Source organism: Leopardus geoffroyi, chromosome X, assembly GCF_018350155.1.
Source record: "Leopardus geoffroyi isolate Oge1 chromosome X, O.geoffroyi_Oge1_pat1.0, whole genome shotgun sequence".
Lineage (NCBI taxonomy): Eukaryota > Metazoa > Chordata > Mammalia > Carnivora > Felidae > Leopardus > Leopardus geoffroyi.
Window position 1 is genome coordinate 112,374,156 of NC_059343.1, and position 60,948 is coordinate 112,435,103.

Genomic DNA, 60,948 nt, shown 5'->3' on the forward strand with positions numbered 1-60,948 from the left:
ATAGTATTTGGAGTTGGGCTTGTTTTACTCGAAACTCTGTAGGATTGGACCATATATTTGTGTGTGATTATAGTTTGCTTATTGCATTGTATGAATATATTACAATAAACTTGACCATTCTGAAAAGAATGTATTATTCAGGAAACCAGCAGAATGACAGTGCTAGTTCAAAGAATCATTTAAACGGTGTGGAGAAAGGAATGCAGTACTAGAGTTTGTGAATTTAGGCACAAGCCTGGTTGATGTCCAGAAAGAAAAAAAAAATACCACTTCTTACTATGTTTCTACAAATTAACCTCTTAAATCTATAGTATTTTGTTTTCAGTTTTCACAAGGCCAACTTTCTTTCACTTAAAGGATGTTCTTGATTTAGAGAGAAAGGCCTATCCAATAACAAAATGGCTGGAGATTTTTGAGCATTTCCTATGTCCCAGGATGTTTACACAGATGTTCTTTCTTAATCCTCGACATCTCCCACAAGGTAAGCACAGTTTATATTTGACAAAACTGAGGCTTAGCAAGGGAAATTAATTTGCCAGAGGCCCAATAGCTGAAAAGTGTCCGGTGTCAGGTGCTCTATGTTTAGCCATCCCCATAACCCTAGGGCAGAAATCCCTCCCTAACCAACGTGGTGAATGGGAGGCAATGAAAAGACACTCATACACCCAAACACACGTATCGTATGTATTTCAAAATGCAGTGAAACCTATACTTTCAATGGGTGATTTTATCGCATGTAAATTATAGCTCGATCTAAAGTTGATTTTTAATTTTTTTTAATGTTTATTTTTGAGAGAGAGAGAGAGAGAGAGAGCACAAGCGAGGGAGGAGCAAAGACGGAGGGAGACACCGAGTCCGAAGCAGGCTCCAGGCTCTGAGCTGTCAGTCAGCACAGAGCCCGATTAAGGGCTCGAATTCACGAACTGTGAGATCATGACCTGAGCTGAAGTCGGATGCTTAACCAACTGAGCCACCCAGGCGCCCTTAAAGTTGATTTTTAGATCTGTCACAAAAATTGATTGAATATCCACAATTAAATGAGATTCATCCTATTTCAATATGGTGCCATATGAAAGTTTGAGGACATATGGGATGCCTATTAGGGGAGCTACTAAGGTAGACGTGGTCGTTGAGGGAGAACTTCTAACTGAAGTGAAGAGGTCCAGTGGGTAAGAAATAGTCTTATTCATCTGGTGAAAATTATGGGAAAGCAAAGAAGAATCACGAAATATCCCAGACAAAGGAATAAAGCAGCTAGAGAGAGCCTGGTCCATGTCAGATCCAAGAATGGCCCAATCCCTAAGCCAGAAACTTGGGCCCATCCCAGATTCCTCCTCTCCCCAACCTCCACTTCCCAAATAATTACCAATAGTTCTAATAAATCTAAATGTCATGTTTATCTTCCCATCTGCTTTTGAGGCTCTTGAAGCCCTCAATAGTTTTCACCTGCAAAATGCTCATTACTGGACTTGACCCACAGCCCATCCTCCCCCAACTCTACTCAACATCAGCCCCAGAGTGAACATTAAAATGTGAATCTAATCATATCAGTGCTCCAGTCAATTTCTTTCCATTGTTCCCTGGTGACTGCAGGATAATTGATATATGACTTTGCATGGCGTACAAGAGTTATCAGGATGTAGCGTTCTTTCTGTCCCACCATGTCTTGTCCCTGACTTTTATATACTAATCACACTGTCTCATTCTTCTGAACCTCAGACAGAGGTGGCCCTCTTAAGTTGGAATCAAGTCTCCTCTACTTCCTCTATTGAGATGGTCCCTGTCTTAACGAGGGCAGATTTAAATGTTCTTTATTCTATAGTCCCACTGTGCCATATACAAGCACCAAACCATTATCATACCCTAAAAAATAATACAAATGATTATTGTTATTAGAGTTATGGCAAGTCCCATTTATTGAGTACTCAGACCTTACATTTGTTATCTCATCGAATTCCCATAAGGAACCCAATATATATGTATCATTTCACCCACTTTTTAAATGAGAAAATAATGGATTAGGAAGGTTACGAAATTTGCATAACATCATACAACTGGTGTGACCAAGAATGGACTCAAGCCCTTCTTTTTTTTTTTTTTTTTTCAACGTTTATTTATTTTTGGGACAGAGAGAGACAGAACATGAACGGGGGAGGGGCAGAGAGAGAGGGAGACACAGAATCGGAAACAGGCTCCAGGCTCTGAGCCATCAGCCCAGAGCCTGACGCGGGGCTCGAACTCACAGACGGTGAGATCGTGACCTGAGCTGGAGTCGGACGCTTAACCGACTGAGCCACCCAGGTGCCCCAAGCCCTTCTTAATCAAATCCAAAACTGAGATTCCAGAAACATGTTATTTTCCCAGTACAGCCAAATGGACTCTAAATTCCTGGAAGACTTGGACATACTTTTGCACTGATGTATCCATAGCTCATAGTAAGGTGCCTAGGACCCAGGAATTACTTAATAAATGATAAGTGACTGACTTACAAATGAGTGAACAAGTCAATTAATCAAGGTCTTGCAGAGAAGATTAAAAGGGATGGCAAATGCATTGTGAAAGCATTATACTAATATCAGGCATGATAAGCACATCATATGTTAACCAACTAACACACACAATCTGATAAAGACTGGAGGGCTGAATGAACCAACGTAATTCACCAGCAATACAATAATTTTTCAAATTTCAAATATGTTGCTGTAAAAACACATATCTGTGTTGCCAGCACTCTCTCGTGTCTGTACATTATAATGTCATGTAGAGATTTCAGAATGTATACGAAATTATTAGGACAATTCATAACTCCAAAAACTATATACGTCCCCAGGCCAATATACAGACCTACTAACCAGTGAACAAATCTTTTTTTAAATTGAAGGATAACTGACATACAATATTGTATTCGTTTCAAGTGTACAACATAGTGATTTCATATTTATATATATTATGTAATGGTCGCCCCAATAAATCCAGTCACTATCTGTCACATACCAAGTTGTTACAATATTACTGACCATATCCCTTATGTTGTAGGTTACATCTCTGAGTTATTTACTTTATAACTCAACAACTGTACCTCTTTTTTTAACATTTATTCATTTTTGAGAGAGAGAGAGAGAGACAGAGCATGAGTGGGGGAGGGGCAGAGAAAGAAAGAGACACAGAACCCGAAGCAGGCTCCAGGCTCTGAGATGTCAGCACAGAGCCAGACGCAGGGCTCGAACTCACAGACTGCAAGATCATGACCTGAGCTGAAGTCAGACGCTTAATGGACTGAGCCACCCAGGCGTACCCTGTACTTCTTTTTTTAATGTTTATTTTTGAGAGAGAGAGAGAGAGAGAGAGAGAATGAGTAGGGGAGGGGCAGAGAGAGAGAATCCCAAGAAGGCTCTGAGCTGAGCTCAGAGCCTGACATGGGGCTAGATCTCAGTGAGATCATGACCTGAGGTGAAATTAAGAGTGCTTAACCGACTGAACCACTCAGGTACCCTGAAAAAATGTACCTCTTAATCCCCTTCACCTATGTCACCCCCCCCCCCACTTTGGCAAAGAAATCAGTTTGTTCTCTGTATTTATAAGTCCGTTTCTATTTTGTTTTGTTTGCTCATTTATTTTAGTTTTGAGTTTCCACATATAAGCGAAATCATAAGTCAATCTTTCTCTGACTTATTTCACCAGGGGACACTTCTGATTGGGGAGGAGAGGACAGCAGAGTATGCCGACTGATCTAAAATGTTTTCTGAAAAGCTGTGCTAGACCAGCCAGAAAAAAAAAAGGGGTACATGCTCTTGAGGCCCATACAGAGGTTAAAGGTCTGAACTGCACGGAGATGAATTTTCGTTCTTCCTCTCCCTCCCTGTCACTACTTTGCTCTCTTCAGACCTGCAGCAGTGAAAGGAGCCAAGGGCCTCTTCCCCTTTAAAGGGTGGTGAATTACCTCGCACCTTCTACTCATTTCAGAGTGAAATGACATACATGATCTAGAATAAAAGAAGCCATGTGGACAGAACAGGGCAGGGATTTTTTTTCTCTTGAAAACTCTGATATGAACATGGAATCAGTTATCGGTTGAATTGTCTCCCCACAAATGCTGTGTAGTAATTCTCACCCCCAGTACCTTGGAACACGGCCTTATGTACAGATAGAGTCTTTGCAGAGGTAACCAAGTTACATCGGGTCCTTAGGGCAGGCACTAATCTATCATGATTGGTTTCTTTATAAAAAGGGGAAATTTAAAGAGACAGATGCACACAGAGGGAGGATAATACGAAGAGGCTTAGGGAGAGGGCAGCCATCTATCATGCAAGGAGAGAAGCCTGGAACAGAGCCTTCCCTCACAGGCCTCAGAAGGAACCGACTTCTCGGCACCTAGGTGGCTCAGTAGGTTAAGAGTCTGACTCTTGATTTCAGTTCAGGTCATGATCTCACGGGTTTGTAAGTTCAGGCCTTGCCTCTGGCTCAGCACTGACAACATGGAACCTGATTGGGACCCTCTCTCTCTCTCTCTCTGTCTCTCTCTCTGCCCCTCCCCTTTAAATTTATTTCAAGTTTAAATAAAGTTTAAAAAAAGGAACCGACTTTGTTCACAACATGATTTTCAACTTCTAGCCTTCAGAACTGTCAGACAAGCAATTACTGGTCTTTAAGACTCCCAGGTTGTGGTGCTTTGCTATGGCCACATAGGCAAAAATAATACACAACCATATATGTAATTTTTCTTGCTGGAATGCAACTTCTTTGGGTTGAAAATCTATTGGAATTTTACAGATTCCCGAATCAGAAATGAGGCAGAGCTGACTGAGTGCTCCTCTATAAGCCCACCTTTTATCTGACTCTATCAGGATATTTAACCTTCCCAGCCATAGACGACGTAGCAGAGGCTATTGTCCGCACAGACTTCAGAGGTTAGCATACAGAGAAACAGTAAGAAGTCACGTCTTTGTTCCTATTCTGCCCTTCAGAGAAACTTAGAATTTTATTGTCCTGAGGCTCCTCAACCAGGTTTGTATTCAACGAACGATGCCACTTGTGCGTTCCCTTCTCTACCACTCACCCAGTCAAGGCTTCGTAAATGTAAGTGCTTTTTCTAAAGAACCTGTCATTCTGCTGATTCCCTGAATCATGAATTAAATACAGTTTGACAGGTGTTCGGCAACAAATGTGTGGGATTCATGATTTGCCACAAAAAGGTGTTGTGCTTTCAAGCAGCATTCTGGAAATGAGGAATTATTTTCCAGAAGCCTCCTAGTCGACTTTTCCTGCTATCGCCTTGGCCAAACTCAGATCGAGGTCCATTTCCTAAGGGGCCCGCAGCCGACTGGATTGGACGAGGCAGCCTCTGGGCCCCAACGGCCACCAGTGGGGTGCCCATCCCCGGGACCAGCACGGGACCGTCGGCTCGCTTGCATCATGCAGGATTCGACGTCGGCCACAGAATGACAGGGGACACACATGCCTGCTCGACGGGCCACGGACCCCACGCACTGGACCAGGGAGGGAGAGGTGCCACACTCACGGAGACTCAATTTCTTTTGCACAGCGTGTGACATTTATTGAAAAGAAGGAAAAGACGTTTGTCCAGGTAGTGTAGAAGAGCTGGGCAGAGTGCAGGGCTTAATTACTGTGTTGAACAAAAGGCACACGTCAGAGAGACAGCTGCGAATTGAGAAGAGAACTGGATTGTGGGCAAAACTAACAGGTCCGCGGGAGGAAACGAGTGACCGGATTTGGCTGCCAGGCACCCCTGGGACCCGGCGGCCACCTGGCAGGAGCAGAAGAGGTCTCCGGGAGGTGGGAGGGAGTGGGTCCCGCTGCAGGTGAGAGGCTGGCCCGGCCCTCCAGCCGGGGCGCGGTGGGTGGCGAGCTGCTGGAATCGCTGGCCGGGGGCCAGGGGCCAGGAGCCAGGGGCCAGGGGCCAGGGGCCAGGGGCCAGGGGCCGTGGCCAGCTCAGACGCTTGTCGGCTGAGTCCAGATGGCTGCGGGCCGCAGTGTGTCGGCGGTGTGCGCTGGGTGGCGACGGCGGCCCGGCCTCAGCGCGGGTCTCCGCGCGCGGCGCCGCAGGCCTGGCGGTCAGTCTGGCGGAGGCGGCCCGCAGCGGCCGGGCTGTGGGTAGTCTGTCCGGCGTGTAACGGGAGCCCAGCCCGCAGCTGGAGCGCGGGCCCGAGGCCAAGTGTGCTGCGCGGGAGGGGCCCGGCTGGCCGCAGGGGGCGGCGGCGGCGCGCTCCCGAGCGGGGCCCGGCGGCGGCAGCGGGGACCTGGAGCGCTATTCCTGGAACAAAGGCAAGCACTACGCGGGAGGGGACAGCAGCGCGGGGGAGAGCGCGGCCGCGCGATCGCGGCGAGGGGGAGGGAGGGCGAGGCGCGGCGGCGACGGGCGCAGCGCACCCTCCCCCGAGCACCCGCCCCCAGGCCCGAGGGGCTCCCGGCCTAGAAGTCCTCGTCCTCCACCCAGCCAAACACCCGCTTCATCTCGGCCAGGAAGCCCCGGTAATCATTGAGGAGGGGGCTCTCCTTCCTGATGTAGGGGATCACCCACTGCAGGGCCGGCCCCGTGAGGCGGGTGATGAGGAACGTCACCTTCAGGGCATCGCTGGAGAACAGGGTCTCGTCCACTAACATGTAGGCGCCCGTCTGCACGATGAACTCCGGGAGGCGGTCGGTGTCGCCGTCAAAGGTCTCGGGGAAGGGAATCGGGTTCCTCCACCGCCGCGTCTGGGGCCGCAGGGGCAGGGCCAGGAGGGCCTTGATCAGCTGCACTCGGCCGTCCATCGCGCCGCGCTCGCGCTCGCGCTCGCGCTGGCTGGGCTGGGCTGTGCGGGACGGGGCGGGGCTGTGCTGGGCGGGGAGGCGTGGCGGGAAGTGCGTGTGCGCGGAGGCGGGCCCGGGCCCGGGGGCGGGGCCAGGGCGGGACTGGAGCCGGCTCTGCCCACGAGGCCGGGAGGTCGCCAGGGCGCAGGCGTGACGGAGTGGTGGGTGCCCTAGGGCGCGAGCTCACCGGGTGGGTCGGGCCTAAAGGCCGCTCGGGGAGGCGGGGTCAGAATGAAGGGGCGGGGCCTAGGTTATCCTCGCGGGCGGTGGGCGGTAAGAGAGGGGCGGGGCCAGGGGAGGAGCCCAAATCACCAGGTCTTAGGTGAGGGCGGAGTTAGCTGCACGTGGAGAAGGGCGGGCCAAGTGCTCCCTAGTTGAGGAGTGCTTCTGGTGCACACCGTGCCTGCAGGCCACCCGCCCTTTTGAGTTCCTTTGCTGAACCATTGCCTCTGGATGCCCCTGGCATGAGCTGCTGCGGCCACTTTTTGCTGCTTATACATCTTGTCGGCCAGAGTTGACTGGCACCCAGGCTGCAGATGTTGATTTAACTATCATAATCCAGAGAGCATATTTAAGAATGATGCACCAGGACTGGGGCATGTAAGAAAAGTTGGAAGTTAAGAAATCTCTTAATATGCTATATTAAGAGGCAGAAAGAGAATAATCAGTATGGAAACTGAAAGACAAAAATAAAAGAGTGGTTGGATGCTTTCCAACCATGACTTTATACATGTTCGTACATCAAGAAAAAGGGAAAAGAGTAAGATCTCAACATATTGGAAAGGAGGGGCACCTGGCTGGCTCAGGCAGTATAGTGTGCAACTCTTTTTTTTTTTTTTTAAGTTTATTCATTGTGTGTGAGAGAGAGAGAGCTAGCAGGGGAGGGGCAGAGGGAGAGAGAGAGAGAGAGAGAGAGAGAGAGAGAGAATCCCAATCAGGAACCACGCTGTCAGCACTGAGTCCAGGGGGCTCCATCTCATGAACTGGAAGATCATGACCTGAGCTGACTGAAATCAAGAGTCTGATGCTTAACTGACTGAACCACCCAGGCAGCCCAGAGTATGCAACTCTTGATCTCGGGGTTGTGACTTCAAGCCTCACGTTAGGTTTAGTGCTTACTTTTAAAAAATTGGAAAGGGGGGCGCCTGGGTGGCTCAGTCAGTTGAGCGTCCGGCTTTGGCTCAGGTCATGGTCTCACGGTTTGTGAGTTCGAGCCCCGCGTTGCGCTCCGTGCTGACAGCTTAGAGCCTGGAGCCTGTTTCAGATTTTGTGTCTCCCTCTCTCTCTGCTCCTCCCCTGCTCATGCTCTGTCTCTCTCTCTCAAAAATAAATAAACATTAAAAAAAAAATTAAAATAAATAAATAAAAAATAAAAAACTGGAAAGGATACGGGGAAGTTTGCCATTCGAGATTAATATAAATGTATCACCAGCTTTCATATATACAGGAAACAATCGGATAAAATGTACAATGCTGTTAAACACCCTATTCTGGGCTCATGGGTGACGGAGGGGTGGGTGCCCTAGGGCACTAACCGAGGGGAGCAGAGAGCTGGGGGAGGGTCAGGCCTAATGGCTTTGCATGGAGGCAGGGTCAGAATGAAGGGGCGGGGCCCAAGGTTCTCAAGGCGGCAGCTGGTGAGGGGCGAGGCCGGGGGAGGAGCCCAGAATCTGTGGCTCTATCTGGTGCAGGCAGGGCTTGTTACAGGTGAACTTGGGTGGGTCCTTTTCTGGGGGTTGAGGAGTCCTTCCTTCTCACCTTTTCAGCCCCTCAAGCCTAGCGTATCTAGGCGTATCTAGTCCGTATTTGCGCACTCTCGTATCTGGACATCACTTGAGGGAGGATTTTCGAACACTGTTTCCTGCTTAATCATGCATTTCTCAGCTAGAGAAGCGTTGTACAGCAGGTTGTAAATATGGCTGCTTTGCAGCATAATGGGAAAGCCCCAAATATTTGCAAATGTTATCTAGAACCCCGTATTCAAAGAATGATGTTCCATGACCAGTTAATGTCAAGAGGTTTAAATGATAAGAAATCTCTTAATTTGATATATAGGAGACCAAAAGAGGATTATCGGTATAGAAACAAAGAGACAAAAGTGAGCGGTGTTGAATGCTTTCCAAAAATGACGTTGCACACTTCCGTGCGGAAGAGTAAGGAAAGGAATAACTGAGAGATTAACCGATTGAAGGAAGGGAAACCATTACAGGTTATATCTGATTTCATTTGTATTGTTGAGTACAAAATTAATATAAATTCGTCACAAGCTTTCATATGTGGAGAAAGTAACCAGTTAAAGTAGATAGTGGTGTTAATGACTCAATTCTAAGAAAGCAATCAAAAAGAAACAGTGCCTTGTACTATACTCGAATAATTGTAAAAGCCACTTAAAAACATTGTTAAATGCTAAAGAAGGATACAAAAAAAAAAAAAAAAAGCAGAAATGCATGGCCAGGTCTGATACAGAATGGTACAACCCTTTACGGATGTTAGTTTTCCCTGTGTGAGGAAACGTGGACTGCGGTGGTACCCGGAGAGGTGCCCATGCGGCCTCAGTGAGAAGGTCAAAGACTTGACCCAGCTGGAACTGCATGAGCTACAGAGCCAGCCGCTCCCGCATACCAATAAGGTGACAACAAATCTGCCTCCACCTGCTTGAGTTGCACCAGCGCCTGGGTCCCCATGACCTTTCACGGGCAACATATCCATTGTGGACCTAGCTAACCCAAAATTACTCACAAGTAAAAAAGAAAAGAAAACATTTAAAAATCAGAAAATGATAGTTTTCTGACCCTGGACCTTAAGCAGCTGGGGTAGTGTTCCCTAAGGGTGAAACAGCCCCTCAGGTGAACCCTGGGGGTTGCCTCAGCTTGCTGTCAGGAGCAAACACCCCAGCCTGCCTGTTTTATTTGTTGGTTTGTGTGCTTATGTGTGTGTTGCGGGAGGGGGGGGGGCTTCTGTTTGTTTATACCTGCTGATCTCAAATGGAAAGCAGATGTGAGAAATCTCCACGTCTCTCATAGTTTTCTTGAGCTTCTTGCCCTGGAGAGCCTATCTTCCTATTGAGGGTGTTTGATACACTCACCCCCCACCCCCGGAATGTCTGTTTCCCGGGTCCAGACCCCCTCCATCCAGGCTGGGGCCTCTCATTGCCACTGAAAACCTCTCTGGGGAGTTAGAGCAGGGGGAACCAACCTTAAGTATTCCCTGCTATGTGGATGGTGACAGCTCAGAGAATCTCTGACAGCTGAAGGAAGCTACCGTACACTTGGCTGGTATCAATGCAAAATAAACACACCCTTTTCGAAATTTTCAAAGAGAAAGGAAAAGAGTTATTCCAGCCCACGTTAGGACAGCTGCCCAAGCTACACAATCTTCACGAAGAAGAGAGTGTTCTGGGGAAAGAACATTTGGTGCAGGGTTATACATGTTTTTTATATAAAGTCACAAGTCATCATGAGGAAGAACATTCCAGAAACTTACAGACTTCAATGTTTTTCATATATGCAAGGCTGTATGATTATAATCTTACTGGAACCAGGGAGGGATTTTGTTGTTGTTGTTGCTTTTCTTTTTTTTTTTTTTTCTTTTTTTTTTTTTGTTTGCTTTTCTTATTTTTGTGTTTGGAATGTGCTTTTTTCTTTTTTTAAGAATGAATCAGACATATAATGTGTGTTCAGGGCAGAGACAAAGCCCATGCTTTGAGGTTTTGCCAGGTCATTTTGACCTGGTATAGCTTCCCGGGGAGCCCAGGAGCAGGGCCCACAAACATTAAAAGTTGACAATTTCCTTTATCACTGAGCAGCCAACGGAGCCAGGCACCCATGCCACATCTGAATTTTGACAAAGATTCATTCCTGGATCCTCATCACAAGCTTGGAAAGGCCATCTGTTGCCACCTGTGGCTGTGCCAGTGCTAATATAGAGTCTCGTTAGTAATAATACCCACATGTCACTGGCCATCTGCTCACCTAACCCCTCAGTCCCTTGCAAACTGCTCGCCACCCAGAAAGGCATTTCTGAGACTCCCTGGGGAGAGGGACACACACGATGGGGACCAGTGTACTGTTTGAGGTGAGGGTGAGCGTAGCTGGGTAAGGGTGGCTTGCAGCCCAGTGGACAACCCATTCCTTAAGACAGAGAGGGTAATGATGGGGATTGTTTATAAATACAGTTCCAGCTGCCACGGGAGACCCGGAGCACTCTGCATGCTAAGGAGCTCTGCGGGCAGGACAGGAGACGTTACAGCTTGGGCCCCTCTCGCCTGGATGGCAAGAACAGAGCTGTCACCTGAAGTCCAAGATCCTTATGAGATCCCAGGGAGAGGCCTGTGCCCCCCTGCCCAGAGGGACACATCTTTCATCAGAACAAACTGCCACAGGGGCGCCGGGGTGGCTCAGTGGGTTAAGCGTCCGACTTCGGCTCAAGTCATGATCTCGCGGTCTGTGAGTTTGAGCCCCGTGTTGGGCTGTGTACTGCCAGCCCAGATCTTGGAGCCTGTTTCAGATTCTGTGTCTCCCTCTCTCTCTGACCCTTCCCCCATTCATGCTCTGTCTCTCTTTGTCCCCAAAATAAACAAACGTTAAAAAAAATCGAAAAAAAAAAAAAAAAAAAAAAAGAGAACAGACTGCCACAATCTTACTCTCCCTTCCCATCAGCGGAGATTTTAATGACGACAATGATAAGGCTATTTGATGAATGTTTAAATCCTACAGAGGACATGCAGTTTTAGTTCTTTGGAACTTTTACACAAGTAGTGGGAAATGTATTGGCATTTTTTTTTTTTTTCAACGTTTTACTTATTTTTGAGACAGAGAGAGAGCATGAACGGGGGAGGGGCAGAGAGAGAGGGAGACACAGAATCGGAAACAGGCTCCAGGCTCTGAGCCATCAGCCCAGAGCCCGACGCGGGGCCCGAACTCACGGACCGCGAGATCGTGACCTGGCTGAAGTCGGACGCTTAACCGACTGCGCCACCCAGGCGCCCCTGTATTGGCATTTTTAAGGGACAGTGTACAAATAATCGTCACTGGCCTGCCTCTCTGGACTCTGCCCTTACTAAGACTTTATAAGACCAGGTAGTGTGGTGCAATGAGAAATATTTCAGACTTAGTGGACCAAGATTCTATTACAGGCTTGACCAGGAATTAACCGCATGCTTGCTGTTTCTACTTTTGATTCTCGTGACTTCAGAATTGATCTTGGGCAGACCCAGGCTGGTCATCCCACCCCTGCCTTATTCTAGCAGGAACAGAAGATGCCCCATCACCCCCACAATATCTGAACCTGTATTTGTAATCATTATGAAGTGGCCGCTTTTCATAGGAAGGTGTCAGATTATCTACTACTTTTCTTACCTTACCAAGGTTTGCTCCTTGTTTGCTCCTGACAGCAAGGGGAGAACTTCAGTTCTGGCTTGGAGACCCCTTACACCTGCTACCAACCCCCTGACCTCAGTGCCTCCAATTACAGAGCTCAGAGCTCTGCCCTGGTATACACCCTTGATGTATACCACATACTTCCTTGATCACATTTGTATACATTGCAAATGATAACAATCTACAAGTGGGAGCTTCTCCAACAGCAACACAAAATGTCACTGGAGGAGCACAAGTATTTTTACAAAATCCAAGAAAGCAAACCAACGAGCAAGTGTCACAAGAACAGGAGCAAAGGTAGCTCGGGAGAAATCACCAGTTGGTCACCTAAGTAACACTCTCAAAAGAAATGGCATTAATGAGACTTAGCAGGAGATCACTCAGTCTTGGGGGTCTAGTTCAGTACTCTAAAGTTAGTAGGACGAAGACTGTGATTGGCTCAACTAGGGTCAGGCAACCAGTATCAAACCAAATAGCTATGGCCAGGGGACTGTCACACAAGGGTGTGTGTGGAGTGGGCAGTTCTCAGAGAAGAGGTGCCTGCTGGAGAGAGAATCTCAAGCAGGCTCCATGCCCAGCATGGAGGCTGACGGGGGGGCTCCACCCCATGACCCTGGGGTCATGACCTGAGCCACAATCAAGAGTCGGATGCTCAACCAACTGAGCCACCCAGGTGCCCCTCCGTGTTAGTTTATTAACATAAAAAAAAGTTCTTTCATGGAGGGAAGAAATTGGAGGGTTTTTTAAAAGTGTAATTAATATACAATGTTATATTAGTTTCAGGTGTTTCCTTTTTTAAAAAAATTTAAATGTTTATTTTATTTTTTTAATAAAAAAAATTTTTTTTTCAACGTTTATTTATTTTTGGGACAGAAAGAGACAGAGCATGAACGGGGGAGGGGCAGAGAGAGAGGGAGACACAGAATCGGAAACAGGCTCCAGGCTCCGAGCCATCAGCCCAGAGCCCGACGCGGGGCTCGAACTCACGGACCGCGAGATCGTGACCTGGCTGAAGTCGGACGCTTAACCGACTGCACCACCCAGGTGCTCCAAGGAGCAGTTTTTAAATTTTCAGGAAAGCCTGAAAAACAAACTCCACGACTGCCAAATTCAAGTGAAAATCACAGCTGTGTCGACATGACAAGTTAGAGTTCGAAAAATATCACTTGATGCACTTTTCCAAGGCTTGTCTGTGTTAGGAGAAGCAGGAGTCTAAAAGGCTGGCCTCGCTATTCCTAGAACTCTCCGAACAAACCACTGAACCACGCTGCACCAGATCAGTAGATGTCATCTGAAGAGAGACCAAGAAAAAGGCTGATTTGCATGAATTCAAACCGGACAAAAAAAGTCACACCCTGCAATCCAGTGCAGTTATCTGTCACAAATGTAATAATAACAATAACCATATACATTTTCGCTATTCCAATATATACTGCTAATGATAATATGAATTCAAATTTAATTTCATTAAGAAAGTAAATCTCAGGGGCGCCTGGGCGGCTGGCTCAGTCCATTGAGTAGCTGACTCTCTGAGCTGATAACGTGGAGCCTGCTTGGGATTCTCTCTCCCTGTATCTCTGCCCCTCCGCTGCTCACTCTCTCTGTCTCTCTCAGAATAAATAAATACACTTTAAAAAAAAAAAGAAAAGAAATCTCAGTCGTGTCATTTCTAAGATTTTTTTCTTTCTAATGAGAACTATTGAAACTAATACTTTCATGTTCATCAGTGCAGTCCTGTGTTTAATATTGTGCCCCTGGTTCATTGGGCTGTGTTTTTTTTTTTTTTTAATTTTTTTTTTCAACGTTTATTTATTTTTGGGACAGAGAGAGACAGAGCATGAACGGGGGAGGGGCAGAGAGAGAGGGAGACACAGAATCGGAAACAGGCTCCAGGCTCTGAGCCATCAGCCCAGAGCCCGACGCAGGGCTCGAACTCACGGACCGCGAGATCGTGACCTGGCTGAAGTCGGACGCTTAACCGACTGCGCCACCCAGGCGCCCCATTGGGCTGTGTTTTTTAAAGATTTTATTTTTAAGCAATCTTGACACCCAACGTGGGGCTCGAGCTTAAAGCCACAAGAGTCACATACTCCACTGATGAAGCCAGTCAGGTGCCCCAATTGTGCTTATCTTTTAACTTTTTTTTTAACGTTTATTTATTATTAAGAGACAGAGAGAGACAGAGCATGAGCATGGGAGGGACAGAGACGGGGGAGACACAGAATCTGAAGCAGGCTCGAGTCTCTGAGCTGTCAGCACAGAGCCTGATGAGGGCTCGAACCCACAAACCGCGAGATCATGACCTGAGCTGAAGTCAGATGCTTAGCTGACGGAGCCACCCAGGCGCCCCATTGTGCTTATCTTTTAATTGAAATATAATCGACATACCATGTAATGTTAGTTTCAAGTGTACAACATCTTGATTCGGCAATTCTATGTGTTACTCAAGGCTCATCACAAATGTCACCGTATAACGTTATTAAAATATTATTGACTGTATTCCCTATGCTGTACTTTTCACCTCTGTGACCTATTTCTTCGATAAGTGGAAGTTTGTGCCCCTTAATCCCCGTCACCTCATTTGCCCATCACCAGTTTGTTCTCTGTAGACTCTGTGAGTCTGTTTGTGTCGTGCTTGTTTTTTATGATTACTTCTCATCTTCATAGTAGTTAGTGCTGAACAACAGCTGTGCTCATCTACACTGGAGAATGCATCAACCAACAATTCAAATTACTCCTTCAACTCTATTTGAGCTTGAGAATTACGACTTCCATACTTCAAGAAGTTCCCCTGGTAATATAGCTGCTTTATCAAGAAACACAACGGGTTAAGAGGAAAAAAACAGACAGAGAGATCCCCTTTGGAAACTACTGGAATTCAAATGGTGCCCTCCTCACCCCTGACTCACTACATATGAGAGTAAAGAAAAGTCTATATGCTTAGGGCTTTAAAAAAAAAAAAAAAGGTCTCATTCTCGTCTGTTTTTTCCCCTTTCTTTCATTAACACAATGTTCATTTTGCACATAAGACCTTAGATTGATTTACAAAAACACCCTGTGTAATGAATTCTCACCTACTAGGGATCTTAGATACCCATCTGGAAGAAAGAGTGCATAAGTCAGTAGGCCCCAATGGCTGGCACTCATGTGCAATCATCTGCAACTTGCCTTAAAGTGTTCACTACCAAATTCTTGTACTTTAAAATACATATTCCTTCTTTTTTTTCCAATTAATGTAAACTAAAAAAGACCCCCAAACAATTCACTCATTTCTCCCACCCCAAATCTGCTTCTGGCATCCACAAATCTGTCCTCTGTATCTATGAGCTAAGTTTTTCTTTTTAAATGTTTGTTTATTTTGAGAGAGACAGCGAGTGAGCAAGGAAGGGGCAGAGAGAGAGGGAGAGAGAGAGAGAGAGAGAGAGAGAATCCCAAACAGGTTCCACACTGATAGCACAGAGACAGATGCAGGGCTCAAACCCACGAACAATGAGATCATGACCTGAGCCGAAACCAAGAGTCAGATGCTTAACTGACTGAGCCACACAAATATATATATATATATATATATATATATATATATATATATATATACATATATATGTATATATATTACTAAATATATATTTTACTATATATGTGTATTACTATGTGCATGTATATTTCAATTCCACATATAAGAGAAATCATACGGTATTTGTCTTCTGCTCTTTGATTTATTTCAGTTAGCACAGTGGAGGTCTATGCATGTTGCAAATGGCAAGATTTCCTTCTTTTTCAATGGTTGAATAATATTCCATTGTGTGTATGTGTATATACACACATACATGTATATATACATGTATGTATATACACGTGTATACATGTATGCATGTATGTACAAGTGTATACATATATGTACATATGTGTGTATATACATGTGTATATATGTGTATCTATTCCATTGAATATATATCACAATTTCTTCATCCATTCATCCAGCAGTGAACACTTAGGTTGTTTCCGTATCTTGTCTATTTTAAATAATGCTGCAATGAACGTGGGGGTGCATATATTTTTTCAAATTAGTGTTTTTGTTTTCCCAGAAGTGGAATTACTAGATCATATGGTCATTCTATCTTTAATTTTTTTGAGGAACCTCTATACTGTTTTCCATAGTGGCTGCAATTTACATTCTTTTTTTTTTTTTTAATGTTTACTCACCTTTGAGAGAGAGACAGAATGCGAGTGGGTCAGGGGCAGAGAGAGAGGGAGACACAGAATCCAAAGTAGGCTCCAGGCTCTGAGCTGTCAGCAAAGAGCCCAACGCGGGGCTCGAACTCACAAACCGTGAGATCATGACCTGAGCCGAAGTTGGTCGCTCAACTGACTGAGCCACCCAGGCGCCCCTGCAATTTACATTCTGACTCACAGTGCACAAAGGTGCCCTTTGCTCCACATCCTGGCCAACACTTGTTATTTCTAGGCTTTTTGATAATAGCCATTCTCACAGGTATGAAGCGATATCTAATTGTGGTTTTGATTTCCATTGATGTATGGTATCTTTTCATGTACCGGTTGGCCATCTGTATGCTTTCTTTGGAAAAACATCGATTCAGATCTGCCATTTTTTAAAACAGATTATGTGCTTTTGCTGTTGAGTCGTATGAATTCTTTTTATATATTTGGATATTAATCCCTCATCAGATACGTGGTTTGCAAATATTTTCTCCCATTCAGTAGGTTGCCTTTTCATTTTGTTGATGGTTTCCTTTGCTGTGCAGAGGCTTTTTTTTTTTTTTTTAATTTTTTTTCAATGTTTATTTATTTTTGGGACAGAGAGAGACAGAGCATGAACGGGGGAGGGGCAGAGAGAGAGAGAGACACAGAATCGGAAACAGGCTCCAGGCTCTGAGCCATCAGCCCAGAGCCTGACGCGGGGCTCGAACTCCCGGACCGCGAGATCGTGACCTGGCTGAAGTCGGACGCTTAACCGACTGCGCCACCCAGGCGCCCCCAGAGGCTTTTGAGTTTAATGTCATCACACTTGTTTATTTTTGCTCTTCCTGCTTTTCCTTTTGGTGTCATATCCTCCTGTCTTCTTATGTGATCTTCTCTAGGACCATAGGTGACTATAGTCACCCTACCTCTGCCTTACCCTTAACAGGATCAGGAGATTTCCCTCAACACCCCTACAACCCCCAAATATGTATCTGTGGCCTTCACATAGTGGCCCAGAGGATCACTTCTCAGAGACAGGTATTAATTTACCTACCTTCTTTCTTTTCTTAATAAACTGTTAGGCCTCAGGTCTCACCAGTTGGGAAGGGTAGCTTAGGGCACCTGGTATCTCATGGTAGGGCATTCAGTCTCCTAGTAGCAGACTCTAGTATGGATCCAAGGGAGGTAACGAAAAGGTGAAGAGAGCACAGGCTTCCCCTAGAAGAATGCGGCAGGAACAATCCCATCTTGTGGCTTGCCACAGGCTTCGTAGAGCAACCCAATATGCACTGTATCATACCACCTGCTACAGCTGCTTGCATCACAGCCAGACTCACATGTGGTGCCTTCTTCTCCTATGGGGCTGGATAGTTTTCCCATGCCTGGAAACTCAAAAAATGATCCCTGCATCAGCCGCCCCACCAGCCCCATCCCGGCTTTGGGAATGTCTGAAGTATTTCGTAAGCCGATACAATCTGGATGAATACAACAGATCCGAAAATTGCATGCTTGGAGTTATTCATAAGGCTTTCTGGTCCTCTTTTTGAAAACGATTTCCTCCGGGCGCCTGGGTGGCGCGGTCGGTTAAGCGTCCGACTTCAGCCAGGTCATGATCTCGCGGTCCGTGAGTTCGAGCCCCGCGTCGGGCTCTGGGCTGATGGCTCAGAGCCTGGAGCCTGTTTCCGATTCTGTGTCTCCCTCTCTCTGCCCCTCCCCCGTTCATGCTCTGTCTCTCTCTGTCCCAAAAATAAATAAACGTTGAAAAAAAAAAAAAAAAGAAAGAAAACTATTTCCTATACATACTCATCTATAATGTATGAGATTCATTTAAAAATAATCCCGTGGTAGTAGGAAAGGGAAGGGGCAGAGATCGAGCCTGATTGACTATCAGTTGATACTTATTCTTTTTTTTTTTTTTTAATTTTTTTTTTCAACGTTTATTTATTTTGGGGACAGAGAGAGACAGAGCATGAACGGGGGAGGGGCAGAGAGAGAGGGAGACACAGAATCGGAAACAGGCTCCAGGCCCTGAGCCGTCAGCACAGAGCCCGACGCGGGGCTCGAACTCACGGACCGCAAGATCGTGACCTGGCTGAAGTCGGATGCTTAACCGACTGCGCCACCCAGGCGCCCCTGGTTGATACTTATTCTACATAGATCATGGGAACATGCAGTTTCTCTGTGTTATTTTTCAACTCCCCCATGCTTGACATTTCCATGACGTTTGTGAAATGTGATCAGCCTTGGAGAGAAACCGCAAATCCAGGTCCTTTGAGATTTGTCGAAAGATGTTTGAGCAGAGAGGGGCATGGCCATACTTATGTTTTCCACGAATCACCTTATCAGGGATGAAGATGAATTTGGCATTGGCAGGGGGTGGGGCTGAAAACCTGGGAAAAGGTAGAAAAATGATGGGACATTTGTAGAGAATCAATGGGGAAATAATTTGTATGGAAACCAAGACAAGGCTGATGGGGATTGGAAACTGGGGGTGGATTCCTGAAGCCATAGGAAGTGGAGTCTTATGAACTGGATACATTAGAGAGAAGGATGCAGTCTACTCAGATGACTTCTGATTTCTGGGTGGGTATTTGGTGACACCATCCAATATAGGAAGCCAAGGAAGAAAAGAAGGGTATTTTTGGTTTGTAGGAAAGACAGGTTCAACTTGGAACACTTTGAGTTTGAACCTTTGAGCGTACCATAGGCAGTTAGATCTGTGATCACAACCTGCTTGGTTACCGTGTCTAAGGGCTGGTCCTCACCATCACAGGGTCATGATCTCATTTTTACAAGACTCAAGAGTTGAGGTAAACTCACCAGAGACTGATTTACAAACAAGCATGCCAATCACCTTTCATGATTGAGAACTATAAATTGTCAGGATAAACCACCAACATGAATTTAGAAAGCAGAAGGTGTTCTTATGGGATGGGGATCCCAGGACAGGTATATTTTCACTGGGTAGTGGGGACATAAAGACCTCAGGAGCCCCAGGTCAGGCATAGTAGTATAACGTTATGTGAGGGTTCCAGAGAAAGAAATGTGGCTGACTTTGCAATTTTAAGCCTTCTGTAGCCTAGAGGCTGGGGATGTCCCTATGCTCCTTGGAAGACACAGATGACAGAAAACCATACAGAGGGATGAGTTGAGGTTGAAGGCAGAACAGAGCAAAGGCAGGGATGTGGCCAGGCTCTCGCCCTTCAGTTCTCCCAGAGGCACTGGCGAGAGAGATGAGAAATGGCCCCAAGAGTGTTGCTGCTGTGGCTGCTAGGACTCAGGACGTTTCCAGCAAAGCTGGGAGCCAGCAGAGGAAAGCTGGGAGCCAGCAGAGGAAAGCTGGGAGCCAGCAGAGGAAAGCTGGGAGCTTCGGGGATCTCACTGCAGACTGAAGCTGCAATACAGCCATCAAAGGCACGGATGGCTGTCTTTTCCAAAGCTGGAAACATGTGGATGGATGGAATCCCCTCTGTTTTATGTTTTCGTGTCTCTCCTTGCCCATGTCTGCTCCCCGCCCCCACGCGTCTGAGTGCTGGCGGAGGAGACGTAATGCACAAGGTGTAGACAAGGCAGAAGGAAGGAGTTGTTTCCCTGGGCCGGTGCGCTGTGGGTGGTGCTCCTGGCGTGCAGGATGCCACAACAGCAGCCGTGACCCGTGGGGCCCTCCCTATGTGCCAGGCACCTGCCAGCGCCGCGGCATCTGGTCCCCATGACAACCTGTGAGGAGGATGTTGCACATGCGAATTTTATCAGTCAGGACGCCAGGGCTGGTGGGGGGGGGAGGGAGCGAGTGCTGTTCTCACGGCCCCTGCGAAGGGGCACGGCAGCTTTATCTAACGACGAAGTTTGTGGCCTTGACACAATGCTGCCTTTTGGCGTCCCTGAGACTGAACAGCTTGGATGACTAGCTACGGAATAAGGCTAATCTGATAAAGACTAGTCCTCATTCACTGACCCCTTCCACGAGGCAGGCACCGGGGCTCAGTGTTTAGTCGTTGATGTGTATTATTTCACGGATTCCGCACTGAACCTCTGAATTACGAATCCTTGTGTAGATGAAGGAAGTGAAAGTCAGAGAGTGAGGGGCCGGGCCATACTCATACCCAGAAGATGTTACCTCTTCCAAACCTGCTCACAACCTGAAGAGCCAGGGTTCAGGGTTCAGACCCAGCTGGCTGCCCCCTCCCAACCCTGCTGGAGCCGCACTGCGCCTGGTGTCCACATGGGACTGACCATCTCCCAATGTCAATGACGTTCTGAAAAGACCCTGAAGACGTGGGAGTGCCCTGCTCCCCACACCGTGTTTGAGAATCACGGTTGTAGCGTGCATGCAGTCGGAAGCACATAATCCGTTCGTGGATTCTTATTTGCTCAAGATCATGCACCTCGTGTAACTCGAATACCTATGTATCTCGTCCATATGGTGTATTCATCTACAGGAAGCTAATTCTGTCGAGGCTGCACGAAATGCTCTTGGCCGCAGCCCTATTCTGGCTTGTGCTAACAGAGCAGCGCCATCTAGTGGTGACTGCCTTGAACTACATCAGAAAGCCCTTGGGGTGTTGCTATGGCCTTCCGCCAGAGGGACAGTCAGGGTGCATGGCAGATTTTGGTCAGGGGAAGGGAAGAGAGGTCTCGGGACACAGGAAGGGCGTGGGGTACGTGGGTGCCAGTGTGAGGCTGCAGAGCGTCTGCCTTAGCCATCGCACTGGGATTCCCAGGGTGATGCGGTCTGACTTTTCATTGAATTTGACCTGGGGGAAAGCACCCCCAGCAGTGCAGCTGAGAACGGAAGTACCCCGCAGGTGGCATGTATTACGGTTTGGTCTCTTACATGTATGTCCTGACTTTGAGCTAATTTTTGTATATGATGTGAGGTAAGGGTCAAGTTTCGTTTTTACAGATGAGCTCTTCCAGTACTATTTGTGAAAAATATCTTTTCTCTATAGGATTGCCTTGACACCCCGTCAAAACTCACTTGTCCATAGAGTTATGAGTATATTGTGAATCCGGTGTTCTGTTCATTGAGCTCTATCTTTCTGGATGATTGCTGTTCTACACTAAGCCTTGAAACTAGGTAGTGAGGGGGTGCCTGGGTGGCTCAGTCAGTTAAGCGACTGACTCTTGATTTCGGCTCAGGTCATGATCTCACGGCTCATGAATTCAAGCCCCCGCATCGGGCTCTGCAGTGACAGTGTAAAGCCTGCTTGGGATTCTCTCTCTCCCTCTCTTTCTGTTCCTCCCTGCTTGTGCTCTCTCCCTCTCTCTCTCAAGAGAAATGAACTTAAAAAGAAATTTTTTTAAAGAAACTAGGCGGTGAAAGTCCTGCAACTCTGCTCTTTTTCAAGATCATTTGGCTGTCCTGAGTCTTCTGCATTTCTGCATAAGTGTTGGAAGCACCTTAGTAATTTCTTTAAAAAGTCCTGCTATGCCAGGTCAGGTCGTCTGGGCGGCTCAGTCGGTTGGGCATCTGCTCTGGGTTTCAGCTCAGGTCATGATCTCACGGTTCGTGAGTTTGAGTCCTGAGTGGGGCTCTGTGCTGACAGTGCTCGGAATTCTCTCTCTCTCCCCCTCTCTCTCTGCCCCTCCCCTGATCTCTCTCAAAATAAACACACTTAAAAAAAAGTTCTGCTATGACTTTAGTGGAAATTCGCGAATCTATACATCACTTACATTGTGTGGACAGCAATACGCAGTCCTCGAATCTGTGGGTATGGTATAGTTCTGCGTTTATGTGTGTTCTTTAATTTCTTCTGCAGTTTTCAGGGTACAGGCCTCGCATAGCTTTTGTCAAATTCCTCCCTAAGTACTAATCTTTCTACAAAGATACACAAATGGCCAAAAGCACATGAAAAGATGCTCAACAGCCTTAGTCATTAGGGAATTGCAACTTAAAATGACTACTTCACACCCACCAGGAGGACCATAATTTAAAAAAAGAAAATAATAAGTATCGGAGAGGATGTGGAAAAATTAGAACCATCCTATGTGACTAGCGAGAATACACAACGGTGCAGCCTCCATGTGAACCCATCTGGTGGTTCCTCAATAAGTCAAACATAGAATGACCGTGTGATCCAGGAATTTCACTCCTAGATATGCACCCTCCAATTCAGAATCAGGTGTTCAAACAGCACTTGTACCTGAACGTTCATAGCAGCACTTTTCATAAGAGCCAAAAGGTAGAAACAACACAAATGTCCATCAACACGTGAACGGATAAACAAAGCGGTGTAGCCACATGATGGAATATTATTCACCCCTGAAAAGGAACAGAGGACTGACACGTGTAACAATGTGGAGGAACCTCCAGAACATTATGCTACGTTAAGAAACCAGACATAAAAGGTCACCACTTGTATGATTCCATTTTTATAAAATATCCAGAAGAGGCATATACACAGAGACATACAGCATATTTTTGGTTGTCAAGGGCTGGGGTAGGGAGGGAACGGGGAGTGATTGCTTAACGCGTATGGTGTTTCCATTTTGGGGTGATGAAAATGTTCTGGAACTTGATACTGGTGACAGTTGCACAACATTGTGAATGTACTTCATGCCACTGAATTGTATATTTTAAAATGGTTACGATGGGGGGCGCCTGGGTGGCGCAGTCGGTTAAGCGTCCGGCTTCAGCCAGGTCACGATCTCGCGGTCCGTGAGTTCGAGCCCCGCGTCGGGCTCTGGGCTGATGGCTCGGAGCCTGGAGCCTGTTTCTGATTCTGTGTCTCCCTCTCTCTCTGCCCCTCCCCCGTTCATGCTCTGTCTCTCTCTGTCCCAAAAATAAATAAGCGTTGAAAATAAATAAATAAATAAATAAAATGGTTACAATGGTAAATGAGACATGCACTGTTGATATTATATGTATTTTGTCCACATGTATTTGTAATTTTTTACATATTATTTGTATTTTGCCAGAATAAACTAATCAATGGATCGTAAATGTAGGGATTTGTTTACAGTCTCTCAATCTGTTCTGCTTATTTATGGACTTATTGTTTCATCAATACCACACTGTCTTTATTACCGTGGTTTAAAATAAGTTTTGAGGGGGGCGCCTGGATGGCTCGGTCCGTTAAGCGTCCGACTTCAGCTCAGGTCATGATCTCACAGTTCCTGGGTTCGAGCCCCATGCTGGGTTCTGTGCTGACTAGTCAGAGCCTGGAGCCTGCTTTGAGTTCTGTGTCTGCCTCGCTCCCTGCCTGCTCACGCTCTGTTGCTCTCTCTCTCCCTCAAAAATGAATTAACATTAAAAAATAAAATAAAATAAAATCAGTTCTGAAGAGTGATCATGATCAGAGCCAAAATCAAGAGTTGGCCACTTAACCGACTGAGTCACCCAGGCGCCCCAGGTTCTTTTCTTAATTTCATGTTTTGAGTTTTTGTTGCTAGTATATAGAAATACAATTGCTCTCTTAATATTGATCTTGTGTCCTGTGGCCTTGCCAAATGTTTATGGATCTGGTAGCTTTTTTCTCTGCATGCATTTCTTGGGATTTTCTCCATATGGGATCATCCGTGAATAAAGATGGCTTTATTTTGTCCTTTCCAATCAGAATGGTTTTATTCTGGTGGGATGGGGAGAGTATTCCACTGGCCAGAACCTCCAGTTTTATGTGGAGTTGAGATGGCAAAAGTGGACATCCTGCACTTTCCCACAGGAGGGAAAACCTTCATTGCTTTTTTTTTTTTTTTTTTTTAAATTTTTTTTTTCAACGTTTATTTATTTTTGGGACAGAGAGAGACAGAGCATGAACGGGGGAGGGGCAGAGAGAGAGGGAGACACAGAAGCGGAAACAGGCTCCAGGCTCTGAGCCATCAGCCCAGAGCCTGACGCGGGGCTCGAACTCACGGACCGCGAGATCGTGACCTGGCTGAAGTCGGACGCTTAACCAACTGCGCCACCCAGGCGCCCCACCTTCATTGCTTTTTAAGTTTATTTATTTATTTTGAGAGAGAGAGAGAGAGAGACCAGGGGAGGGGCACAGAGAGAGATTGGGAGAGAGAGAATCCCATGCAGTCCCCATGCTGTCAGCGCGGAGCCTGACTTGGGGCTTGATCTCACCGACCTGGAGTGAGACCCTGATTCTAAACCAAGAGTTGGATGTTTAACTGACCGAGCCACGCAGGCACCCCAAAACCTTCATTCACAGATACCATCCAGAGAGGCCCGGCAACACCTCAGTCTCGGAAGGCTGCGAGCCGGGAACAGCTCCCAGGAGGGGACGGTGGGTACAACGTGCACTCCAAGGACAGGGAAGGAGGTGAGGAGCTTCTGATTGCCCGGCTCAAGCTCGCGGGTCAACCAGGGACCACATCCTCACCATGACCTCCTCCAAAGACGGCCACGGGGATGATGGGGAGCTTAGGGGGACAAAGCACCCAGCATGGCACCTGTTGCCCGGCAGACTCTCACCACCTGTCACCGGCCAGTTGCCTTCACTTGGTTTCCTCTCCTCATAGTGACAAGGCTGCTACAGTTGAGACCTGAGGACAAATGTTGAATAGCCAAGAACCCGCTGAATGCTCAGAGCCACCTTGAAGGCTCCCTACTGATGACCCATGAGTACATGTGGCCGGACTGGGGCCAGGCAGTGGTCGTCAGAAGAGCTGGACTCGGGGCGCCACCCTTAACCAGAGAGGAAGCCGCCTGCCTTGCTAGGTGGCAGGGAAGGGTGGTCCTCCCCCACCAGTGTGCCTGGGCCCCTGAGCCCTGGTCTGACCCTCCCATCTTGGTTGTGACAGGCTCCCTGATCCCTCGTCTGAGTTCAGGACCAGCAGGCACTGAACAGGACCATCCGGACAAAGCAGAGGGAAGCTCAGGGTGCTGGCAGGGACTGGGGTCCATCCCTCCTGTGGTGGCAGGTGTCGGAAGGGTCGCTCTTGTCACGGTGCTCCGGCGGGTGGAGCGCACCCAGGCTGTGCTCCTCAGCGTGACCGTGACTTTGCATCCTCAGGACACCTCCGCCCTGGGGACGGTGGGCGGCCACCGCGGTCCTCCCCGGGCCCCCTTCACCAGCCCTCTCTCTGCCTGACTGCCCATCCTTAGCCCTGCAGCCTCGGACCCCGTGACAGGCTTCCCTGGGGAAGCACTGAAGGGACAGCTCGGGTCTAAGATGGGGAGAAGGGGTGCCGGCTTTCAGTCCCCGTGATTCATCATTTCCAAAGCTGGGAGGCCACCTGGACGGCAGGGAGCCAAGGGGGACTTCGCTCTGCTGCTGCAGAGGGGCCTCCGGGTGACCCAAATTCGGTGCAGAGAACCCATTTCCCCCCTCCTCCCCCATCTCCCCATCAAGACTGACCGCAGGAAGTGCTTTCTGACACCAGGCTGTAAAATGAGGAAAAGACTTGGGTACTGGGTACTCGGTTATGCAAACAAAGGCTGTGAATGGGACAAACTGCCCCCAGTCAGGCCTGCGCTCCTGCCTTCTCCTCCAGGCAAGTCGGGCCTCTGAGCATCTTCTGAGCAGGCCTGCATCCCTGCCACGGCCCCACCCCCCTTGCAGCCCTCCCAAGTGGGTCCCCCTCCCCCTGCTCCGGGCCCTCCAAGGGGGGGCCTCTGGGCTATTGCCCCACACCACGAGAGGAGGCCTCTGGTCTTATTTTATTTTATTGAACTCAAGGAGTCTTGTTTGGTTTGGTTTTGCACTTAGAGTGACAAGATTTGACAATACCAGAAGCAAGAACATTTCTCAGCAGACGGTGCTGACCAGTACAGTCAATCACACGCAGGAAAGTGACGCTCGTCTTATTCAGCTCGTGTCTCTGATTTTGTAGAAGCTTCGCTGCCTGGAAAACAGACTGCAAATAAATAAAGTGCACTGAGAGCCCATCAGGCAGCCAGGGCCGACTGGGGGGAGAGGGGAGAGGTGGGGGAGGAAGCACGCTAACTACTCAAGGCCAAAATGGTCAGAAAAGCAGAGGCAGGAACACATGCTGAAGATGTGCGGACCCTCCCCAGTCCCCGGGCCTCGCGCTGAGACTTCCTGCGCCCTCGCCCTCGGGACCGGGACCGGGACCCGGGACCCACGGGGCGGGGCGGGGCGTCCCTGCAGAGGAGGGGTCTCAGGCCAGGGGCCCTGAGGCTCCCCCCACACTTCTCCCTGTTGGGAAGAGGTGTCATAGGCCCCGGGCAGCTCCAGCTGAGCCACAAGGCTGCAGCTGGGGAGCAGGTCACCCCGAGGGTGAGACCTGGCCTTGAACGGGGCACATCTGTGGATCAGCCCCGAGGAGGTCCCTCGTCCTCTCCTCTCAGGCAGCCCGTGTGGCTCTCGCAGGCTGTCCCCACAGATCTGTGGATGGAGTCAGCAGGCTGGCAGGCTCCCACAAGTGGTTCCGGGTGGAAGGGGATTGGGTGCAGGAGGGGCCACAGGACCGGGGATCCCAGGACGCTCGGTACAGGGAAGGAAGCCAGTACACCCTGTCTGCGGGGAAACTGCAGGGGATACATGGTGGCCTCGTCTGGCCTCAGTCCCCAGGGCCAGGCAGGCAGAGCCCTTCACCCAGGACCGGGCTTCCAGCTGGACGGCAGAGGAGGGCAGGTGGCGTGACCCTGGGCCACTCTGTCCCTGGGGCTGACCGGACCACTTCGGTTTTCAGTCCCAGGAACTCGGAGCACTGGGGGCCGAGAGCAGCCAGCGGCGGAGCGGCTGTGGGACTGGGGTCTTTCCTGGCTCCCCCGGGGCCGAGCCTGGCCATCCTGGTACAGGGGGAGCAGCACACCCGGGGCCTCCAGGACCATCCAAGCCCATCTAGAGGAGGTTCTCTCGCGTGATCCTGGGCTCGGGGGGCCAAGCCTGGGGACAGAGAGATGGGGTTATGCGTGGGTCCCGGCCCCGTCCCCCACACCAGCTTTATCCCTTCACCCTCCTGGTTCCATCACGTTCCCAGGAGCCACGCTACCCCCCACCCCCACTCTGCCACCCAGACTGAGAGGCTTCTGCCACTCGACTGCTGAGGAGTCCTTGGTCACGCCTGGGGTGGGGCGGCAGGGGAGGCCAGGCTGTGTAGATGAAGGCCTCGGCTCCACAAGGGGTTCTGGGACTGTCTCCCGCGTCCATCTCAGCCCCGACTGTCTTCCCTGTGACCTGCCACCCCCCCCCCCCCCTCCAAGGAAAGCCAGTTCCCCACACTCCCTACCCTGGGCCTCTCTCTCCCCCTAGGTGCCCAAGGGCCTTGAGGTCCCCTCCCCCACCCCAACCTGTCCTGCCAGGTTTTCTGGAAGACAGGGGACAGATTCAGCCCCACCACTTCTTATGTGTGTGACAAGGGCAAATCTCTTCCTGTCTCAGAGCCCACTTTTCCAATCGTGGGGTGGGGAGAACAGAACGCCCTCAAAGTGTTGCTAGGAGGTCTAGTGTGGAGGTGACAGGGTCTCGTCCTTCCCCACGCCAGAACTGGACCGCTGGGTACCCCACCCCTCCGTGCCTCTGCCTGGAAGGCCCTTCCTGTCCTCCTGGGCCAGGCCCTTTGCCCAGCAGCTCCCCAGGGCAGCTCTAGGGCCAGGGGCGCCCCTGGGCAGGGATTTGAGTCTCTTGACAAGGCCAGAGAAGGGGCGGGTCACCACCTACAAACACTGGTTCCTGAAAGACAGAAAGAGACGGAGACTTGACAGTGCCTCCTCACCCAGAACACCCCCTCCCCTTTCCCCAAGTGCTGCCTCCTCCACAAGCCCCTCGTCCACCTGCTCTCCCCACCCCAGCCTGAGAGCTGCCCTCTGCTCAAGGAGATCCCCATTGCCCTAGCTCCTCTGGGTGCACAGGGGCTGCTGGAGGCGGCGTTCCGTGGCACCTGGCCGGCAGAGGTAGGGCCCGGAGGGAGCGTGGAGCGTGGCTGCGATGGCGGAAGAGCAAGACTGTGGGGGCAGGGATAGGGCGGAGCAGCCTTCCCACTCGTCCAGGTCTCCAAACGTCCAAACGTCCGGCCCCAGGATGCCCTCAGAGGGGGAGGGGAGCGGGAACAGGCCGAGAGCGGCCCCCCAGCCCCCAACACAGGACAGGAGGCAGTTCTGCCAAGGGCTGGGCGGGAGCTGTGGAGACCCCAGGGGCCTGAGAAGGGGACCGACCAGGGGTTTGGCCAAGAACACAACCACCCTTCCTGTCTGGCCCCACAAGGGGGTGAAAGATGGCAGCATCTTTTCCTTCTCGAGCCTTCCCCGGCGCCTCTCCCAGCCCATTCCCTGGGGTTCCGGTGGCAGCATAGGGGCCTCAGGGGACAGCGGGGCGGGGATGGGCTGACCCTCCGAGATGCCCAGGCCGCCGCCGCCCCTCACCCATCTGGGAATGAGACCCAGGGAGTCCTGGGCACCTGTGCCTCCCCCCGCCCCGCCCCTGCCTGGGCAGCTCAGGGGCTGGCTCCCTCGGGTCCAGGGCAGTTCCTGCCGGCCACCACGATGTCATGGCAAGCGCTCCCGCCGGCCCGAAGCCCCAGCCTCTGGCCTCCTACCTTGTTGGTCAGGGCCAGTCAAGTCCCTGCTGCAGAATTTTTCCTTTCTGCTTCCCCCACCCCGGCCAACGTGAGGCGACAGGTCGGCCGCAGTCAAATGGTGTTTTCCTTCTCGAGCCCGACGGAAAGGACCCGTCTGGCGAGGTTCTGTGCAATGGGTCACCGGCCGCGACGCGTGTGGGCGGGTCGCGGCCGGGGCCCGGCTGGGTGGCTCGGTGGCCCGCGTCCTCCCGCGGAGGTCTAGGGTCCGGGGGCCCCGGCCGCCCCGCCTCCTGCCCCCGCCGCGTGCCGGCGGCCGTCCTCCATGCCGGCGCCCCTGTCCGTCTGGGCCGCGCGCGCCGGTCCCTCTGGCCGGGGCTGCGGCGGCGTGCGCTCACTCGATCCGCACCTGCAGGCGGACGTTGAGCATCACCGAGGCCACCACGTAGAAGTAGGGGAAGTTCATGCGCAGCCGCCAGGCCAGGTCGAAGAAGGTGATCAGGGTGCGCGTGAGCCCCTTGCAGAAGGCGCCGTACGAGCCGCGGGCCGCTGCCGAGCGCGACAGCCGCAGCGCCAGGCCTGACAGGGCCGCCGCCGCCGCCGCCGCCGACAGAGCCGCGGACGCCGCCATGGGCCTGGGCCCGCGCAGGCCCCGCCGACCGACACGAGTGCGAGCGGCCAGGAAGGTGGACGCGAGGCCTGCAGCGCCCCGCCCCGCGCCGCCCTCTGTCACCTCTTCCCTTGCTGGCCCCGGGATGCCCCACCGCCGCCACCTCCGCCACCGCCCCTTCTCAGCAGCTCGCAGAGAGCTCCGCCCCTCGCCGGCTGCCGCAGCGGCGGCCGCCAGCATAACCCCGCCCCCCTCTTGGCCACACCCCTCCCGGGCGCTACAGAGCGGCCGCCGCTGTCTTAGACCCGCCTACGGGACCGCCCCGCCTGCAAGCCCCTCCTCCTCCTGGGCTCCCAAGGGCAGAGCCCGAGGGCGTGAGTGGTTTGGAAGGTGGTGCCGTCCAGGGATTGCTTTTGCCGAGTATCCTGGAGGGGAGGGGAGGGGAGGGCCGGAAGGTCTGGACCGCTATACTGATTCTGTATTGAAGGCCCACTGGGAAGGCTCCCCCGGTTTACCTTATCCCCTGCCCCACCATCTCCTCCGAAAATCCCGCAGGGCGACCTGTTGGATCTTTCTTTAATTCACATTTCTCTGCTAACTCAGCAGAGTTTCCCCAAGCCACAGGCGCATTTTTCCTCTCTGGTATATTTGCTGGTCATGTGTATTTCTTTATTGAATTGCCCTGTTGTCCTTGTTTTTAATTTTTTTAAAAAAATTATTTATTTTGAGATAGAGAGAGAGAGCATGAGTGGGGTAGGGGCAGAGAGAGAGAGGGAGAGAGAATTCCAAGCAGACTCTGCACTGACGCAGCACAGAGCCGGATGTGGGGCTAGAACTCTTGAGCTGTGAGATCATGGCTTGAGCCTAAATCAAGAATCAGATGCTTAGCTGACTGAACCACCCAGGCGCCCTCCTCCCCCCACGTTCTCATTCTTATACCTGTAGGGAAAGAAAACTTTCCCTCTACACTCTTAGTTTCTATATGTATACACCTCCTAGGTGTATGAAATAAATCGACAATAGGCAGATTAACAGCAGAAAAGGTATACACCTTTATTAACTTTTAATATTACCTGTCCGGGGACATCACAGGTAAAAAAAAAAATGTAAACACCCAGAAAGGCAGTGTGATTTGAGAGGTTATATACCATCTTAATCGGGGAAGGGGATTGGCGATGTAGGCAATTTAGGGGAGACTAAGTGATTTTTTTAGGAAACATGAGTGAGTTCTTAGTAGAACGGACTGGAGATTGGATAGTTTGTGAAAGATTTTGGATGTGGTGTGGATTTCTAGTTTTCCCCCTTGTGGTAAGAATCAATTTCCCTGGTTGATGAAATTTCTTAGGAGGGGTTTTAGGAGAATTGAGTTCCTTTTGGAGGATTTGTCTTTAGGCCCATAAGGGGATGTTAATCTAAAAAATAAAATTGTCAGGGGCACCTGGTGGCTTAGTTGGTTAAGTGTCCAACTTCAGCTCAGTTCATGATCTCGCGGTTTGTGAGTTCAAGCCCAATGACAGGCTCTGTGCTAATAGCTCAGAGCCTGGAGCCTGCTTCAGATTCTGTGTCTCCGTCTCTGTCTCTGCCCGTCCCCTGCTCGTGCACTGTCTCTCTGCCTCCTTCTCAAAAATAAATAAACGTTTAAAAAAATTTTAATAAAAAATAAAATTATCAGTAATTCACCAGCATAAACATGTTTATTTGGTAATAGGAGAGAATTACAACCCAGGACAATCAAGCAATGGCTTAATGGTAGGCAAGTGGAGAGAACAAGAGAGGAAGTTTCTTTTATAGAGGAAAGGGGGAGGCTGGGATGGCTGTTATAAACAAAAAGTACATTAGAGTAAATTGGGAGTTTCAAGTATAGTAGATTTTCATTGGCTTGGTTGTGATGGTCTTTCATTGGCTGGGCTGTTGTTGGGGAGGGAGGGAAGGAGAAACATCTTTCTTTTTCCTGGTGGGGTAGTAATAGCTAATGTAGTATCTATTTGAAAGATACGTCTCTTCCTCTCAGTGTCTACAATATACAAGGAATGGTAGGTAGGACATAAGGGGTCCCCTTCTGGTCTCCCATGAGGTTTCCTTTTATTAATTTTCACAGACATTTCAGAGAAAGCCCCTCCCTGCATTTGCTATGTTTCAAGTGCTTTTAGTTCAAAATAATATGCCAAAGTGGCATATTTTGGCATGGTGTGCCCCGAAGTCCTTCAAATCACATGGTGATTTCTAACCACTCCTCTTAATCTATTGTTTGCCCTGGATACTGTACAGGATCGTCTCAGGTTTTCAGTTGCCCTTGTTCATGGCATTTTTTAATGGTGTGCTTAGAAGCACTTCTGTGGTTTCACCCTAATCTTTATTCCAAGGCAAATCCAACTCAAACTTGATCAGTTATTAAAGGCGATTTAATAAATTGTGGAAATAGTCATGCTTGCTTATACACATAACTTTTATTTTTATTTTCTAATTTTTAAGTCTATTTATGTAATTTGAGAGAGAGAGAGAGAGGGCGGGAGAGGGGCAGAGACAGAGAGAGAGAGAGAGAAAGAGAGAGAGAGAGAGAGAGAATCCCAAATTTGGGACTGAACCCATGAACTGTGAGGTCATGACCTGAAACCAAGAGTCAGATGCTTAACCTACTGAGTCATGCAGGTGCCCCTATACACATAACTTTTCAAAAAAGCTGTCTGGGGGCGCCTAGGTGGCTCACTCTGTTGATCGTTCACTCTTGATTTTGGCTCAGGTCATGATCTCACAACTGGTAAGATTGAACCCCAAGTCGGACTCTGCACTGAGAGTGCAGAGCCTGCTTTGGATTCTCTCTCTCCCTCTCTGTCTGCTCCTCCCCCACTCATGCGTGCACATACTCTCTCTCTCTCTCTCTTTCAAAATAAATAAATAAACATTAAAAAAAAAAGCTGTCTGCAAGAAGTAGATTCACAATGACCCCATCCTAGTTTCACAAGGAGAGCTGGCTTGAGTATTTAGGCTCTCTCAAAATGCCTGTTCACCACCACACTTGAACATCTCTGTGGCATCTCTATAATGGCGTAAGGAACTCAGCAAATCCATATATAGTGATCTGGCAATTCCTACCACATAGTAAAGGGAAACAAGGCAAGCCTGAAGCATCAAAGAAACTGAAGGAGGTGGTAGGGAATAGGACTAATGGGTGGTTCACTTTACCACCCAAACACAAATTTTATCTCTGTTAATACATCCTTCCAAATAGAGAGGAAAGAAAGACATTCTCAGATGGAAAAAAATTAAGAGAAATTTTGATCAGCAGATATATCCTTAAAGAATGGCTCAGGGAAGTTTCCTAAATGGAAAGGAAAAGATCCCCTGAGGAAGATGGCACTTTAGGAAGGAAAAAGAGTCATTGGAATGGGGAAAAAGAAGAGAAAATATAATAGACTATCTTCTTGAGATTTCAAAATTATTTTGATGGTTGAAGCAAAAATTAGAATTTCATCTCATATGGAGGAAATACTTGACATTTATATCTAAAAGTGAAAAAGTTAGGGGTGCCGGGGTTGCTCAGTTGGTTAAGTGTCTGACTCTTGATTTTGGTTCAGGTCGTGATCTCACGGTTTGTGACTTTGAGCCCCGCATTGGGCTCCACGTTGACACTGCGGACCTGCTTGGGATTTTCTCTCTTCTCTCTCTGCCCCCCCACTCTCTCAAAATAAACAAATATACTTTTAAAAAATTATAAAAGTGAAAAGGTTCAATAGACCTAAATGGAAGTACGATTTCTATACCTCCCTGGAAGTGCTTTAAATTGTCAATGTCAGTACGCTATGATTAGTTATCATGTATACAGCATACCATTTTCTCACTGTTGCTTCTTACCTTATTTTCTCCCTCTCATTCCTGGAAAAATAATGCTCTTATCCACATTTCCAAATCCATTGCAAAAGGAGGAAACTTTTCTGCCTTCTGGATGGTGTCAGAGACCCCTTGGTCTTACCTGTAACCAATTTGTTCTTAGTCCCAAATGCCACTTCCAATTATGCCTACAAGTTTATGGGTGTTACTTATCAAGTTATGCTATTATGGCCCAGTGTCCCCATACCTTGTCTCCCATCTTTCTTCAGTCATAACTCTATTAGCTCAGTTAAATCCCTCCATCTTTGCAAATTGTGTAATCTTCACCACCTTCCATGTTCTTTTCCTTTTCTAAGTGTGTCCCGTCTCCCTGAGCCCAAGGGAAATACAAATCAGCTAATTTTTCTTTGCAAGATTTGTAGAAAGGACTGTTTTAGGATGGGATGGCCTCTTAGAGGATGTTATCCCAACTCTTCTGATTCCTGGCTTGAAAGTGTCAATCAGAAAATTCTGGCTAATGGATCTGTCAATAACCAGACCCCAGCCAGAGTAGTCTGAGTTCCACCTGGTTTCATTTTTGTCTGCAGTGGATGGCATTTCCCATGGACCTAGCTGTTCAGGTAACTGGTGAATTGGAGGTCAGTGTTTATTGGGATGTTTGGCTGTCCCTGTCAACATCCACAACAAATCAGAAGCTTTCATTGGTCCATCCCATTAAACCTCTACAGTTGCCTTACATGGGAACTTCCAGGAGATGTATGTAACTCTGGGTTTGCCTCCATAAGGAGAGCCTTTCTTCCTTGGGTCAGAGTTAGTGCCAATGAACACATGATCAGAAATCTCTCCATAACATTAGGAGAGGTAGCTGACTCCACAGCCAATGCAGTGGCAGCTCAGAAACAATCATTTGACTCCCTGGCTAAAATAGTTCGGTGTAATCACGCAGCCCTTGATCATCAACTTGCTGAACAAGAAAGTGCTTGCGTGATAGTCAAAACCACGTACTACACTCTGGGGAAGTAGAAACGCAATTGCACAAAATGAGAGAACAAGCACATTGGCTACAATGAACTTAACCTAACGATCCATGGTCCTTTGATCTCTTTAGCTGATTACCTTCAGGTTGGGGTTCCGAGTTTAGAACCATTGCTCAAATGGGATTTGTCATATTACTTTCAATTCTGCTTTGTATAATTATTTTTAAGCTTTCTATATGAACCTGATAAACCTTTGTAGAAACAACACGTGGAACAGGGTGATACTAGCCCAATGCTTTGAGATGATCTCCAATGCTTACAACCCTGATAAGATATACACTCTAGATGTGAATGCTGAGAGTTCTCCTTCCTACCCTTCCTTGTTACTAAATGTGATCTTAACGGTTTCCAACCTGTGTACTTTTCCTCCAATGTGAGATATGGCAACCATGAAGGGTCCTTCCTGGCACTGAGGGACAAAACCAGTAAATGTGGAAAACCTGACTCTTGATCAGTGATGTTTTAGAGGAAAATGATCAAAAGGGGGAAAATGTGAAAATTAATAAAGGAAACCTCATTTAAAATGGAGTGGGAAAGCCCTAAAGGGAGAGCTCTCACACACTACCATTTGTCAACAACATCTGTAGACCCCAACAGGAAGAAACTTACTTTCCTACCCCAGCAGGAGGAAGGAAGATTTCCTCCTCGCTCAGCAACAACTCAGCCAATGAGAAACTGCCAGAACTCAGCCAATGAGAGGCCATCACAACCTTGGACTCTCACTCTCCTCCAATGACTTTCTTTCGAAACCACACATCCCAAATTCCTCTCCCCTGTAACCCTTGGTTGATAGCACAGAGCTGATAGCACGGACCCTGCTTGGGATTCTCTCTCTCCCTCTCTCTCTGCTTCTCTGTCTCTCTCTCAAAATAAAGTTAAAAAAAAGATTAAAAAAAAAAAGTGGCTCCTGGGACCATAGTGCATAGTGAGAGCAAGACACAGCCTGTTTTGATACAAATATAGACATGCAAGTTCATCTTTCCCACAGTATCTGTGGTATCGTTTAACATTGAACAGAAAGCCGTTGCTTAGAGCTGAACACTCACTGATCTCTCTGTGGAGTGAGTGTAGGGGTGAGGTGGTGGTGTTGGTAGGGTGGCGGTGGGGGTGGTGGTGTGTGGAGGGCGCCTAGCGACAAAGGAAGAGAAAAGAAGGCAGTGAGGAGTGGGGATTACACATCTGGGAGCAAGGTCCTCGGGGCAAGTTGCTGTGCCACCTTCCAAGACAGGCATCAGGCCCTCCCTACAGACGCCCACCGAGACCCTCCACTCTCGGAGAGGTGCAAAAAGGGATCACACTGGAAGTGATTTCCGGCTGGCCACCACATTTCCGCTCTCACCTCTGATAGGAGGAGCCATGAAGTCCCGCCCATCAGCTCACGGCTTCTCAGTGGCTTCCACTGAGCCCGCTGTGTTCCCATTGGCTGGATGGTGAGCCTGCTAAAGCCCCTCGTGGGGCAGGCTGAACGAAGGCTCTCATAGGCATTTGTCTGGACTTCGGGTGGTGCTGAGGGGTGGCCGTGGCGTCTGAGCGGCTCTGTGGGAGGCAGAGAAGCAAGCTTGGTGTTGTGTCTGAGGGGCACAGGCTGCCCTAACAACGGGACCATGCTTCGCTTCATTTCCAAGGCTCTTGCCTTCTTCCGTCGGAGGGTGGACTCCTCGGAGGCCGAGAAGGAGCAGCATGTGAAGCTCTTGGAAGGTACTCGATCCGTCTCCTCCCTCCCAGGGGCCTGCACCTAAGGGTGCTCCCCTTTCCTGGCTCAGAAGGGCGCCGCATGCCCCTGGCAACGCCTCCCTGTGAGGACAGGCATCCTCGAGTCCCTGCATGCCCAGAACTCTCCTGTCCTAGGGGATGGTGGTGTAGACAGAGAAGGCTCCTGGGGAGCTGTGCCCGGCCCTTGCATTTCCCCAAGTGCCGTTGGAATTTACATGGTGTAAATGTGGAAATGTGCACCAGATTCCTTTTCATCTTTTCAGTAGTAGTGGATCTCCCTGACTTGAGATTGCATTTCATCTTGTTTCCCAAACACGCGTGTATCTGAAGCCAGGTGGTCAAGTCCTATGTCTGTCGCTGGTCCGCGGCCAGGGGCCACATGTAACTCGCTCCCCTCTGTGTCCTGAACTCCCGCCCCAGGGTCGGGCCCTGAGTGGATGACTCAGGGGACCCCGGTGCAGGCGTCCCTGTGTCGCTGGGCACCCGTGAAACCCGAGAGGGCGTGCCGGGGTGGCCGGCGTCCCTGCTCCAAAGTGCGTTCATCGGCCGAGCTGAGCGCTTGTGTGTGCCAAGCGCTGGGCTCGGGGCCTTAGGGGGCATTCGTGCCATTCGATCCTCGGAAAGCCCTCACGAAGGAAGTCAGAGTATTGTCCCGTCCGCTTTACAGCCGGGTCAGGGAGACGCGAGCAGGGGAGAGAGGGGGCCCCGGCTGGTCTCCCCCAGGCCCGGAGGCCCAGCAGCCACCCCCTGATGTGTGTGCCCGGGCTCGGAGGCACTTCCTTCCACGGGGTGAGTGTGTGTTTGGTCAGCGTCATCCTCCCAGCTGGGACCCGGCCTTCCTGGTGCCCGGATGTCATGCAGCTTCTCTGCCGGCGGAGCGTGAGCCCTGCAGAGTGGTGGAGTCTCAGCTGAGTCGGCCACAGAAACCTGCGGCTTAGCTTTAGTGGGAAGCTCTCACTGCCACGTGCGTTAACTGTGTTTTTGCCGAAGGGACAATGCAGAAGAAATTCTGACATATTCTCATGAGCCTAAGTGGCAGTTGCCCTCTTGTCCCGTCCCCTTCTTGTGTTTTATCTTATATATATATTTTTTATTTTTAACTAATCTCCAACCCAGGGCTCAAACTCACAACCCAGAGATCGAGATTCTTATGCTCTACCGACTGAGCCAGGCAGGTGCCCCTTCTTTGTGTTTTATGATTTCACTTGATAAATTTGACCCATTTAAAAAAAAAAAAAAGGTTTCCAGGATTTTCTTGGCTTCTGAAACCATCATCTATTTTTTCAAGTTTATTTATTTTGAGAGAGAAGAGAGAGCACAAGCAGGGGAGGGGCAGAGAGAACGAGAGAGAGAGAGATCCCAGGCAGGCTCCTCGCTGCCAGCACAGAGCCCGACTGGAACGCACAAACCGTGAGATTACGATGTGAGCTGAAACCAAGAGTGGGGTGCTTAAAAAACTGAGCCACCCATGTGCCCCCCTGAAACCATAATCTATTATAATCAATATTTCTCCCAGCCTCACTTTAGAGGGCACCTAATGTGTTGTGGTTCATAGTGCGGGCTCTGCAGGCTTAGTCTCTAGGTTCAGATCCAAAATTATGGCTTACTAGGTGTGTTTGTTCAGAAAAAAATAAACCTGAGAGTTTGGGATGCACATTTGGACTAGATTTAAACCCCCAGATCTCTTTATGTGTTTTGTCTGGTGAGATGTTTGAATAATCTCTAGATGCTGCTGCTGCTGCTATCGCTGATAATGATAAAATTCTATAACAATAATGGCCGTTTAAAGACTCTCTAGACGCAGAAGCCATGATAACAACGAACACATAAGCTCTAACCTGTGGGAGACATTCACAGTGTTAAGCACTTGACATGTACGTGTCAATTAATAATTACAACAACCCTTCCCCCCCTGCTTTATTGAGACATAATTTCCACATCACACTCTTAAGTTTAAGGTGTACATGATGCCTTGTTATATGTATATATTGTGAAATGTTTGCACAATAAGGTTCATGAACACATCCATCACCTTACATAGTTATCCTTCGTGCCTGTGTGTGTGTGTGTGTGTGTGTGGGTGGGTGGGTGGTGAGGACATTTAAGATCTATTCTCTCGGGCAGACATTAAGAATGCCCTGGTTTTACAGATGAAAACAAATTCAGAGAGGTTAAGAAATGTGCCCAGGGTTACACAGATGGTAAAGGGAAGAACTGTGTTCACAGCCAAACAGTCCCAGACCCAGTGCCCTCTATGGCAAAGCTCCCCTGCCAAGTGCATTGGGCTGCTGTGCCTTACAGAGAAATGGTGGAACCAACCTTTTAACATGAGCATTCTGCCTCCCAAACACTTAATCACCGTGCCCCTCTGCATCTCAAACTAAGTCCAGCTTATTTCTGTAGCTAGATCATTGTCTACCACATCTTCCCCTGGAAGGCTTTACTTCTCATGGGCACTTACTTTGGAGACTGATTAATGAAACATTTTGTTTACCCCTCTCTTAGGTGACACCACATTAAAAACTGTGCAGGGAGCTGTGACAAAGGTCTGTAAGGACCACGGCTTGATTGATGACTTGATCTACTTCAGTAGTGATGTTGTGACTGACAGTGTGTTTCTGAACGTGGGACAAAAAGTCACTGCCATTGTGGAAGAAGATAAAACATATGGATGGAAAGCGGTCAAAGTAAGATTAGTATGAGTTTGGGGGCCATCTTTATTCCTGGGGGGATTTCTTTTTTTTTTTTTTTAATTTTTTTTTCAATGTTTATTTATTTTTGGGACAGAGAGAGACAGAGCATGAACGGGGGAGGGGCAGAGAGAGAGGGAGACACAGAATCGGAAGCAGGCTCCAGGCTCTGAGCCATCAGCCCAGAGCCCGACGCGGGGCTCGAACTCACGGACCGCGAGATCGTGACCTGGCTGAAGTCGGACGCTTAACCGACTGCGCCACCCAGGCGCCCCTCCTGGGGGGATTTCAATCTTGCTTCTGTTTATTCAGCCTCTCTAAAGTGACCTGGCATGGCAGAGGTAGAGTGGAAGTTGAAGTCCAATTCACTGTGTTGTGTGGTAGACTTGTTCCTATCTTTGTAGTGCTTTCTATTTATAAAAGTAGAAATTGTATATCTATTCTTCAGCACTAAAACTATTTAACAATAATAATTATTAGAGTCTAGATTATTATACTGCAACTTCCTTTTCTCACCCAAGTAAAGGATTTTTGATTTTGCTGAAATGTAATTGCTAGGTGAACAGACATGCACTTAATTTTTTTAAGTTTATTTATTTATTTTGAGAGAGAGAGAGAGAGAGAGAGAGGAGAGAGAGAGAATTCTAAGCACTAAGCAGGCTCCATGGTCAGGGCAGAGCCCAACTTGGGGCTTGATCCCATGACTCTGGGATCATGACTTGAGCTAAAATCAAGAGTTTGACACTCAACTGATTGAGCCACCCGGGCACCCCAAGAGTCTCCATTTTTAAGGACATAGTTCGATGACATTTTTAGTAAATTGTACAGAGTCATGCAATCATCACCTCAATATAGACATTTACCATTTTAATAGATACTGTCAAATTATGCTTCAGCTTTATTGTACCAATTGGCACTGTCAACAGCAGGCTGTGAAAATGCCTGTTTGCCAATATTGACAAGGTTGGAAATATTTCAATCTTCGAAATCTTTTCCAATCTTTAAAAAAAGGCAGTCTCATAATTTTATTTTGCATTTCTTTAAGTGTTGGGGAGAGTACAACAATTTTTTTTTTCTTAGAGCTATTTCTAGTAGGAGCATCAGAGCTGTTTGTACGTTATGGAAATTAGAACTTTGTTAGGAAATTTATCATATGAACGTTTTGCCAGTATTTCCTCCAAGACTGTTTTTAAAAAATTTTTTAATCTGTTGTTTATTTCTGAGAGACAGAGCACGAGTGGGGGAGGGGCAGAGAGAGAGGGAGACATAGAGTCCAAAGCAGGTTCCAGGTCCTGAGCTGTCAGCACAGAGCCCAACGAAGGGCTTGAACTCACGAACTGGGAGATCATGACCTGAGCCAAAGTCAGATGCTTAACAGACTAAGCCACCCAGGCAGCTCTGTTTGTCTTTTTAGAGCTTCCCCCTTCCCCCATTATCTTCCCAACTTTATCTCATGCTCTCTCCCTCTGGGGGCACTGATCTGGAATCTTTTAGTTTTCTTCCTTGTTCTTCTACATTGAGATGTGTTGTCTCTCCTCCCTTGTCATTTCCCTGCCCCTGTCCTCAACCCTACACACATTTGCCAGGTAAAAATCTTTCTCTTTTCTCACAGCCTATATCAAATCCCACTCTCTCCAGGAAGTTGTCCTATATTCTTCTTTTTAAGTTTTTGAAATTTATTAAAAATTTTTTAAGTTTATTGATTGATTTTTGAGAGAGAGAGAGAGAGAGACAGAGAGAGTGAGCAGGGGAGGGGGAGAGAGAGAGGGAGAGAGAGAATCCGAAGCGGCTCCACACTGTCAGCATGGAGCCCAACGTGGGGCTCAAACTCACAAACCGTGAGATCATGACCTGAGCCAAAACCAATAGTCAGATACTTAACCTACTAAGCCACCCAGGTGCCCCTAAAATTTATTTAAATAATCTCTACATGCATGTGGGGCTCGAACTCACAACTCCAAGATCATGACTGAGCTAGACAGGCACCCTGTTGTCCTATATTCTTTCAGTCTGAAATTCCCTCCCTGCTGGGAATTCGCAGCAGCCAGCATTTGCACTTGGTTTTACCATTTGTCACAACTTGCACTGAATTAGTGATTTTTGTCTTTTACTCCCCTTTGGTTGTGACTTGCTGGAGGGCAGGAACAGTATATCTTTTACCTTCAAATCTAGTACCGTCAGTGCATTAAACCTGGTTGGTACACAAATTGTGTTTTTAGACACATTTTAAAAATATATGACATGGGGCTCCTGGGTAGCTCAGTCGGTTAGGCCTTTGACTTGGGCTCAGGTCATGATCTCGCAGTTCGTGAGTTCGAGCCCCAGGTTGGGCTCTGTGCTGACAGCTCAGAGCCTGGAGTCTGCTTCAGATTCTGTCTGTCTGTCTCTCTTTCTCTCTGCCCCCCCCCCCCACTCGTGCTCTGCCTCTCTCAAGAATAAGTAAACATTAAAAAAATATATGACAGAACAACACAAAGAGTGAGCCCTCATTTAAACAATGAACTTAAGGGGTGCCTGGGTGGCTCAGCTGGTTAAGTGTCCAACTTTGGCTCAGGTCATGGTATCATGGTTCGTGGGTTCAAGCCCCATGTCAGGCTCTGTGCTGACATCTTGGAGCCTGGAGCCTGCTTCTGATTCTGTGTCTCCCTCTCTCTCTGTCCCTCCCCCGCTCGCGCTGTCTCACTCTGTCTCTCAAAGGTGAATAAATGTTAAAAAAAATTTAAACAATGGTCTTTAATTAAATATACTGTGTCGATATTGGGTCATCAATTGAACCAATGTACCAATCAAACAAATGCAAGATTCTAGTAATAGGGCAAACTAAGAATGGAGGAGAGGAATGTATGGGAAATTTCTGCTCAATTTTTGCAAACTTCTCTAAAAAATAATGAAAGATATAAAGCTCACTCATTATTTTATCATCATCTCATGTCTATCATATGTTTGTCAGGTGAAATCTATTCACCACTGTTTGTTATAGTTGTTTAAACCACTTCTTGAATGACAATGATTGAAGTGTGTTTCTGCTTTTTAAATTTGTGTTATGTTTGCAGTAATTGTTTCTTTATTTCGCAGGTGGTTGCTCTTTGTGATGGTTGCCATGGCAATGGAATGTCCAACTCCTACGCTAGAGTTTCATTTGCCTCTATTACCTCTGCAGAGGAAGGGGCTGACTACATTGATCATGCAACTTACTTCTCACTAGATGTTGTTTGTAAAGGTACAATTTACATCTTTTAAAATTTAATATTAGGTTTTATCTATTTTTTTCATTTTATACATTGGATTTGCAGATGGTTATAGGCATCATTTCCAGCGTCAAATTTCAAACACGCTACTTGGCAAGAGGATTTTCACATTAGAACTACTTCTCTAGCATCCTTGGCTCCAATCAGAGGCTCTTTAATGCTTGAGATCGACCTTTGGAGTTGAAGATAACGTGCAACAAGGGACAGATACCTAATGTTCTTAAGAGTTCATGCTACCATTTGTTACCATTTCATTTATTAGATGCAACAGCTAGTATTTTTGTAATTTTTCCATTCGTATAGGCATAAAATTTATAATCTAACAGAAAAACATTAAGGGATGCTCTTTTTTAAAAAATATTTTAAATGCATTAAAATAAATTTGGAGATAGCCTTGTACCTTTCCGTTGGCTTGCAAACTGGCCCCTGTACATGGAGGGCAAGGAGAGATCAAAGAAACAGGCAAACCCCTCCCAATTGGTAGGTGGCCAGTGTAATAAGCAAGGGAACTTACATACAAGGCTTGTCTTGGGTGGACACCAAGTGAATAGATCTCTGCACCCACCTGCCAGAATCTTAAAAATTTACATAGATGCCTTAATTGCGTTGTTACATACACTGCCCAGGCGGTCTCAGCAAAACCTTGATCTCTAAATGCTATGTCCTCCAGCTGTGGGGGTGGTGGGCAGAACATAACATTCCAAAGACGGGGGCGGGGGGTGATGAAGAGCCTCCAGCCACCTGGGGTCCAGCTCATGGGTCAACTGGTGGTCATGTCCTCTTGATAACCTCCTTTAGCATTTTCCGTGTGTGTGTGTGTGTGTGTGTGTGTACTTTTGTTGAATTCTATTTGGTAATTATCAGGTATAACAATTTGTTGTTTTTGAAAATTTTTTGTAATGTTTATTCATTTTTGAGAGACAGAGAGAGAGAGCGTGAGCGGGGAAAGGGCAGAGAGAGCGGGAGACACAGCATCTGAAGCAGGCTCCAGGCTCCGAGCTGTCAGCACAGAGCCTGAAGCAGGGCCCGAACCCACGAACCGTGAGATCATGACCTGAACCGAAGTCAGGCGCTTAACCGACTGAGTGCCCCAACATTTTGTTGTTTTATGCCTAAAGCTGTAATTTGTTAATTTGTTTAAGTTATTTGAGTTTAACTCAGCACATGATAGAGTGCTTGGTATCGGCAAGACCAAGATAAGTAAGACTTTATTAAACCACGCCTACAAAGAGCTCACAGTCTAACTGGAAGAGATAGACATGTGGATACATTAAAAGAACATGATGAGGGGCGCCTGGGTGGCTCGTCGGTTGAGTGTCAGACTTCAGCTCAGGTCATGATCTCACAATTCGTGGGTTCGAGCCCCTCGTCTGGCTCTGTGCTGACAGCTCGGAGCCTGGAGCCTGCTTCGGATTCTGTGTCTCCCTCTCTCTGCCCCTCCCCACTCACACTCTGTCTCTCTCTTGCTCTCAAAAATAAATAAAACATTAAAAAAAAAGAACATGATGAAAACAACACTACTGAGCAGAGGAGAGAAAATGACTGCTACAGGGAGACTTGGGGAAGGCTGCCTGGGTGAGATGCTTTCCCAGCTGGGCTCCACAGCCCTGCAACCCCCTGCCAGGCTGGGCTTTGAAAGATGAATACAAGTAAAAATTTTGTACCTGTTTAAGCCCAACCAGATGCTGTTTAGCTTGAACACAAAAGGGGAAGTTAGTTCAGCCACACTGCATCTTTCCATTTGATTTTTCTTGGATTAAAAAGCCAGGACTTGACCTTAGTTGGTAACCATGGAAGTCCCCAAAGATGATTATCTGGTGGCAGCTAGGGTTTTAAGACAAGTTTAGTTAGAAATACCCAATTCTAAGAGAAAAGGCCCCTGTGATTGCTACGCTCCAAAGTCAACTTCCTGGTTCATATAACCATGCCAACTGGAAGTCACTGCCAACAGTAGTAGCCCTTGCTAGCGGAATTCTTCTCAATATGGGAAACACTTGAACATGTTTGTAATGCCAAAGGGATTGATTGAAAGTGCAGGAGAGAGCAGGAAGGACTGATGGAACCAGGGCCCTGAGGCATAAATAGAGGCCGGGACCCAAATCATGGGTGAGAGGATTTATTGCTACAAAATAAATCAAGTGAATCAGAATAATAGACTTCTCTAGGGTAAGAAAGGGGGTAGATTAAAACGACCTGAGCACCTAATCGGTCATGGTTAGAATTGTCAAAACAGCTGCTGTTGATGTGATTATGAAACCCAATGAAAATGGCAAAAGACAATTCCAATTTAAAAGCATAATGGGAATCTAAAAAAAGGAAAAACTGAGTGAAGGTGTTTGGTCCCACACAATGGGAAATCAGTGTGTATTCTCTTCTTGATGTTCATGCAACAGAGTAAATATTTGAACGTCTGGCTCTGTTCCAGGTCCTATTTTCCTAATATTTGCATTCTAATGAGCTAGATCGCAGGCAATCAGCAAGTAACCCCCCCCCCCAAAAAAAAAGAGAGAGAGTTCCAGGTTGTTCTTTACCGTCTAGGACTTGAACTAGGTGCTGTAACAGTACAACAGGAGGGTACGGTGTGGTGGGGTTTGCTATACACAGCAATGTAGGGAAGGCCTTGCTGAGGAAGTGATACTTGAGTTGAGACCTGAAGGAGGAGCCAGCTGGGGAACATATTTGGAGTCAGGGAATAGGGGCCTGCGATGGGAAGGAGGAGAGGGTGGCGGGAGGGTGGTGACTATGTGTGGTATGACCCGAATGTGAAATGGTTTGAGATGAGGTTGTAAGTGCCAGTAGGATCACAAATGGGATAGAACCTGGTCCTGTGTGAAGGGCATAATTTACACTAGATTTACTCCTGTCGAGAACCTTTTGGGATAACCTCGATGCGGTCAGTTCTAATCGGATGGGATAGGTGACAGAAAGAGTGGTAAGCAGGTTGAGGAGTGAGTGGGAAGTGAATATATGGAGACCGTTGTGGGACACGAGCGTGGAAGAGAGTAGCTGAGAGTGTGTGTTCTTCTTGGCACAGCCTGAATGTGTTTATGTGTCAGTGAGAGGTGCTCTGATGGGTGCTTCGGGGCCCAAGATCCCATTTGTTTGGACTTGCCTCACAGGATGGTGGTGATCAGTCCCCATTATGCACACACGATTTGAGGGTTTAGGTCCATGAGTGTTAATGTTAATAACATGGGAAATAGTTAATGTCAGTATTGGGTCCGTGATTGTATTTTGTATGTGAATAAACAATAAATCTTAACCATTTTGGGGAAGGATGCTAAAATGGAATTGAGCCTTCAAGACCCTCAGGGCAGGGGTGGGGGGCCTACCAAGTGCATAATGTTGCGATTTCATTCCCCTTTATTTTTCAGGTTATGTGTTAATATGGTCCTATATCATCCTACATATCCTTATGTAACCAGTGCGACCTGAGTTAGAAACCTGAGGTCACAAATAAGGTTATTTCTTTATTTTTCAGAACATATTGGCTTGAGTGCCCACTTGAAAGATTAAAAAAAAAATTCTGTGTAACCTTCTTATCCCTTTTTGGACTTTCCCTCATGCCTTGAAGTGTCCAACTGTACAATGTCTTACTCAGGTCAGAGGTAGCTTCCTGTTTCAATATGCCACTATAGTGACCAATAGTCACTAAAAAACCCTGTCCTTCAGCTTCTGACATTCTTATGCTTGAATTCAGGAGACTGGAGTGGGCAGGGAGATGGAATATTTATTTCCCTAGATACCTCATTGCCAGGCTGCACTTTGGCAATGACTTTATACATCTACCAAAGGCCATAGCTTTTGTAGGGCAACTCTCTCCTTCAGCTATAGCTATAGGGGGTGACCATATCCTCTGTTGTCCAATCTGAGTCATTAAAAAATTTTTTTAATGTTTATTTATTTTGAGAGAGGGAGAGTGTGTGCAAACAGGGGAAGGGCAGAGAGCGAGAGAGAGAGAGAGAGAGAGAGAGAGAGAGAGAATCCCAAGCAGGCTCCATTCTGCCTGCACACAGCCTGATTCAGGACTCGAACTCATGAACCGCGAGACCATGACCTGAGCCAAAACCAAGAGTCAGACACTTAACCAACTGAGCCACCCAGGGACCCCCAATCTGAGTCATTTTTTGAGACTAAAATGGGGTGTTACAATTGATTAAAATTGAACCAGCTTTTGAGTTATTTATCTATGACTAACAAATTGGTCTTAAGTTGGGACATTTAAAATAGTATTAATACATCTTTCAAAAACAAAATTAGTTCTAAAAAAGAACGTCTCTGAGTCCATCAACAGAAACATTTGAATGTTTCATCAAATTGCGATCCAGTGGCAAATTTGTAGGTTTTCTTAATTTCCTTCCATCCTGCTATGGATAGAAATATCTCCAATACAAAATAAGAGCTGCATATGAAGATTTTTGCCACACTCTGAAATGTTCTTAAGTATAATCATCTGATTTCAAATTTGTACAGCAGTTGAGCTCTGATGGTTCAATTTGCTCACTTCTTCCATTTTTGAGGGGAGGGAATTTTTGACCTCTCTCCCTGCAAATTTCATGTGGGTAAATATAATTCTCCAAAACCTTCCAAACCTGAATTTTGGCACTATGTTGGTTGAATTTTTTTATTAAAGGCTTCCAACTGATTTTAAACAGACTGTAACCAAACTTAAAAGGACTCGTTTCCAAAAAAAAAAAAAAACAAAATCACGACCATAGTAAGACAGTTGGGCTGGTTTCACAGTCCTTCAGAGGCTCAAGTGTGCTTAAAATCTGATTGATCTGTATAAGAAACAGAAGAAAGTAGTAAGAAAAAAGAGACAAGTCACCATTCTAAGTCATTATCTTTTTTTGTTTGTTTGTTACTAAGCAAACTCTACCCCCAAGGTGGGGCTTGAACTCATGACCCCAAGATCAAGAGACATGTCCTCTGCTGACTGAGCCAGCCAGGGACCTGCTGAGTCATTATCTTTTTGTATTCAGTATTAACTTGGTCCCAGAGGTTTGTAGTTCTGTTATTTTGAATATGTAAATACACACAGGTATACACACGTACACACATGTCTTCTAAATTTTGATTACTACAGCTTTGCTTTCAGTTGGTTGAATATCATGGATGTTTGGATGCGGGTATGAATTATGCTTGCACCACAACCAATTCCAATTACATTTCTGTTCCATCAGTTTTTTATTTTTATTTACAATTTTTTTTTAACGTTTACTTATTATTGAGAGACAGAGACAGAGCGCAAGTGTGGGAGGGGCAGAGAGAGGAGACACAGAATCTGAAGCAGGCTCCAGGCTCTGAGCTGTCAGCACAGAGCCCGACGTGGGGCTCGAACCCACATATGGCGAGATCATGACCTGAGCCGAAGTCGGACACTTAACTGACTGAACCACCCAGGCGCCCCCCATCAATTTTTTAAATTTCCACGAACGGTATGTTTACTGTGATACTTTGTTCCAAATTTGTAATTATGTTAGCACTGCAAAAATAAGGGCCCCTGGGTGGCTCAGTCCCTTAAGCCTCTGACTCTTGATTTCGGCTCAGATCATGATCTCAGGGTCGTGAGACTGAGCCCCATGTTGGGCTCAGCGTGGAGCTTGGTGTGTGTAGCCTACTTGGGATTCTTTCTCTCTCCCTCTCTCTGTCCCTACCTGACTTGTGCTCTCTTTCTCTCAAAATAAATTAATCTAAAAAAAACACTGCAAAAACCAAAGAGTATATTCCCAGTGTAGGGCTTTTTTTATGTTTCAAATTTTTATTTAAATTCTAGTTAGTTAAAATATGGCGTAATATTAGCTTCAGGAGTAGAATTTAGTGATTCATCCCTTACATATAACACCCAGTGCTCATCACAAGTGCCCTCCTTAATGCCCACTACCCTTCCAGCAACTCTCAGTTTGTTCTCTATAGCTAAGAGTCTGTTTTATGGTTTTCCTCTCTTTCTCCTCCTATGTTCATCTGTTTGGTTTCTTAAATTCCACACATGAGTGAAGTCATACGCTGTCTTTCTCTGACTGACTTATTTCACTTAGCACAATACACGCTAGCTCCATCCATGTTGTTGCAAATGGCAAGATTTCATTCTTTTTGATGGCTGAGGAATATTCCCTTGGACATATACCACATCTTTATGCATTCATCAGTTGGTGGGCATTTGGGTTCTTTCCATTACTTGGCGATTGTTGATAACGCTACCCCAGTGTAGGACTTTTATACTGAATTTATAACAGCATTTGTACCAATATTAGCCATTTTGCCTCTGCCAGAGAGAACTTTCGCAACTTTTGTCGAAGCTCTTCAGGCAAAATCAAGTTAGGCTTAGTACTTGTTTCAGAGGGGAGAACACACACCATGGTGGAACCACGGCATGTCTCAGTTACAGGGTATCAGGAAGAAGCTGTTATAGGCTTTGAGATTTAGTTGGGTGATTTGGGGGAGGGTGTAAGGAAGTGAGGGTTAACCCTAAATTGGATGCTGTCAGAGAGTGGGGCGATCTATGATTGGTTATTTTGTGGGTGGCACAGTAGCCTTGCTTTTTTTCATGCTTAGACCAAATTATGAAATGGCTTTGTTCTGTTTCATTTTGTCATAGTCTCAGGGTGACTTTATCTGAGGTTGTATCTTATGAGATTGTTTATGTCTAACAGGAAAGCAAAATGGCCTGGCTGTGAGTGTCAGACCACACTTAATAGTTATGATATTGAATTCTAATTATCATAGTATAATATTATAATATTATTACAGTTATAATACTGAGGTCTAGCTGTGACTAGTTTTGGACATTAGCGACTGATCATTTTCTCTCTCACTTTGATTCCATGATTCGGATGGAAAGAATCAAACCATTACTGGAATTCATTTAACTCTTTCTTCTTTAAAGCATCTGGCATCATTTGATCATTTGTGAAGTTCTTCTCCTAATGGACCTAAGATCTTAACAGCTATTGTTAAACTCTTGCAATGTACCTAAGAAAAATTGTAATACAACATTGTTGAAATTATGTTAGAGCAGTCGTTTGATAAAAGAAAAGTCACGCATCATAGAATTATATGTCAATGTACCTTTTGTAACTTCTCATGTTAACTCATGGTCTTTGGGCACTGTTTCTTAAAATATCTACTAAGTTGTAAAGTAAAAGCTTCATGGGATCTAGTCCTCTGGTTTTCTCATGGATGGTGATATCACTGTGGCCTCTATGGTGGAGAGTAAATGTTGACAGACCAAATGTTGTTTTGGTCTACTCGGGCTGCTGTAACAAAGCACCATAGGCTCAGTGACTTAAACAATAGAAATTTATTTTCCCACAGTTCTGAAAGCTGGACATCCAAGACTGAGGTTTCAGCCAATTTGGTTTCTGGTGAGAACTCTTTTTGACTTACAGTTTCTGGCTTACAGCTTCCAGTTCACCAAGTCTTTTTTTTTTTTTTAATTTTTAACATTTATTCATTGTTGTGAGACAGAGAGAGACAGAGCATGAGTGGGGGAGGGGCAGAGAGAGGGACACACAGAATCTGAAGCAGGCTCCAGGCTGTGAGCCGTCAGCACAGAGCCCCACGCGGGGCTCGAACTCACGGACCGTGAGATCGTGACCTGAGCTGAAGGCAGACACTTAACCGACTGAGCCACCCGGGTGCCCCTCAGTTCACCAAGTCTTCATGTGACCTTTCCTTGGTGTGTGTGAGGAAGAGAGAGAGAGAGAGAGAGCACAAGCTCTCAGCATCTCTCCTTACAAGGACACAAATCCTGTTGGGTTAAGGCCCCTTGCTTATGAGCTTATTTATTTATTTATTTTTATTTATCTCTACACCCAACACAGGGCTTGAACTCACAACCCCAAGATCAAGAGTCACGTGCTTTACTGACTGAGCCAGCCAGGCGCCCCTCCTTATGAGCTCATTTAATATTAGTTACTTCCTTAGAGGCCCATCTCCAAATACAGCCTCACTGGAGGTCAGGGATTCGACATAAGAATTTTAGGGGGACACAAACATTCAGTCCATAGCACAGATGAATTACATAGTTCATGTATTCATCAACTTTCCTGGAAAATTAATTCATTACTCATTTTTCCCTAAGCACACATTCATTCTTTTGCTCACTGCTGCCAAAAAGGTTTATTGAAAACTGAAAAAAGGGGTTACCAAACTATTAAACAGATAAGTACTTATAGATTTGTACCATAACAGGAACATTCAGTGTATGACAAGACATCTGAGCTGAGTTTTCCTGTTAATGTTTCATGTAAACATAACCTAGGGTGTCTCACATTTCCCAGTGGTCCTCCCAACTCGATAGTTTGGAAGAATCTTGCCATTTTTAGGCTGTGGCACGTATTTGGGCTGATTATGTGCCAGGCATTGTTCTGTGAGTTTTGTATGTACTGACGGTTGTCCCTTTACTCTCTGTGGTAAGTACTACAATTATGCTTCTCATTTTATAGATGAAGAAGTCAAGGTACAAACAGGTTAAGTAACTTGACCAAGGTTGCAAGCTGAGTAAGTGGCAGCGTCAAGGTTTGAACCGAGGCAGCCGGATTCATACTTGTGCCCTGACTTATGTACTTCCCTGCCTATCCAGAAAGACTTGTGAATGTGACCAATGTTTGAAGAAATCCCATGGTGCTCTCAAAGAGATTGCCCTGTGAGGCCCACTTGATGCTTTTCTCCAAAAGACTTTGTTAAACCGGGGAGAAAATCAACGCATAAAGGGTTATAAACATCCTTTCTGACAGAAATACTTACAGGTTACTTGTTTTAAAAGGTCCAAAGTGTGCTTTCAATGTAATAGAAACTGTCTTAGGGTATTACAACGTCAAAGTAATGGTGAAGCATAATATTACCAAGAATATTCCAACGCGGCTTCTCTCCATGGCTGTTTTAGGTTTTGAGCCTTACCAAGGAGACCGAGTAGAAGTTGAGTTTTCCACCCAATCAGACACGTTGGGCAGAAGAGCCCTGTCGGTGAAGCCTCTGAGACATAAGCATGTGCATGAGGTAGTTCGTTTGCATGTAGCTCTTGTCGTCTGTTTCTGCTTCTCCTCCCACTAGTGATTATTGCTGCTGCTCGTGATCCCGTGGGGTGTGTTGGGAAAACCATTCTTTGCCATAGAGGGTTCTATTTTTTCATGGAATGGACCGTGCTTCTGAAGGGAAAGAATTCAGGAATTCTATGGAACACACATGTAATTAAAATCTAAATTAGGTAGTTTACTTGGGAGGTATTGAAGTGCTCTGAGAGCAACCGTAATAGAAAACAAATCATGTTGAGGGAATTGTTGGGGAAGAATGAATGGAGAGGTTGTGGGACCAGAGCTTGCAGTAAATGCTGGGTGTGATTTAGGTAGTGGAGATGGGAAATGCGTGGGAAAGTCAGTTTGCAGAAAAGGACAGATGGCATTTGGGATGTGACCCAGGAAGTAGGGCAGTGACATTTGTTGGCCACCACATTCCTTTCTCACTCTACCCCTTTCACTCTCTCAACCATTAGGAGAAAGGTTAATGGACATTGAGTGTTCTATTTAGAGCAGCATTTCTAATCCTAGACCAGGGCCCCACCTGCAGGGAACCTGACTTAGCTGCTGTGAGGTGGGGTCTGGCAGCATGGGTAGTCTTACAGAGTGCTCCGGATGTGACAAATATGGTGGCCAGGCTGGGAATCACTGATTTAGAGTGACCTACAGATTAAGGCCAGAGAGAGGAGCTGCGGACCTTGTTACAGCGTACAAAGCTTTCACATGAACGTTTCTGTTATCTGTAATTACAGGTCTACATTACGAGCCTACATGGAAGAAATGGGGTGATAGATGACAGCATCTTTTTCACCTTGGAATCTCTGAAGCTTCCCGATGGATACACACCTCAAATATCTGATGTTGTTAATGCTGTCGTGGTGGAGAGTAGTCAGTCCTGCTATATGTGGAGAGCAATCTCCATGACTCCAGTGAAAAGGTAGTAATGAGAAAACAGCATTTGTAGTCCCCGTGAAGCTTTTCTTCTCTTATCAGTGAAGAGCCCGGCTTGAAAGTGTTTTGTGATAAATAGTTCAGTCAACCTCAGGAATTAATTCAAATGCAACCTTTCAAGTCCTGTGTGGGTTGGCTCAGTGGAGTGTACCTTCTGGATAGTGGTCAGCAGTTTTCGTTATTGATTAAAGACATTTTCATCGTAACTCCTTGTGATAATCTTGTTTGCGATTTTCTCCTTTTAGTGGGTCTGTTTATTTTTTAAGTTAACCCACATCCTCTGGAGTTTTTTCACCTGTAGAACAGTTTCTCAACCAAGAAACTTTGTTTTTAAGACACAGTGTGCATCATGGTTTAAAAAAAATATTCTGTCTACATTACAGATCCTTGAGATCACCCAACCATGTTGTAGTTAGTTCCCCCACGTTGTGGTCAATAAGTGGAGTCAATATCTTCTAGATTTTAGGTATTCACTCATTGATTCACTTTAGAAATAGTGATTGCCTTCTACGTGCCAGGTGCACGTAAGGGTTACGGCCTTGAACGCAAAGGCCGCCCTGATGGAACTTGCCTTCTGTTAATGCCCATCTGGCTCCCAGAGTCATGGGGTCACAGGACAGAAAGGAGCAACTGGGGGCAGTATCAGCTCCAGGTCCCCACGAAAGTCGTCCTGCTACAGCGGCACCACACCCTGTGGGAACTACAGAGAAGTCCGCAATTGGACCGGAGAGACACAGGGGCTGTGGATTCTCCCACTTCCCCACTGTAGTCTCCCGCTGGGTTGATGTGAGGGATAGTGTTCTTGACACCGACAGTGGCTTACCACGGTCCTCGATCGTCTTTCTCACCCTCATCAGGGCATCACCTTGGTCTCCCTGAATGGATGACGTCATGACAATAGGACCGGGGAGCAGGAAGTATCCATCTGAGCTGTGTTGGAAACAAGGTTTTAATAAGTCACATGAAAACACAGGGACCTGCCACCCCAAGTTTCTGGGGCTCCAGTGTTCTGCGGTAGAGCTTCCCGACCAGTGTGCCGGGAGTGAGTAGCAGATGTGCTGATGCACAGATTCCCCTCCGCTCATTCAGGCATCTTTACAAATGGAGGAAAGAAGCTAAAGACAGTCCTCTTGAGCAGCACCAGCCAGCTACAGCCCATGTGCCAAATCTGACCCGTGCCTGTTTTAAACAGCTTTGTTGAGAGGTGATTCACATAACATAGCATTAACCCATTTAAAGTGTTCAAGTCAGTGGTTTCTAGTACATCTGCAGTGGTATGCAGCCATCACCACCACCTTAATTTTCATACCTTTCCACTCCCTCTTGAAAACACAGCGTATCAGGAACAGACATTGGATTGTACATTTCACCTTCATGATAGAGTCGCATACACATTTTAAAGTCAGCTCCTCAAGCGGTTCTGAAGCCCTATAAACATTAAGACCCACCTGCATTCAGTTGGCCACACATATGGCATCAGATGCCCCTTGCGATCTGAATTTCAAATTGCCATTCCCACCTAGGTGTGCTGCTTAAGTTTTTAAAATGTGTAACCGTGCGCCTACTGCAATCCATCTTGAGCTCAAACTCAGGTGTCATAAGACCATTGTTCACCATCCATCTCTGGAACTACACCTTGGACTAGCTATATTCCACGTCCTGGTGAGCAGGACCGGCAAATGTCATCCAAAGGGGACACAAACTGCTCTTACATCATGCCTTGTGCTTTCCTTGTGCTTTATTCTTGTTGATGCTGTTCACTTTTTTCTAGAATTTCATCTCCATATTCTTTTTTTAATGTTTATGTATTTTGAGAGAGGGAGAAAGAGAGAGAGAGACAGAGCACGAGCAGAGGAGGGGCAGAGAGAGAGACAGAGAGAATCCCAAGCAGGCTCACACTCAATGCAGAGCCAAAGGTGGCGTTCGATCTCACAACTGTGAGATCATGACCTGAGCTGAAATCAAGAGTTGGACGCTAAACTGAGTGAGCCACCCAGGCGCCCCCGATCTCTATGTTCTTTATAATTCCACTGTTGCTTGTAAAAATCCCGTCTGTTTCAGGCCAAAGGCAAACCTAAATGTGAAATAGAGGCTTATGCAGAATATCAGTTAAGGAAGTAAGTGTTCATTAGTCCCAAGTTCCATACATTATATTACCTTCCTATAGTATCTAAGAGCACTATTTGCACGACATCAGCCAGAAAATATGATGAAGACTCAAAAATGCCGGCTATTTGCTATGAGAATGGTACTAGGACTCTGCTCTCAGGATATACAGAGAGCAAAGGTCATGAATTTTGACTGCCCTCTATCCTCACAACATTGGGCTAGCAACCTATATCCACTATCTCATTCAATCCTCAAAAGCATGGTCAGAGTTTGGGAGCCCTTCCCCTGACATTTTTTTAAATTAAGATTTTATTTTTAAATAATCTCTACACCCAATATGGGGCTCAAGCTCTCGAGCCCAACATCGAGAGTCGCATGCTCTGCCAACTGAGCCGGCCGGGTGCCCCATTTGACTGATGTATTTTATTTTATTAATTTTTTTTTATTTTAGAGGGAGCGCAGGAGAGGAGCAGAGGGAGAGAGAGAGAGAGAGAGAGAGAGAGAGAGAGAGAGAGAATCTTAAGCAGGCTCCACGCTCAGTGCAGAGCGTGACACAGAGCTCGATCCCATGACCTTGGGATCATGACCTGAGCCAAAATCAAGAGTTGGCCACTCAACTGACTGAGCCACTCAGGCACCTGTTGACTGAAGTATTTTAAAACAAATTCAGGACATATTATTTTACCCATGGTCACCGTATTATGTGTCATTAAACCATAAGGATATACCAATCATAATTAAATAATAATTCCCAGGCCAATGAATAGAAATCATCTAATTTCACCTAATTCCAACTTCATGTTCAAATTTCTCTCAATTGTTTTGTCCAAATGAAGATCCAAATAATACCCACATATTTAATTTGTTTTTTATATCTCTGACGTATCTTTTATTCACTAGTCCCCTCCTGACACCCCTTTTTATTGATTTGTTTTAAGAGTAAGTTTTTCTTTTTTTTCTTGAAGAATCTTCCACATTCTGGGTCTGGCCAGTTACTTCGTTGTGCTATCATTTTATTTGTGCCTCTCTTTCATGTATATCTTAAAACCTAGGAGTTACAGGTAGATGATACTTCTTTTTTGCTCTCTTCTCTTTAATATAAAAGGGGAGAAGGAAGAACCTCTGAGAATCCTCTCACCTCACAGACAGTGAGAAAGACATATTATATCTTTTGATCCAAACTTTCCTTACCTCTTCTATAATACGGATTCTCTGATTACTTTGCTGGTTTATGTCTCTACCAAGGTATAGGGGCCTTTCCTGATATAGGGACCCTCAATTTTCTGCATGTGTACCTATGCTGAAGAGCGTGTAAGCTGTGATATAATACATTCCATATCCTGCACTGAGACAATGTGCATGGAGTCATCTGGCACAATACCAAAGATGTGCCAAGTTCATAAATGTTAGTTGATGCCAAAGCTAAGTAAATTCCTCCCTCACTCACAATAATTGTATCTCTAGTTATTTAAATAATCATTTTCTGGATTGCAGTAAACTAAATCCTCTAGAATCCACCACGTTATATAAACTAAGATATTTTCTGTATTAGGTGTGGAATGAGAATACCTCTTCTTACTCATTGGCACAGGCAATTTCAACTTCAAGAGAATTTTGTGATTGTCTAGTACCCAAAACTTGATCGGAAAAAAACAACAAATAAATAACCAAACAACAACAAAGATAGTCAAAAGGCTGAAGGCCCAGCACACAACTTAGGAGAGTGAAGTTAATGTCTTAAGTTGGTTCACATATAACAGTTGTAGGAAACATGAACACTCCGTGTAATTACCACAAGTTTGTCATTACACATGCTGACCAGCTGTATTCTAAAATACATAGTGAACACCACGCTGTGAGGTATAGAACATTAAATGCATCTTAGAGTAGATTATCATCTTCACCTGAAGAATATAAATAGAGTAGATTTTTTTCCTCTTTCTTGAGTAGAGTCAAAATTTGCTGCTTGGATGGGAATGCAAGCTGGTGCAGCTACTCTGGAAAACAGAATGGAGGTTCCTCAAAAACCTAAAAATAGAACTACCCTACCACCCAGCAATTGCACGACTAGGCATTTATCTAAGGGATACAGCTGTGCTGTTTCGAAGGGGCACATGCACCCCCATGTTTATAGCAGCACGGTCAACAGTAGCCAAAGTCTGGAAAGAGCCCAAATGTCCATCGATGGATGAATGGATAAAGAAGATGTGGTATGTATATACAATGGAGTATTACTCGGCAATCAAAAAGAAGGAAATCTTGCCATTTGCAACTATGTGGATGGAACTGGACGGTATTATGCTAAGTGAAATTAGTCAGTCAGAGAAAGATAAAAATCATATGACTTCACTCATAGGAGGACTTTAAGAGACAAAACAGATGAACATAAGGGAAGGGAAACAAAAATAATATAAAAAAGGGGAAGGGGACACAACAGAAGAGACTCATAAATATGGAGAACAAACTGAGGGTTGCTGGAGGGGTTGTGGGAGGGGGGATGGGCTAAATGGGTGAGGGGCATTAAGGAATCTACTCCTGAAATCATTGCTGCACTAGATGTTAACTAATTTGGGTGTAAATTTTAAAAAATAAAAACTAAAATTAAAAAAAGAGAAAAAAGAAAATAAAAAAATTTGCTGCTTGGAGAGAACTAAGGATTACTATTATAGACTTTGTATTATATATATATATATACTATATATATATATTATATATATATATAGTATATATATATATATATATATATTACAGACTTTGTAGACAAAACCCAGTGAACCCTGACGTGAGGAATGCATTCAGCAAACCACAAGCACTTCAGGCATCAGCATCTAATTTTGTGATTAACCGACCTCGTGATATCTCTTTTATTCTATTTTCTTTTAACTTTTTGTGCTCCCCAAGCATATTTCTAAGCTCCTTGAAAGCAGAGACTACTCCAGTTGAGTGAATGAAGGAAGACATGGACTGTCTGAGAATACATTAACTTAAAAAAAAACCTTTTAATGTTTACTTATTATTGAGAGACAGAGAGGGACAGAGCATGGGCAGGGGAGGGGCAGAGAGCCAGGGAGACACAGAATCCAAAGCAGGCTCCAGGCTCTGAGCTGTCGGCACAGAGCCCGAAGCAGGGCTCGAACTCACGAATTGCGAGATCATGAGCTGAGCCAAAGTCAGATGCTTAACCGACTGAGCCACCCAGGAGCCTGTCATTAACGTTTTTTTTTTTTTTTTTATAAGTAGGCTCTATGCCCCATGCGGGGCTCGAACTTGCCACCCTGAGATCAAGAGTCACAAACTCCATGACTGAGCCAGCCAGGCACCCCTCATTTGTTAACTTTTTATTTTTATTTACTTTTAAAAGTTCATTTATTTATTTATTTTGAGAGAGAGAGAGAGAGAGCACGCTAGTGTGCGTGTGCAAGCAGGGGGCGGGGGACAGGCAGAAAGAGAGGGAGAGAGAGAATCCCAAGCAGGCTCGCACAGGGCTCAATCCCATGAGCTGTGAGATCGTGACCAGGGCCCAAATCAAGAGCCAGGCGCCCAACTGACTGAACCAGCCAGGTGTCCCTCATTTGTTAATTTTTTAAAGCAATATTGTTACATGGCTCAGCTAATGCTGGTGAAACAGATGAAAAGGCACAGTTCTTGTCCTAACTGGGCTCACTTCTTTGAATCCCTCATCAACCCAGTCCTGGGAGGAGCTGAGGAGAAGCCCCCAGAGCTTCATGTGCTCTGAACCCAAAGTAAGAGCCCCCAAGATTGACTCTATCCAGAGGAGGTCCACTCTGCCCCAAGACGGTGAGGAGGACACCCGAGAACTCTGTATGTTCCTGGCAAGTACTCCCACCTTTGCCTTACATGCCAACACTTCCTGCCTCACCACCATGATCTATTTTGAGACCTTCACATCAATCACCACAAAAAAACCCGGAGAACCCTTGGACCTCATCAGCCCCTCATCAGTCCATTCATAGGACTCTTCATATCCTCTTTTCTAAATCCATCTTCTAAACAACTCAACTCCTGTGACCTTCCACTGTGTTCTCTTCCACTGTTTCATAGAAAGACTAAGAAAGAAATTCCAAAGATGTTTATTAAGGACAACATGAATGAAAGGACCTTGAAATACAGGTAGGAACGTCATGGTCAGACATAGAGGCAAAGTGTATTCCACACAATGGGACTACAATGGCTGGGTATTGGGGGAATGAATGTATACATCAAAGTGTATGATTTGTATTTTAACATTAAGGATGGACTCAAATAACCGGTTTAATAATCTTCAAAGTGTATGAAAAGTGAATTGATATATGGATTATTATACCCACCGCAGAAATAATATCAGTGAATGAAACAGTGTAAAGCAACACAAAGCCTATAAATCCTAGCAAGAAAGCATTTATGAGCATTCGGAGTGCAGTTAGAAAATCGCAGTACATGGGGTGCCTGGGTGGCTCAGTCGATTGGGTGTCCGAATTCGGCTCAGGTCATGATCTCATGGTTCGTGGGTTCGAGCCCCGAGTCGGGCTCTGTGCTGACCGCTCAGAGCCTGGAGCCTGCTTCGGATTCTGTGTCTCCCTCTCTCTCTGCCCCTCCCCCGCTTGTGCTCTCACTCGCCCGCACTCTCTCTCTCTCTCTCTCTCTCAAAAATAAATAAACATTAAAAGGTTAAAATAAAATGCTTAATGTAGGCAGGTATCATTATTTATATGATTTTGCATTTGAATCTGCATTTTCAATTATCGATCATCTACCCATCAATTCTGACTTTGTAAGTACAAAGTGCTCTCACTTTGCATAGAATACCCTTGTCTCAGGCTGTAGAATCAGGAAAAAGTTCTGTGAAGCAGCAAGAAAAAGACACAGCCTTCTCTTCAATTTCGGCTTCTCCCTTAAGCCATCCTCTTGTATCTGCTTTTCTTTTCATGCTCCGAATTTTGAAGTACAGTTGACCCTTGCACAACACGGGTTTGAACTATGCGGGTCAACCTAGATGCGGATTTTTTTTTCCTCCAATAAATACAGTACAGTACTGTAAATGTATTTTCTCTTCCTTGTGGTTTCCTTTTTTTTTTTTTTCTTAAAAAGATGTTTCTTTATTTTGAGACAGAGAGAGAAAGAGAGAGCACATGAGCAGGGGAGGGGGCAGAGAGAGGGAGAGCGAGAATCCCAAGCAGGCTCCACTCTCAGCGTGGAGCCTGATGCAAGGCTTGACGCGGGGCTAGATCTCATGAATTGTGAGATCATGACCTGGGCGGAAATCTAGAGCCGGATGCTTAACCAACGGACCCACCCGGGCGCCCTCTTGTGATTTCCTTAATAACATTTTCTTTCCTCTAGGTCACTTTATTGTAAGGATACAGTCTATAATACAGATAATATACAAAATACGTGTTGACTGTTTATGTTATCAGTAAGGCTTCCAGTCAACAGTAGGCTGTTTGTAGTTAAGTCTTGGGGGAGTCAAGACTGATACGCAGGATTTCCACTTCACAGAGGGGTGGGCACCGCTAACCTCCATGTTGTTCAAGGGTCAACTGTATATTGGTTTACATATGCCTTCCCATTTGCCCTTCACATTCTCTTAAAAAAGTCAAGAGAGGCTAGTTGCTAGGAAGATAATTAAATTACACCAAAAATTATAAAACTTAGCAGCTCTTCTCAATATTCTTTCATTTAATTATTTTCTGGACCACTTGACAGAGTTGGTCACTCGTTCCTCAGTTCGTTTGCCCCCTGGATCGAGTTTTCTTCCAATTTCTCTGACTACTTATTTTTCCTCTTCTTGAGTGTTGTCTACTCATGTGCCCAACCCAGGATTCTTAGCTTTCGCCTCCTCCCTTCCTGTTGCTCACACTTATTGATTCAAGTCCATTGTTTTAATTTTCACTTCTAGGGTCATGCCACTGGCCTTTGTGTACTTGAAACTCAGAGCGCTGTACTTGGACTTTGGCAGGAGTTCAATAAAGGCTTATGGAATAAACTTCCAAATTTACTCTGTTAGCCCTGATTTTCTTCCAAGCTCCAAATCTCCATATGAGGGAGCTACTACAGGGTGGTGGTCAGTTGGGTGGGCCATATGGTAAGATTGTTTAGGTTTAAACCTTGTTTCGGTTAGTCACAAGGATGTGGCTTAGAGAAAGTTACTTAGGTTTTCTAAGGCTCATTTTCTTGATCTAGAAGAGAGATACGGTAACAAAACCTGCCTCACAAAGATGACGTGAGTTTGGGGCAATGTAATGCATGTCAAGTGCTTAGCAAAGTGCCTGACACATAGCAAACCCTCTATAAATAGTAGCTTTGTTTAAGTGCTTGGTAAATACTGCCTCACTGACGTCTGTCCAAAACTTAATCCACTACCTTAAACTCAAAAGTTGTTTCTCTTTTTCTGCACCCTACTTCAGTTAACAAAATTTCTACTGTTTCAGCCAGTGAGGCCAAGAATTGATTTGAGTCATTATCTACTTCCTTCTTGATCATCACATCTAATGAATTGCTAAGCCTTGTCAAAAAAAAAAAAAAAAATCCAAAAATTAAATCTCCCAACTGAGCTGTGCTTTTCTTTCTTTTCACACAGTCATCAACCTAATTTGGGTCCTCATCACCCTTCACCTGGACCACTCCAATAGGCTCCAGACTGGGGTATTTGGGAAACTTGGATTGATTCATAGAGTGCTAGCCCATAATAGTTTCCCTTTGCCTCTAATATGTCCTTTGTTAACCTTAAGAACAAAACTGCCAGTTATTTTACCAGCAAGGAAATGGGCTTATTTGGGAATAGGAGAGAATCGCAATTTGGAACAAGTAAGCTACAGCACAACCGTAGGCAAGTCTAGGGAACTAAGGCCAGGAGGGCTCTTTTATTAGAGGGAAGGCGCAGCTGGAAGGCTGTTGTAAACAAGAAGTCCATTGGAGTAAACTGGGAGTTCCAAGT

General features: G+C 46.4%; 2 protein-coding genes across 4 annotated transcripts; one reads left to right on the forward strand and one right to left on the reverse strand.

Annotated features, from left to right (window-relative positions):
- Window positions 1-25,980: 25,980 nt before the first annotated feature.
- On the reverse strand, window positions 25,981-29,543 carry LOC123594517 (small integral membrane protein 10-like protein 2A). 2 transcript variants are annotated; one of them, XM_045471271.1, is made up of 2 exons: window positions 28,833-29,543; window positions 25,981-27,184 (listed from the first exon to the last, which is right to left on the reverse strand). In XM_045471271.1, exon 1 carries the CDS (start codon window positions 29,440-29,442, stop codon window positions 29,206-29,208), a length of 237 nt encoding a protein of 78 aa, XP_045327227.1. In that variant the 5' UTR covers window positions 29,443-29,543; the 3' UTR covers window positions 25,981-27,184; window positions 28,833-29,205. The 2 variants fall into 2 exon arrangements, 1 of the variants encoding a protein (XP_045327227.1); XR_006710764.1 differs by lacking the exon at window positions 25,981-27,184 and adding an exon at window positions 27,816-27,970 and having other exon boundaries at window positions 28,833-28,945.
- On the forward strand, window positions 28,551-52,111 carry CT55 (cancer/testis antigen 55). Of its 2 annotated transcripts, none has more exons than XM_045471269.1 (5): window positions 28,551-28,971; window positions 38,505-38,686; window positions 41,765-41,909; window positions 50,825-50,937; window positions 51,707-52,111. In XM_045471269.1, the coding sequence occupies exons 1-5, from the start codon at window positions 28,785-28,787 to the stop codon at window positions 51,893-51,895; spliced, it is 816 nt and encodes a 271-aa protein (XP_045327225.1). In that variant the 5' UTR covers window positions 28,551-28,784; the 3' UTR covers window positions 51,896-52,111. The 2 variants fall into 2 exon arrangements, with proteins under 2 accessions (XP_045327225.1, XP_045327226.1); XM_045471270.1 differs by lacking the exon at window positions 28,551-28,971 and adding an exon at window positions 35,468-35,984.
- The last annotated feature ends 8,837 nt before the right edge of the window (window positions 52,112-60,948 follow it).

Coding starts and splice junctions, on each gene's coding strand:
- LOC123594517 (XM_045471271.1), bottom strand. CDS start 29,442: ATGGCGGCGTCCGCGGCTCTGTCGGCGGCGGCGGCGGCGGCGGCCCTG.
- CT55 (XM_045471269.1), top strand. CDS start 28,785: ATGGCAAGCGCTCCCGCCGGCCCGAAGCCCCAGCCTCTGGCCTCCTAC. Junction 38,687..41,764: donor ATGGATGGAAAGCGGTCAAA/GTAAGATTAGTA, acceptor TTTATTTCGCAG/GTGGTTGCTCTTTGTGATGG. Junction 41,910..50,824: donor ACTAGATGTTGTTTGTAAAG/GTACAATTTACA, acceptor TGGCTGTTTTAG/GTTTTGAGCCTTACCAAGGA.